A 72,089-nucleotide genomic window follows, 5' to 3' on the forward strand; every position below is an offset into this window, starting at 1 on the left:
TCTCAACCAATTCCAGATTATTATGAACCGCTCTAGCAGGCATCCGGTTTTGATTTAATTTGTTACAACAATAAGTACACACGTTGATCCGATCCCAAATCAAAACAATTTTCTACCATCAAGTATGTTGCAAAATCCTTCCATTCACTATTATTTTCACTTTCACTTTTCGCATATAAATCCACTAACTTAGTCTGATTCTTATAATAAGTGCGTCGACAACACACACAAGTAAAATTAGGCCTCTCACTTGATTTCACCTGAAACGTGGCAATTTCTTTCTGAAAATTATCTGTACTGGAAACCTGTACACTATCTTCCACATTACCTTCTTCTTCTGGGTCAATTTCAACATTCTCCTCTTTACTTGCAAAGTAACAAAACTCAATTTCTTCACAAATATTCTTCACATCTACTTCAGAACCATGCAAAAGAGCAGTGCATAATTGTTTAAGCATAATTGCTGGACTCTTAGCATAATACAACATTCTAACTAATTTCCTCACTTTATTATGATGCACTGCTAGCATCCTGAAATGATGAAAAACACTCTGGCATACTCTCCTGGAAAGACAAGCCAGTGAATGACCATGCAAACCTGTCACTTCTCTCACTCTGCAAGGATCTAATTCTTGCAACAACTTCATTTTCTGTTTAAAGTTTTCTTATTAAATGTCCGTACAAAATCACAAAGCAAATTGATGGAATCCTGTCGCACACTGCAAATACTACTACACTTCCAGGTATACACGGGTCCCTTAGGACGTCTTCCTAAAACCTCATTACCTAACACCTCTTCTGCCTCTGTTGTCACAAGTTTTTCTTTTTCAACTGGACAACCATCTTTCACCTCATAAGCTCGACCACTGGTGTCAACTGCATGCACCAAATCATTATCCTGGAAATAACTCTCCTCATTAAAAAATGCCTCACAACTTGAACTATGCATCCATTCTCCTGAAAAAACTTCACAAAAAATACTATGATTAACTGTTCTCTTCCATCTACTATTTCTTTTGAAATCATAAATTGCCTTGTGTAGCTTCCTAATTCTATTGATTATCAAAATAAATAACTTTCGCTTAATTTCAAATGCCTGATCAATTTTCTCAACTTTTTTTTTCTCCTATAAAAAAACACTTTCTGTTGACCTTTCTTAATATTTTTTAACAAATTGCCAATTATCCTGTTCCGGAACATTCGTCTACGAATGTCCCTAAACTGATTTTTCCTTCTACTACCATGCACAGAGTTATCTCCTGCTCTAGCAGTAACATTTTTGATTGGCCTTCCCTTTCCGTTTAAATTGGCTCTCTTTTTCTGGACTAAAACATGTTCTGTAGAACTACTTTTTTTTTTTTTTTTTTATTTTTTTTTTTTATTTTTTTTTTTTCAAAGTTTTTTATTTGCATCAAAGGAACACAGGCCATAATCATTTCATATTTACAAAAAAAGAACAAAAATATACCACTACTACGCGGCTGCATTAGATAATTATATAACATTACTTACACCATGCCACACATATAGATAAGAACAAATAGACATAAATTTGAAGAAAAGGTTACTAAGACATAAATAAACCCCATATTCTGTCAGCTTTTCGTCTGGCCTGCAAACCCCTTGAGTCTGCAATAGCGGTTTCCATACTATAAATCTCCTTAACTAAACTCCACCATTCTGAAACTGTTGGTGGATTCGTTTGAATCCATGCTCTAGCAATAATTAGCCTTGCGCAAGTAATTAGGATGTTCAAAAGATCTCCAAACCTTTCACCCCCAACGATGCCCACACAGACATCAATGTGTGAGAGTGAGAGGGGTTGCTCAAGCCTTTCGGAGATAACCTTAATTATTCCTTCCCAGTATTTAGTAAGGTGAGGGCAAGAAAAAAACATGTGGACAATATCCGCGCCGCTCATGTCACATTTAGGGCATTTCGTTCTAACAGAATAGTTATTATTCTTTGCCCATTTGAGTATCCTTTCAGGCGTGTAATATAATTGACAAACAGTTTTAAACATTTGCAGTTTTAAGCTGGAAGATTGAACTGAGGCATTAAGACTTTTGAGAGATGTGGTAATTAGATCTGGTGGGACACTCACTGCTAGTTTCCTATTCCATTTCTCTGTTAAAGTAGTAACATCGCTGGTTCTAAGATCAGAAAAGAGCTTATAACCCAAACTTATGATAGATTTATCTGTATCTCTATAAATACAGTCCCATATCTCATATTCTGATACTGCAGTGAGCTCTAATTTTTTCACCAAACAATCTCTAATCTGATAATATTTAAACCTTGCCGTTTCAGTTAGATTATAGCAGAGTTTCATTTTATCAAATGACATAAAGCCATGATGGTCATATAAGTCCCCCAGAAATCTAATACCAGAATTTAAAAGCATTTGACAAGCTGGGTCGTGAAAAATAGTAGGGAAACTGGGATTACCCCATAAGGGTGTTTTACTGTGAAAAAGAGAGGTATTGCATTTAACCATAATAGATCGCCAGACACTCACAGTGTCCCGTATGGTCTTAAATTTAACCCTTTTAAAATAGTTGGGGTCATTTATCCTGTACAAAAACATATTGACATCCGATCCTAGTAGGAACTTATGAAAGTATAAACATTTATCCATAACTGTCAAACTGCAGATCCGAGTCATAAAAGCTGACCAATAATAAAATTTAAAGTCTGGAAAAAGCAGTCCTCCTTGAGTAAAGGGAAGTTTGAGCAATGATACAGCACGCCGGGCTTTTTTATACCCCCATACAAAACTGCCAATAATACCTTCTAGTCTGGTGAAGAAGGAGTTATTGACCCGTAGGGGGATTGTTCGAAACAGGTATAAAAATTTAGGCAGAATTTTCATTTTTATTAAGTTTATTCGACCAATTATACTGATTGGGAGTTTATGCCATTTCTTAAGTTGGATAGCGATTTCTTTTAATAAAGGTTCATAATTTAATCCTATAATAGAATCAATATCCGAGCAGATTTTAACACCTAAATAGGTGGCTGCATTACTTATCCCAGAGACAGGAATGGCTGATTGGTAATTCATGATAACCTGAGTTTTAGTGGTATTGAGTCTATAACCAGAGACGGAGCCATATGTGCCTGCTTCTATTAAAATACCTTTCATAGTTTTAACAACATCTGGCGAGAAAACAGCAATATCGTCAGCATATACAGTTATATCTAATTTATCTGGGCCATTGAAAAAGGGGCAAATTAGCGTTTGGCGTTGTAGGGCAATTAAAAAAGGTTCAATTGCAAGAGCAAACAGCAATGGTGATAAAGGACACCCCTGTCTTGTCCCTCTTTTAATAGAAAACAGAGAAGAGCATTTCCCCATATATGAGATCTTACCCATAGGATTATCATATATTGATTGGATCCATCGTAAGTGTTGTCCTTTAATACCAAATGCCTGTAGAGCTGCCCAGAGAAAACCCCACCCCACCCGGTCAAATGCTTTTTCAGCGTCTAATAAAATCATACCGAGTGGGGTGTGTTTAGTCCGTGCTGCGTCAAAGGCTGATATAGCCATATTAATATGCGCCGTGGTATCGCGCTTAGGAATAAACCCATGCTGTTGGGGAGAGACAAGTTGGGACATATATGGAGCTAGTCTAGTAGCCAATATTTTGGCAAAAATTTTTGCATCACTATTAATAAGTGAAATAGGCCTATAGGATCCCCTCTCTTGTGGTGCTTTGCCTTTTTTAAAAAAAAAAATAATTTGGGTTAGATTCCAGGATCTGGGTGCTTGTTGCCCTTTACCAATAGCGCTAATCACATCAACAAGTAGTGATATTAATTCTTCTGTACAGCATTTATACATTTCCAAAGGAATAAGATCTTCCCCTACAGCTTTACCCGTTGCTAAAGATTTAATTGCGCCCCTAATTTCAGAAAGCGTGATATCGGCTTCTAGTTGAGCCGATTGTTCTGGCTCTAAATTATTGACTTTATTAACGTTAATATAGTTATTAATACAATCCTCTGATATAGCAGCCTCTGGTGTATAAAGAGTCTGATAAAAAGAAGCAAATTGTTGTAAGATTGACTTTGGATCACAAAATAATTGATTATTGTCCCCTTTAATTTCTTTAACCATATTAATAGAGCGATCTTCCGCAACTTTGTAAGCCAGAAGTTTCCCACTTCTATCTCCATTTTCGTACTGTTCTAAATGATATTTTTTACGTTTATTAATACTTTTATTCCTCAAGAGATTTTTTACTACGGCTTTAAGCTCAATTAGTTTAAAATTTAATTCTACCAAATTTGGAGCACCATTACAAATAGCATCAGCTATCTGGAGTTCAATATCTCTAATTTCATTTAGCCTTTGCTGATTTAAAGTTCGAAGTTCTTTATTTTGTCGCCATATGTATTGCTGAGTAAACCAACGTATGCTAGCCTTACAGGAATCCCAAACTACCCATGGTAAGCTGGACTGTCTGTTAATCTCAATGAATTCTTTTATATGCTCTTTAAGTTGATTTATGAACACCATATCAGAAAATAAGTAACGAGGAAAAGAAAAAGAGCGGATATTAGTTTCCTCAGTTGTTAGTGTAAATATTATAGAAATCGGGTTATGATCAGATGTCACCCTTGGGTGTATATCCATTGAGCATTTGCCAAGAATCAGGTCTGAGGCCCATATCATGTCTATGCGTGAGCATACCTGATGTGCAGCAGAGTAGAAAGTATAACCAGCTATACCAGGGTTTAAGATTCTCCATACATCCTTTAAAAGATGTATTGATGCCAAATCCAAGATCGCGGCTCTAGTTTTCCTCATTCTCTGAAAAGCGTTTTTTCTAGTAATATCCAATTTATAATTCATTATACAATTAAAATCTCCTAGCACAATATACTCTCCCCCCCATCCAAGTAATTCCATATTAATTTGATCAAAGATTATAGGCTCATCTTGATTTGAAGCATAAACTCCGCATATTGTAAGTTTAAAATTTCCTAGCTTTATCTGCGCTATCGCCCATCTGCCAGCTTTATCAGTTAGAGTCTTAACTATCTCACATTTCAGTTTTTTATGTTTGAGAATCGCTACTCCCCGAATTGAAGTATTAAATTCCGTGCAAACTAAGAGATCAAATCCTAGTTGTTTGATGAGTTGTTTATCTTTATAAGCAATATGAGTTTCAGTAAGAACGACTATTTGCGGGTTATACATCCTAAGTTCCTCATAGACAAGACGCCGTTTTATTTTATTGTTTAATCCTGAGACATTCCAGGTTAAACACTTTATTAAATGCATTTTAAATTATATTTTTCCTTATCCGTGCAGCCACTGTAAACAATCATCATTAATGCCATGTAAACCTTCTTAGTTATTTTTTTCCCGTCATTTTCGTGTCCCTTGATGCACTTTTTACCCCAAACCATTACTACTTCCCTTTGCCCACCCCACAATCTACTTCCACCTCCCCCCACCCCGTGTTTACCTATGGATCCCCCCTTCCTATTGACTGCCGATCCCCTGGCAGTATGTGAGCGGATAGACCGCTGACGGGTCCAGGTGTTTATAATTAATCAGTGCGACACATTGCTACACACTTTCTCCCTATTTCAATTATTTCAATTATTCAATTTACATCGAGTCATATAAGCAATCATCTGATAACAAGTGAGTGGCAAGAAGAAAATGTTAACATCAATATATCTAGTAAGACCCGTAAGACCAGAAGAATGAAGAGAAAAAAATATAAAAACCAAAGCATAGCACAAAAGCACCCCTATATACTTAACATTAGTCCATTAGTCCTTAGCTCAGTCATTTCCCAGCTTTCCAAGAGATAATCGCTTTTTCGACCTCATCTACATCCATAAAAAAATATGAGTGACCATTTTTTATCACTTTCAACTTTGCAGGTTCTTGCAAATAAGCTTGAAATCCAAGATCCTTGATCGGGTCTATAAATTGTTTTAGCTTCCATCTCCTTTCTAGCGACAGTTTGCTTAGATCTGATCTCACAAAAAAAGTGATAGACTCAATAGTAACTGGTGTATTTGGACGCGCTTTTAAAGAAATGGCTTGTCTAAGCAAATAGTTACCAATGTAAATCAGAATAGGCCTTGGAAACTTGCTGCTCTTATCTCTTTGGACTAGAGGTAGTCGATGTGCTCGCTGGATCTGGGAATCCCAGTCCCAGTCTGAAAGGTCAGGGAAAGCCTTTTGGAACAGATGAGTGATGTATGCCCTCGGATCTGCCCCCTCTTTTCCTTCAGCAATACCAAAGACACGGAGGTTCTGTCTTCTATTCCTATTCTCCAAATCTTCCAGTTTGGCTTGCATCTGGAGTATTTGTGAGGCGTGCCTATTTAATTCAACTTCAGAGCTTTGTGATCTCTCTTCAGTAACAACCACTCTCTGCTGCAGTTCTTCTATGTCCTGTGTCACTGCCCCCAATTTACATGCCATCTCTTGTAGGGAGGTTTGAGTTCTGTTATTGTCTTCTCTCATTTGTTGGTAATGAGTTTTGGCCTCTTGTTTCTGTTCATTTAGGAGGTGCAAGATTGTCTGAAAAGAAGCAGTCACCTCCCCTTGCGGTATCCACTCAGTTGGCCCACTAGAAGAGGGTGAGGCAGTGTCCCCCAGGTGCATTGCTTGAACGGGCTCACCAAGCGGAGTCCTTGATATCTCCGAAGTAGTTGCCATAGGAGTGCCAGACATACCCTCGTTTATACTATCATTGCCATTATTACCATCACTACTGCTGATATTGCTACAGTCAATTGGCGCAGAAGCAGAACTATCTCCAATAAGTATCAGGGTAGGTGCAGGAGTGTGTGGATGTAATATGTCCAGTGTACAATCCCCAGTAGCCAATGGTTTATCAGAAATGATGGGTTGAATAGAGCTGAGTGGGGTATCATCCTTTTTTTTGTGTGTGGATGCAATAGTTAAATCATTGGGGCTACTATTACCAGAAAGTCGCAGCGCCATAGTTTTTACACCTCCCTTGGCCTGTACCCATTGTCTGATAGGGCTGTTTTCGGCAATGGCCTTCAAGGCAGTTGTTTTAGTTTTGCCCGACATTTTTACCGTTTTATTCTTACTTTTGCCCTTCAATTTCTTGGAGAGTATTTTATTTTTATCTTTGATGGTACTTAAGGGTGTATTGCTCCCCCGCTCATTAACATCCACATATTCTTCATCCGTTTCAGCTATGTCTAGATTATCATCATTTTCGTCATTTTCACCTCCTTCAATTTCTCTCACTTCCACAGCACTTCCTTTGTCTAGGGGCAAACTAGTAGCGCTTGGCAATTCAACATAAGGGGTTTTAGCGTTAATAACCATGTTGAATGAGTTGTTGAATGAGTTCGGCATTGGAGAGTGAGGCTCTTGGGGATCAGTGTGATCGGCAACAGTGTTATTGGTGGTAGCAGCTAGGTCACTTGCTCCTTTTTCCAGTTGAGATGTCTCTAAGACTGACTCTAAAGCCGCTAAATTAGTTGAACGATAAGCTATGGTAGCGTCATTTAGGAGTTGCTTCTCTGCCATTTTTAGATTATTCTGTTCTCCTTCATATACAACAGTTACAATATTGCCACCAATTTGACCCCCATCAGCTGTATTACCTTTCATATGAGATGGGGCTTTACCTCCTTCAAGCACACCTTCAAGTACACCGTTTTGTAATTGCCTGTCTTTCAAAGCGGTTTCAACAATGTTTCCCGTTACCGCCGTGGCTGCTGCTCTTCCGCTTACTCCATGCTGTTCGGTGCTCAGGGCTGTTACCACAGCAGTGTTGGAAGGTTTCTTACTCGTTATTTCGATAGCGGTGCCAGACAGTGAGACTGCAGAGGCTGCAGAGGCTCCTGCTCTCCCGCTCGCTGCTGTGGTGCGCGTTGTCCGTACGGGAGGTTTCGGCGCCATCCTGCTGGCGCTCGCTCTCTCTGACTGAGCTGCAGCCGGTGTCGAGGGGGAACGCAGACCCAACCAGCGGATTGCTGTTGAGGCCGATCCCAGTTTGATCCACTCTGTCAAGCTCTCCCAGCTCAGCCGAATCCGTGAGGGCTCCCACGGTGTCTCAGCTCGTTCCACACCGGCGGAATAAAACAAGCTTTGGATGCGGCTCCTAATCAGCCGAAGTTTCCACATCAGCCTCCGTGTTCCTTCGAGTTACTGATGACAGCCAGATAAGATAGTAAGAATTCTGTTCTTTTGCGAGGTGAGCCCCCACAAGTTATTTTGCTCTGTAGTTTGAGTTATTCTGCAGTTCTAGGCTGAGTTAAGTGTAGTTCAGCGCTGAGTATTGTGTCGGTCATTGCCACAATAGCCTTTCAGACCCAGACCCGTCTCAGCGTCCTCTACTCCGGCGGTGTCAATCCGCCATCTTCAGTACTACTTTTTTTTTTTTTTTTTTTTTTCCAAATTTTTCTTAGGAATGATTTTGTTGTCTTACCCGGAGCTTTCTTGGTGACTTGACGAGTTTTTATTGTAGAGGACTGCTGCAAGCATTTAGTAATCTGCTGTCTTTGACGTTTTGTAGCCTTTCGGGTTCTTTCTTTAGATGGCATAATGTAGTTTTGAAATGATCTGCAGTTGAATCTGTGGTAAAATATAATAAAAAATGTTATTAACCACTATTACCAAACAGTAAATCAATAACAGTCGTCAAAAAATTAACACACTACTTGTCAATTTTACATACAATAATTTTTAGTGCATTGGCAAATTTAGTAGTCACAAATAGTAGCAAATAAATAGAATGCTTCTACATTTGACCTTTGCTCTTTTATATGTGAATCTGAACTAATTTTTATCAGCATATTTCCCTATTTTATTAAAGACACTTCACACAAGCTGTTTTTGAAGATGTGTTTAATTTTAAATGAAACGGTTAACATGTTTACTTTTCATTTCCAGTAACTTTTAAAATTAAATGTTTATAGTTCCATAGGCTCGAGCAGGTCAGCTTCCCACCCTATGTCATACAATTCTGACAAATCAGCATCCTCATCATGTTCTTCATCATCCTCAGGATTTAAATCATCCAAGGGATCTACTTCCACTGATGTTTCAATCACAATTTCAATGATAATATCGAGATCAACAGATTGCTCATTATCACTCATGCTTGATATTGTGATTATCTTTAAAGAAAGAGAACAACAATGAGATGTTGCAGAGTAAGAGACAAATCTCAGAGACTATAATTGTAAAATTGTTTAACAAGAGTAACATTTTGCATATATTATTTAACCATGTCCAGCGATGCTGAGGAGGTGAGGCCTATGTCCAATTTTTCAGTGAACAGGACTCATCTCTTCTTAACCTTGGATAAGCCTCACCAACACTGTGTCCCCTGCTAATACTTAAATTTAAAGGAGCAGATTTATGTTAACTGGCGCATCCCCAGGGATGCACCAGTTAACGTGCGCCACTGCTCTGCCACCCATGATGTGCCGCATTTACAATGCAGAGCACCATTGAGCAAAAACAGCACAGATGCGTCACGTATCTGTTCCACAAAAACGCATTGCACGAATCACGTCGTAAGCGCGACATGTCTACTGCAATGCACAGGGGCAAGCCACACATTGCATGGTGCATCACTCCTTATGCCTGTTTCAAACAGGCGTAAGGATTTGATTCAGCAATGCCATAAATGTGACTCAGTGAAATCTTCTTAATTTTACTGTGTTAGTTTTACAGGGCTTTCATGCAAATGACTGGCCACCCTACAACAAAATGCTCACATGAAATCTGACGCAGGTTTCATGTGGCACAGGACTTTACAGCATGACACATCTGCCTAGATGCATCAAGTTGTAAATATGTCGCAACATAGCAAATCTTTTGCACCGCCGCTGCGTCACAAAAGTGACGCACAGCGGCGCAAAAGAGACACACGGCTACCATAAATCTGTCCCTAACATTTTAAATGATTGATTCAGGATGACGATAAGGTGTGGCCTATCCAGAGGTTTGTTTGAGGTGAGGCCTACTCAGGGTTGCAGATGAAATTTAGGCTTGTTGAAGAGTACAGAGGAGATAATATATGTGCAGGCCTACCGATGAAGTGAGTCATGTCCACTTCACTCTTGAACAAAGGCCAGACCTCTTCTGTGTCCCTGGACAGATCTAAACCTCAACTGCACAATGTGATTCATAATGTTAGGAAACACAGGTGATGTAATTGAAAAATGTTGAATTTATTTTCCTCATTTCAGAATCGCATAACCTGTGTTTCCTTTGCTTAGGTATCTCATTGTGCAGATGGAAACTAACATATCAAAGACTACGCAGAAGTTGAGCACTGTATGCAACAATTTTTACATTTACAGAAGATTCAGCTTCTCCATGCCCCCTACACAGTCCTAAATGTTTACAGTTTAAACTGACGGTATCTTGTTGGAGATGAAGTGAGGCCTGTCTTGCAACATGGTGCATCTTTTGCATCACTGCTGCATCACAAAAGTGACGCAACAGCGGCACAAAAGAGGCGCACGGCCATCATAAATCTGCCCCTAACATTTTAAATGATTGATTCAGGATGACGATAAGGTGTGGCCTATCCAGAGGTTTGTTTGAGGTGAGGCCTACTCAGGGTTGCAGATGAAATTTAGGCTTGTTGAAGAGTACAGAGGAGATAATACATGTATGTGCAGGCCTACCAATGAAGTGAGTCATGTCCACTTCACTCTTGAACAAAGGCCAGACCTCTTCTGTGTCCCTGGACAGGCCTAAACCTCAACTGCACAATGTGATTCATAATGTTAGGAAACACAGGTGATGTAATTGAAAAATATGGAATTTATTTTCCTCATTTCAGAATCACATAACCTGTGTTTCCTCAGCTTAGTTCTCATTGAGCAGATTTAGTCTAGCATATCCAAGAGTACGCAGAGGATGAGGACTATCCAACAGAGCAATGTACATTACTCACCTCCTTTGACACTTACAGAAGCCTCTGTTTAATATTTCTCAGTTCAATATTTATTTAAAAAAGCAGACATCAATATGACCTTCTCATAAATGTGAAAAGCGTTTATTTTAAAAAAATGGATTTTCTGGTCATAATTTGAAAACACAACACAGGTCCTATGTAGAAGCACATCCTATCAGTACTTAAATTAGCCAAGCACACATGGGGTCGTATTTACAAGGACCTTACACCACGGGGAAATAACAAATTAAAATGGGGAAAATAACATCAAAGGGACTCAAAGGCCTTTTAAATATGCCCCAAGCAGCCTATGAAACTCTAGCAGTACATATCAAGAAACTTAAATGACTTCAATAAACATTTTTAAACACATCAAGTAAAGCAGTTATTCAACTACATTCAAGGGGAAGTGACTTAAAATGCCCTAACACACATGAAAGAGTATTTTGAAGGCCCTTGCACTACACTATTTTTCCATCACTTTTAACATGGCTATGTAACTCAAAGAAACAAAATCTAAATTTGTCAAGCACACATGGGGGCGTATTTACAAGGACCTTGCACCACGGGGAAATGACTTAAATTAAAATGGGGAAAATAACATCAAAGGGACTCAAAGGCCTTGTAAATATGCCCCAAGCAGCCTATGAAACTCTAGCAGTACATATCAAGAAACCTACTTGATTTCCAAAAACGTTTTTAAACACATCATGTAAAGCAATTATATACCTACATTCATGGGAAAGTGACTTAAAATGCCCTAAGACACATGAAAGCGTTTTTTTTAAAGCCCTTGCACCATTTTTGCGTCACTTTTAACATGGCTATGTAACTCAAAGAACCAAAATCTATTTGTAAAACACTTGACACAAAGCAACATTTTAAAAACACAACTTTCTTCTTAATTTTCTCCCTAAAGCATACTATTCTCTATCTAAATTAAATGAATCTTTTCTCACCTTAGCAAATACGTTATGAGTTTCAAAACAGTCCCAGACACACACCAATTTGTCTTTAGCAGAGCAAAAGGTATGCACTCCAGAGGCTGCAACCAAAAATGGCACAGAAATGCTGTAATTCATCACACATATCTCTCATGTCACCCAATCAAAACTCTTCCCTCACTTTTTTCAAATCAACACCCTTCCCCCCTCTGCCCTTTCTGCCTTTTTTTCATAGCAACCACCTCCTGAAAGACCTCTGATGTTTGCAAGTTCACACAACAATGTTTCAATTGAACTCTGAACTCTCAGTACACCTGCATATCCAGTGCAATCTTTCATAAAATGATTTTTTCTTGACCATTCAAATTACATCTTTCAAAGAACTCATACATGCATCCTAACTTTCTGTATTCAGCAATCAAAATCCACCAATCACAGCTACTGATTCATTAGCACAGAAACTCCAAAATTTTTTTTCATTACATACTCCTACTATTTCAACTGCCATTTCATTCCCACACTTCATCTGACTGCAGCAGAACCTTCTCTCACCATGTTTTCTGTCTGGATTGTTGGACATAGTTACATCTACTGGGCTCAAAGGTATGCTGATAACAGAAATTTACCTAACCTCAATTTACAAAATGTGGAAATCAAGTGGATTGGCCACAGAGGATTAAAATGTCACCAATTGATACCATTGGTGAAAACCTTTTTGCATTTGCCAAAACCTGACCTGTTAATTGTGCACTGTGGAGGAAATGACTTGGGCACTTTGACTGGGGTAGGTCTGGAAATGCTTTTAAAGGACACCTTTGACCAATTGATGGCACTTTTTCCTCAAACTGCCTTGGTATATTCAAATATATGCCAAAGACAGAAATGGAGGTGGTCAAACCAATTTTGTCCACAAATTGAGAAATCAAGGAAGCATGTAAATAAGTCTGTTTCAGCTTACATGAGAGACCATGGAATGGGCTCCATGTACAACAATAACTTGCGTTACTACATGCAAGATATCTACAGAGGAGATGGAGTTCACTTCTCAGATGAGGGGAACAGAGTTTTCATCCTGAATTTAAGACTATGTATTGGTACCTACTTATAAGTACCTAAATCTACCACAGACCCAAAAGCTCTTCTCAGAGCTACCCTAACTATGATCACCATAAACAAATTTTAAATGTAACTTTTTTTTTACTAATTTTCACAATTTACGCTTTCCGGAGCGCTACCCGGTACGCGCACCGGACGCTAACACGCGAAAATTTAAAAAAAAATGTTTTTTTTTCGCACATATGGACCTCCTCAGCCACCCTCAGAAAACCTAGGGGGTCAGGATACGTCTACCGTGCCCCCTTCTACCCATTCTGAACATTATTTGCCCTCCATCTTGTATCTCAATTCTACCGAAACACAAAATGGAGGACTCCCGTAACGCTACCGGTTCGCGTACCGGGGCGCTCACCGGGAAGCGCTCGCTCAAAAAAGGTGGGAAAGTAATTTACAGAAAAACGACTGGAGACACTTTCACCAAATATAGATTAGCTCATACTACATACCAATCCCTACCATTTTCACAAATTTGATTGGAATTCCATTTAGCCATTTAGCCTGTAGACCTCTCTAAATACCCTGAGGTAAATTACTTCACAAAACACATCTGAAGTGTTGGAATTGACAACCAATTAAAATGTTAATTTCATTTTCTACTTTTTTTACCTGACATTTGATTGGTTATGTACCTGAATATATATAAAAAAAGAGAGAGAAACACAGCCATTTTGACTACTACTTCCTGAAGTACATTGCAAGAGCATTTTCACTGTCAACTTAAACTTGTTTTTAAAAGGTAAGATGTTATTTTATAAATTTGACAGGAGAACTAGGTTATGCACTTTAAATTAATTTGGGAAAACATTCTCAGATAGTTATATACTATCCCTCTGTAAGAGTTAGACATTGAGAAAGGCTTGTTTATTATAATTATGGATTGATTTAGGTTTCTGTGGTATAATTATGAATTTACTTAGGCATTTTAACAGGCACTTTTTAATAGTACTACTTCACACCTGAAACCATACAGTGCCCATAGATAACTTCTCTGTTATAAACTCACAAGTACCTGTCTGAACTTAAACCCAACAGTGCCCTATCTCTACTGATATATTTATTTTTTATGCAAATTTCAGCACAAAAATGGAAGGAGAACAGAACGTTTCCTTTGAAATTGTCCTAGAGATGAACAATGAGGAAATCATTGAACCCATTGACTTGGAATTCATGGATGAATCACGGGACCATGAACTTCTACAATGTGTAGAATCTGTGGATTTGTTACTTCAATATGAGGACGGTCAAATGTTGGAACTTATGTTCAGTCAAAAAGAAGACATTTCGGACAGTCAAATGTTAGACGTTCTATTAAATTTTGAAAAAGAATCAGAAAAATAAATTTATATTTAATAATCAAAAATTGTTCGAGTCTTTAATCATTTTTATATGTAATTCATAAACTAGTACCAAATTGATTATAATGTAAAGTCAGACTTATAGTATACTGTGCACAATCACAAAAATACATTTATATTTAATAATCATAAATAGTGCTACTTAAATAAAAAAAAACAAAAAAAAACAACAAAAAGAACAATCAATAAACATACAATATTTCAAAAGTCTATCATAGTCTATCATTCTTTTTTCCTCATATTACGCTCCCCGGACCGCTTCCCGGTGCGCGTACCGGGCGCTCCCCACGCAAAAAAACCAAATTTTTTTTGCCCCGCGGGGCCCTTTTAAAGCCTCCACATCAAACCTAGGGGGTCAGGGAGGATCTACTAGGCCCCCTTATGGTCATTTCCCCCTTTGTTTTGGCCTCCTCTTGTCTCTCGATCCTACCGAGAGACAAGATGGCGGCCGCTCCGGACTGTTTAGAATGTTGACAGACACCGGAGACCCAATCAGCTTCGCTTCGCGAAGTTCCGTTACGCGTCAGGTACGCGAACCGGTGCGCTAACCGGAGCGCTGTTACAGATATATATATTTTTTTGAACGTTAATTTCTCAAAATCTACTGAAGCACATATATTGAGACATAGCAAAGGCACATCGGGCTACCAGTCCCTACAATTTTGCCAAGTTTTGTGCAAATCCATTCAGCCGTTCGGGCTAAAAGTGAGGCCAATCGCCCTATGGAAAATTGCATGGGAAAAATGTGTTTTGGGACCCCCCTTTTTTCTTGGCCCCCCCTTGACGAATCCCCCCAAATTTTCAGGGGCTGCTCAGAAACAAAATGTTCCATTGTCCTGAAAATTGCAGGCAATTCCGTCCACAAACGCCAAAGTTATTAGACATAGAATTTTCAAAAATCCCATAGAGAAAAAATCCTAACTATATATACCTACTGGCCAGTAGGTAATATATATATATATATATATATATATATATATATATATATTACCTACTGGCGGTCGCCAGTAGGTAGTTATAGTTAGGACCTAGCTACAATAGGAAATCTGCAACATTCTATTGGGAATAACTCTGGCGCCGGTTGAGGAATTTGCGTGTGATTTTCCTAAATTTTGGCCAGCTCCGCTCCTTCCCTGAAAGTTTCGGGGAGATTCGTGAAGTGGGGGCTGAAAAAAAAAGAAAAAAAAAAAAATGGAGGGTCCCAAAACTTGTTTTCCCCCATGTTAATTTCCATAGGACGTTCTAACACGGCTACAGCCTGAACCGCTGAACGGAATTACCCAAACTTTGCAAAATTGTAGGGACTGGTACGCAGATGTGCCTTTGCTATATTTGGTGAAAATTGCTCCAGTGTTTTTTTTGTAAATTAACTTCAAAAACACATATCTATAGGCGCGCTCACAGGTACGCGTAGAAGGACCCTGAAGGGCAAAAAAACTTTTTTTTTTTTGCAATTTTCGCGGGGTAAACGCTGTGTGCGTTCCCATGTACGCTCACCGATACGCGCACCCAGAGCGTACCACAGGGAAAAACATTGAAAGAAAATAGTGTCAAATAAGAATTTGGATTGCTTAGAGGTAGGGTAGCTCTAAAAAGAGCTGTTGTGTTATGTGGGTGATTTAAGTACCTACAAGTAGGTACCGATGCAGTCTAAAATTCACTTCAATACAATCACTTCACTACTACCTCAAATTAGAAATAAAAATGAATAATATGTCAACTAATTTTTAATTTGTAAATATTAATTTATTGTTCAGAATTTTCATAATTTAATAGAACTTGTAGCATGTCCTCATCTGGAATTTCCTCCTCAATCATATGATCAGGAATCTCCTCATTATAAGTGTGCCATGATGATTGTTGGAATTCTATTGTATCCAAACATTCGATAAATTCTTCGTCAAGAGATTCATCCAAAAAATTATTTATGTCATCTCCTCCTTGTGATAAAATGGTGTTGTCGATATCCGTGACATTTTGATTTTCAATAAATGTAGTTGAAATTTCAAAAGAAATTTCCTTGGTCTCCTCATTCTGATCCATTTTAATTTCAAATTTCTTGCTGTAAATTGCAGAAAAAAGTAATCACTTTCATTTATCGTTTTTAGTAATACATAATATAAAAGTAGCTTAATCAAGTATTTAGTTCTTTAAAATTAATTGGTAGTGTATAGTATCAGGCAGGAAATAGAAATAGAAATATAAAGCACTACATGTGATGAAGCCTATCTTAATCCATAATTATAACAGAATGACTGTAAATAGCTAACAGAAAACATTTTCCAAATTATCTTAAAGTGTACAACATAGTTCCCCTTACAAATTAACAACTCACCTTTTTGAAAGTAGGAGAAGTTAGTACTGTGTAATTCAAACTCCAGAAATTGAGCACCCAAAATTCCTCTCAAAAGTACCCCAGACAGGAGTATCACAAAATGGCCGTGTTTTCCTCTCATTTAAGATATATACATAACCAATCATACTTCATCACACACAAATTCAAAACGAAAGTAACATTTTGATTGGTTCTAAATTTCAATACTTTCAAATGTGTTTTCTCCATGCTATTTTCCATAGGACATTTAGACACAGCTACAGCCCGAACGGCTAAATGGAATTACACCAAACTTGGCAAAATGATAGGCACTGGTACGTAGTAGGGCCATTTTCCATATTAGTTTAAAATTGCTCCAGTGGTTTTTATGAATAGCAACTTCAAAAACACATATATCTATAGGCGCGCTCCGAGCGCTCACCGGTACGCGTACCGGGGAGCACACCCGGCACGCCACGGAATTGCGTGAGCGGAAAGCTGATTGGCTCTCGGGTGTCTGTCAACATTCCAAACAGTCCGGAGAGTCCGCCATCTTGTGTCTCGGTAGAATCGAGACACAAGAGGTGAAAATAAAAAGGGGGAAATGATTAAAAGGGGGCAGGGTAGACACCCCCTAGGTTTTCTGAGGGAGGCCTAGAAGGACCCTGAAGGGCAAAAAAACTATTTTTTTTTTTTATTTTCGCGGGGTAAGCGCTGGGTGCGTTCCCATGTACGCTTACCGGTACGCGCACCCTGAGCGCACCACGAGGAAAAACAGTGTAAAAAAATAGAGTAAAAAACATTTTTTAGAGTGCTTAGAGGTAAGGTAGCTCTGAAAAGAGCTGTTTTATGTGGGTGTTTTTTGTACCTACAAGTAGGTACCAATGCAGAGTCTCAAATTCAAGAGGAAGACTCTATTCCCCTCATCTGTAAAATGTACACCATCTCTCCTATAGATGCCTTGCATGTTGTAACGCAAGTTGTTGTGGTAAATGGAACCCATACCATAGTCTCTGAGGAAAGCAGAAACAGTTTTATTGACATGTTTCCTTGCTTTCTCAATCTGTGGACAAAATTGGTTGGACCAGTTCCATTTTTGCCTTTGGCATATATTAGAAAATACCAAGGCAGTTTTTGGAAAAAGTGACATCAATTGCCCAAAGATGTCCTTAAAAAGCATTTCTAGACCTACCCCAGTCAACGTGCCCAGGTCATTGCCACCACAGTGCACAATTATGAGGTCAGGGTGTGGTAGATGCATAAAGGATTTTATCAATGGTATCAATTGGTGACTTCTTAATCCTCTCTGTCCAATCCACACAATGTCCACATTTGGTAAATCAAGGTTGTAAATACCTCTGTTACTTGCAAATTTTTCACTCCAGAAGACAGCTATGACCCACAAACCAGACTTTTGGGATCTTGAAGGTAGATGTGCTTGTATTCAGATGAGTTGTGCAAATGAAATGGCAGTTTCAAAGTTGGAATTATGAAAAAAAGTGGTTGAGATTCAGTGCACTTGAAAAACAAGAAAAGATTGGTGCTTTCTTAAAATTCACCACTGAAAATTAGGGTGCATGTTTTTTTTTTAAAGGTCATTTTAATGGTTGATAAAAAGTCATTTAAAGAAACATTGCACAGGATTAGCTAGTACATTGAGAGGTCAACCACCCTTGCTGGATTCTTTTGCAACATAGTATGATGAACTTTTCAACTGTGTGCTGGGTTAGGAGGGAGTTACTACGGTAACAGGGTGAATGAGCACTGGGGGGATGGGTGAATATTATGTAGGTTTCAAAGTGTTGAAATGTACAACCAATTAAAATGTGCAGTTTGGTTTTGAATTTGTGTGGGAAGAATTTTGATTGGTTATGTACAAGAATATGGGTCTGAAATGAGAAAGAATCTGCCATTATTCTGAGGCTCCAGTGACAGAAGCATTATTCAGAGATTCTGCTAAAGAAAATCTGGTGTGTGTGACTGACACTGTTCTACATCTTTCAAAGCATTTTTAAAGGCGAGTAATGATTCTTTTAACAAAGATAGACTGCTGTATGCACTATGGGGATGATTAAGAAGCATATTGTGCTTCTTTATTCTTGCATTTTGTGTCATTTTTTTGTAATGCTGTTTAAAAATAGAATGGTGCATATTGGAAATGTATTTTGAAAATGAGTTAGGTTTCTGCTTTGTTTTTGTAGAGGTCATTTAAATGAGCTGTGCTTTGTGTCAAAAACGATTTACTATGGAAAACGTTTTCTGGTAAAAAGTATGGCTTTTAAATTTTGGTCAAGGATCACACTGAGTGTCTGTTTGAAATAGGAGATTACATTTTCACATTTTTCAATAATGTCACCTGTGCCTTCTAACAGTTTGCCTCAATTAGCTTAAAGGGAATTCTTTGCTTGTGTCTCACCTTACTCTGTGCCTGTGTGTTATCTGATATATGATTCATGTAATGTAGATACACTACTGTATGCAGTGTGGGGAAGATTAAGAAGCATATTGTGCTTCTTTATTCTTGCATTGTGTGTCATGTTTTTTTGTAACGATGTTTAAAAATTGTATGGTGCATATTGGTAATGTATTTTGGAAATGAGTTAGGTTTCTGCTTTGTTTTGTAGTGGTCATTGAAATGGGCTGTGCTTTGTGTGAAAAACAATTTACTATAGAAAATGTTTTCTGCTAAAAAGGCTGGCTTTTAAATTTTGGTCAAGGATCACATTGAGTGTCTGTGTGAAATAAGGAATTATATTTTCACATTTTTCAATAATGTCACCTGCGCCTTTTAACAGTTTGCCTCTCTTAGGTTAAAAGGTACTCTGTGCCTGTGTCTCATGTCACTTTGCACGTGCATAATCTCTTTTTCTGTCTGTCATTTCTCTCCTTGTGTGTGTGTCATGACATGTGTCTCATGTGCCTAAGATCACACTGAGTCAAGCTTGATTTTAAATGGATCTGGGTGAATAATTTGCTTAGTTGATGAGTTTATAAATATGGAAATACATGTATTCTTAAAGTCAGTTAGGCTTTAGACATAACATTCATTTTTCATTTCACCGGCACACCCTGGATCTTCATTGCACAGCTTAGAGACTACTTGTAAAGTAAGAGGCTTAACAGACATGCTGCCTAAGATTTCATAGTAGTACATATGCTAAAGTCTAACTGACTTTAAGAAAATATGTATTTCCATATTTTTAAACACATCAACTAAGGAAATTATTCAGCCAGATCCATTTAAAATCGAGCCTGACTCACAGTGTAATCTTAGGCACATGACCAAGATGTTACATGTAATGTGAAATGAATGTTATATCTTGCTTATAAATAGGTGGCCTGTTTTTTGCCAGTAGAGACAGTGAAATAATATGAGCAGAGACACACATACTGCTTGCAGAGACAGACATGGTAGATTACATGTAACATACTGGTCATGTGCCTAAGTTCACACTGTGAGTGAAGCTTGATTTTAAATGGATGTGGAAGAATAATTTGCTTAGTTAAAAAATATGGAAATACATGTTTTTTAAAGTCAGTTAGTCTTTAGACATAACATTCATTTCTCATTTCAACGGCACACCATGGATCTTCATTGCACAGCTTAGAGCCTACTTGTAAAGTAAGAGGCCTATCAGACATGCTGCCTAACATTTCTTACTAGTACATATGCAAAAGTCTAACTGACTTTAAAAATATGGAAATACATGTTTTCTTAAAGTCAGTTAGACTTTAGCACATGTACTAGTAGGAAATCTTAGGCAGCATGTCTGTTAGGCCTCTAACTTTACAAGTAGGCTCTAAGCTGTGCAATGAAGATCCAGGGTGTGCCGTTGAAATGAGAAATGAATGTTATGTCTAAAGCCTAACTGACTTTAAAAAACATGTATTTCCATATTTTTAAACACATCAACTAAGGAAATTATTCAGCCAGATCCATTTAAAATCGAGCCTGACTCACAGTGTAATCTTAGGCACATGACCAAGATGTTACATGTAATGTGAAATGAATGTTATATCTTGCTTATAAATAGGTGGCCTGTTTTTTGCCAGTAGAGACAGTGAAATAATATGAGCAGAGACACACATACTGCTTGCAGAGACAGACATGGTAGATTACATGTAACATACTGGTCATGTGCCTAAGTTCACACTGTGAGTGAAGCTTGATTTTAAATGGATGTGGGTGAATAATTTGCTTAGTTGATGAGTTAAAAAATATGGAAATACATGTTTTTTAAAGTCAGTTAGGCTTTAGACATAACATTCATTTCTCATTTCAACGGCACACCATGGATCTTCATTGCACAGCTTAGAGCCTACTTGTAAAGTAAGAGGCCTATCAGACATGCTGCCTAACATTTCTTACTAGTACATATGCAAAAGTCTAACTGACTTTAAAAATATGGAAATACATGTTTTCTTAAAGTCAGTTAGACTTTAGCACATGTACTAGTAGGAAATCTTAGGCAGCATGTCTGTTAGGCCTCTAACTTTACAAGTAGGCTCTAAGCTGTGCAATGAAGATCCAGGGTGTGCCGTTGAAATGAGAAATGAATGTTATGTCTAAAGCCTAACTCACTTTAAGGAAACATGTATTTTCATATTTTTAAACACATCAACTAAGCAAATTATTCACCCAGATCCATTTAAAATCATACATGACTCACAGTGTGATCTTAGGCACATGACCAGGATGTTACATGAAATCTACCATGTCTGTCTCTGCATGCAGTATGTGTGTCTCTGCTCATATTATTTCACTGTCTCTACTGGCAAAAAACAGCCCACCTATATATAAGCAAGACATAACATTCATTTCTCATTACATGTAACATATTGGTCATGTGCCTAAGATCACACTGTGAGTCAGGCTTGATTTTAAATGGATCTGGTTGAATAATTTGCTTAGTTGATGTGTTTAAAAATATGGAAATACATGTTTTCTTAAACACATCAACTAAGCAAATTATTCAACCAGATCCATTTAAAATCGAGCCCGACTCACAGTGTGATCTTAGGCACATGACCAGGATGTTACATGTAATGAGAAATGAATGTTATGTCTTGCTTATATATAGGTGGGCTGTTTTTTGCCAGTAGAGACAGTGAAATAATATGAGCAGACACAAATACTGCATGCAGAGACAGACATGGTAGATTTCATGTAACATCCTGGTCATGTGCCTAAGATCACACTGAGTCATGTATGATTTTAAATGGATCTGGGTGTATAATTTCCTTAGTTGATGTGTTTAAAAATATGGAAATACAGGTTTCCTTTAAAGTGAGTTAGGCTTTAGACATAAAATTCATTTCTCATTTCAACGGCACACCCTGGATCTTCATTGCACAGCGTAGAGCCTACTTGTAAAGTTAGAGACCTAACAGACATGCTGCCTAAGATTTCCTACCAGTACATGTGCTAAAGTCTAACTGACTTTAAGAAAATATGTATTTCCATATTTTTAAACACATCAACTAAGCAAATTATTCACCCAGATCCATTTAAAATCGAGCCTGACTCACAGTGTGATCTAAGGCATATGACCAGGATGTTACATGTAATCTACCATGTCTGTCTCTGCATGCAATATGTGTGTTTGTGCTAATACTATCTCACTGTCTCTACTGGCAAAAAACAGACCACACATATATATATATATATATATATATATATATATATATATAAGCAAGACATAACATTCCTTTTTCATTTCAAAGGCACACCCTGGATCTTGATTGCACAGCTTAGTACCTATTTCTGAAGTAAGAGGCCTAACACACATGCTGCCTAAGATTCCGTACTAGTACATATGCTAAAGCCTAACTGACATTTAAAAAAACATGTACTTCCATATTGTTAAACACATCAAGTAAGCAAATTATTCACCCAGATCCATTTAAAACCAAGCTTGACTCACAGTGTGATCTTAGGCACATGACCAGGATGTTACATGTAATCTACCATGTTTGTCTCTGCATGCAATATGTGTGTTTGTGCTAATACTATCTCACTGTCTTTACTGGCAAAAACAGACCATATATATATATATATATATATATATATAAGCAAGACATAACATTCCTTTTTCATTTCAAAGGCACACCTTGGATCTTGATTGCACAGCTTAGTACCTATTTCTGAAGTAAGAGGCCCAACACACATGCTGCCTAAGATCCCCTACTAGTACATATGCTAAAGCTTAAGTGACTTTAAAAAACATGTACATCCATATTTTTAAAAACATCAACTAAGCAAATTATTCACCCAGATCCATTTAAAATCAAGCTTGACTCAGTGTGATTTTATGCACATGACCAGGATGTTACATGCAATCTACCATGTCTGTCTCTGCATGCAATATGTGTGTCTCTGCTCATACTATTTCACTGTGTCTACTGACAAAAAATAGACCACATATATATAAGCAAGACATAACATTCCTTTTTCATTTCAAAGGCACACCATGGATCTTGATTGCACAGCTTTGAGCCTATTTCTGAAGTAAGAGGCCTAACAGACATGTTGCCTAAGATTCCCTATTAGTACATATGGTAAAGCCTAAATGACTTTCAAAATACATGTATTTCCATATTTTAAAACACATCAACTAACCAAATTATTCACCCAGATCCATTTAAAATCAAGCTTGACTCACAGTGTGATCTTAGGCACATGAGACATGTCATGACACACATACAAAGAGAGAAATGACATAAAAAGAGATTATGCACGTGCAAAGTGACATGAGACACAGACACAGAGTACCTTTTAAGCTAAGAGAGGCAAACTGTTTGAAGGCACAGGTGACATTATTGAAAAATGTGAAAATGTAATAATTTATTTCACACAGACACTCAGTGTGATCCTTGACAAAATTTTTAAATCCAGACATTTTACCAGAAAACATTTTACACAGTAAATAGTTTTTGACACAAAGCACAGCACATGTAATGTAAATCAGGCTATTGTTGTAAACTAGTGTTTATATCGTTTACTTATTGTAATTGCTATGTAATATGTTTGTAGTGGTCTATAATATGTTATTTTTTCTTTACCACAGATTATAATCATCTATAGAAAGATAAAAGAATATGTAATCAAAGGAAAGACGTCAAAAAAAAAAAGAAAAAAAGAAAAAAAAAAAAAAGGATTGAAGGTCCAAGAAAAGTGAAATACAAGACTCATCCAAAACAAAATCTTCAGTGAAAAAAAATAATGCTCCTGGTAAGCAAACTAAGAATTTTCTCAGGAAGTTATTCAAATGTCAAAAAATAAAAGGTGTTGTTTCAAAGAAGAATAAGACACCTGTAATTAGAAAGAAGAAATTGTGTCCCTCCAAAAATGTTAGACCTGTAGAAGGAGATGATATTGTCTATAGCAATAGAAGGAGAAATCAATGTATTGAAATTCGTAGACGAATGTTTTATAACAGAATAGTATTCAATTTATTAAAAAATGTAAAGAGGTATCAAAAAAAGACCGCTTTTTACAAGAAAAAGAAAAACAGTTAAGATTGTGGATGAAGTATTTAAAGTGAAAAATAAATTATACAGTTTAGTAATGAATAGAATTTGTACACTAGATAAGGAAATCAAAATGTAAGTGGAAAAGAGTAATTAATCGGACTAATTTTTGTGATGTTTTTTCTGGAGAATGGAAACATAATTCAAGTTCTGAGCCATTTTTTAACGAAGAAAGATACTTTCAGGATATTGATTTGGTGCATGCAGTTGACACCAGTGGTCGAGCATATGAGGTGAAGGACGGTTGTCCAGTTGAAAATGAAAAGATTGTGCCTAGAAATACAGAAGAGGTGTTAGCTGGTGAAGTTTTAGGGAGATGTCCTAAGGCTCCAGTGTATACTTGGAATTGTAGTAGTATTTGTAGTGTGCGACAGGATTCAATTGATTTGTTTCGCAGTTTCTTACGGACATATACTAAGAAAAGTCTAAAACAAAAAAATGAGAATTTTGCAAGAGTTAGATCCTTGTAGTGAGGAAAATTGAATTTTGCCCTGTTATGTGTCCCTACGTGTTCCCCAACATGTAATATATATGCATGATTTCTATGCATTTTTCCTTCCATGACCGAAAATAAAGACGCATTTACAGTTACGTCCAACGTTAGTATGTCAGTTATCCAGTCCTCCGTGAAAGCAACGTGAATTAGGCTTTCAGGCCTATGTTGCCAACGTCTTTACATGGTGCACGTTAAATCATCAAGATACACCCGTTTCTAAGGCCCCACAGGGCCTGGACACCAGATCCAGGCCTCAAGTCTCCTGAAACACTCCGAGAGATGCAGCCCCGCCCGCATCCCTGACCCTTCCCTTACTTCCTGCCAAGCAACGCGGTGCCCGGCTCGGCCTGGCCTGCCTGCCAAGAATATGTTATGCCTACAGTTATCTGTTCAGCTCCCCGGCTTCACATTCCTGGCTTACGAACAGCATAAACATATCCATCTACAGTCTAGTCTTTCTGTCTCCATGCAAGTGATCTACTGAACTAGTATCCATAGAAGATCCATAGTCCATGCAATACATGAAGAAATATATGCATACACTAGCCTTTAGTGACAAGTAGCCTTTGCCCTGATGACTTTTAGAATCAAGCAACATGTACTCCAAACACAAGATATCAGATACGCTATAGGTACAGGTCGTTCTGACATCCCAGACTTCAGTCTCCTCTACTAGTGCTAGAAGTCAGCGCCCCCCAGCCCTCCCCAGTTATACGTCATGACTCGTTTTGCGCGCACCAGTAGGTTAAAGGTTCCAGCTGCCCATGAAGCCCCCTCCATGTGTCCACCCACTTATGACACTTCTGTGACGTCTACATCACACACCTCCGTGCACGCCTTCTTTTACGCCCATATGTTCTTATCTTTCTTTCTTTTTCACTTGTTACGCCTACTGTATTCAATGCAACTGTACTGTTTTACTATATATACTGTATGATGTTAATGAAATGTTGAGATCGAGGTTGAGAATGTCCCTTCCTGAACCTTAGTAGGTGATGGAACCCGATATCCATTGGCTCGAGCCACTTAATTAAAGCCCGTATGACTCAGATACCACGGACTCTGCCTGTTATTTATTGAGCTATCCTTTTCATTTAATGCATAGAAAAATAGTACCGGTAATTTATTTATTTACCACATAATGGCGCCCGAACAGGATCCAGCCCCTTCCCCACGCGCCGGCGATGTAACGCAGGCCCCCTGACCCCTTCTACAGCCGTGACGGACCCCTACTGTGCACTCGCAGGTTTTCCTGCTTAATCTCCCTCAGGCCCACGGAGGAGACGGAGACTGCGGTCCGGCATCCAGACGAGGCGGTGAGGAACGCGGCGAGTCCCGACCAGAGCCCAAGCCGAGAGAGCAAGGTCCGAGGTATCCTGAGGCCCACCTGTTTCCGAAGCCCGAAGCGCATGCGTAGTGCGTAGCAGTCCAGTCCAGTCCAGTCTGAGGCCTTCAGTTTTGCTTCCCGGTGAGTACCGTTGCTGGGGACGCATCTAGACGGGTTCATTAACTTGTGCCCGGTCCAGACGGGTTTGGGTACACAGATCCGGTCCGACGTGTTCACATAGGTGGATACGGTATGACGTGTCTCTTTATGAGACCGGTATGTTCTGTACTGTTTTAGCAGGGCATCCAGTAATTCTGTTTTTCTAGTATAGTTCCTCGAGATTTCAAGTATTATGTTTTCGATGCATTATGGTTTCAATGTACTAGGTAGTACCTGTTTAATGTGTTTTGATGTCGTGGTATGAATGATTTGTTTGTTATTTTATTACTGTGTTTATTGTGTTCGAGTTCAAGTACGTTTAAATATGCCTCTGTTTTCAAAGTTACGTCAGATAAAAACCAGAAAAGGGATACTCGAAGAAGCAGTTCCTGTCCCACCTAGGGACAGTCCCGGACATTTCATGTATCATAAACATGGCTTAGATGCCATACTGTACTTAGATTTATGGGTAGATTATACCAAAAACCTGGAAGAGAAATATAGATGGCCTGTTTCAGGAACTTGGGATGCTGAGTGCATCATGAGAGTAGAGGAAGCATTATGGAAAAAGAAAGCCAGACAATCCCAGAAAGATGCCATAGAATTGTGGCGTAAAGAATCGCATAAAAGAACAGAAAAAGAATTCAGGAAAGCAGAACTAAGTAGGGAATCATCAGAAAAAGCCCAAGAACGGGAACTACTAGAAGAAGGTGAACGAGTTAGAGCAGAACAGTCAGACAGACAAAGAAATGCCCTTATTAAAGGCATGTATCCCCTTTTCGCCGAGGGCCTGCCTAAGGCGACCCCGGAAGCACCCTGTAATTTACCGCCACCATTGGTCCCGATTAAGTTACGTCATAAACCGACTGCAGCTGAAATTTTCCTTTCTTCCTATTTAGACGACACCGTCCCAGAATATACAAATCCGAATCCTCCTCCGCCTGCTCAACCTCACAACCCTGGTAATAACGCGATTACTGTTCCTCCAGCCACTGGTCCCGGGAATCCCTTTGATCCGCCAGTAACCCCGGACCAACCCACGTTACGTATGCCTACTTTACCAGTCACACTACCAGCAACGGCACATCCAGTATTAGTTGCCGATTCTAGTTCAGGAGAGGCAGGGGGAGGTATCCCTATCACCCCGCCTCAAGTAAAACGAATGACGCTGAGAGACGCAGCATTACAGCGCACGCCAAAAGTAGCTACATACGCAGCCCTCAAACAATACCTTACGGATTGTAGATATGACCCAGTGCCAGGCGAAGATCAGATGATATTATATTCCATACGACTACGACGAGTTGCAAGCTATTTGGCTATCATACCAGAGATGAGGGAACATTTAGACAGAATATATCATTTCATCAGGACAGGGGAAAGACCAGAAAGTATTCACGAGGCTATGGCCCACAGGAAAGTCGAGACTCAAAATATGATCTTGCAATTTTTGATAAATTGTTTAATAAGAGAACAAGACCAGCCTGGTAAAAATAAAGACGAGATGAAAGTCCTGACAAAATGGAGTGACAACATAGCAGACGGGAAACACAGTAAACAAGGTTGTATAGAATCCATGTATAGAAAGATTCGTAAGGAAATTCTAGGCATACACGAAAGGGAGAAAGCAACGAGAGAAACCGAGAAAGAGAATGATACTTTAGACGAAGATGTAGACATAGAGAACCCAGATAGAATAGCGTACGTAGGTAGGACGAGACCTTTTGACAGACACATACGCCTAGAATGTAAGAAAACTTTTCTTCCTCCCGTACCAGAACAGTGTTCTCTTGAGCATTTATTCCAAGCTACCGATAGAGTTCTGAAACTACGAATAGGTTACAGTGAGCTTAGTACCATGCATGAACAGGAACTAGCCCGATCAGCAGTTCAATGGACTAGTGATTCTAGCACATTTTCCGACGAAGTAGTGGCCCAAACATTTCTGAAACTATCCCCAGACGAACAGCGACTGGTGGGTATGTACATGATCCAGCACCTCATTATACTGTACGAAAGTCAGCATTCTGATCCAGGTCCCCTATATAATGTATTGGACGAATTACTCCTAAACAGATGGAAAGGCCTAGGTACCGATTTGATTAATGTCATTTTAGAACAACGCCATAAATACAGAACGTTCCTGACTCCACATTTCGTTCCTGTTCCACCCCCAGTAAGGAAGACATTTTACATAGACGGACAGAATCCCTTGCGAGAAGTCCATCCTGTTAAGGGAACGGGAGGTACGCTCGAACGAGTATTTGTTTACACTCCTTTAACGAAAATAGAACTACTGGAAATGAAAAAGTTAGTGCCCTGTCACGACAAAGATCCAGCAGGGTTCCATCGTGAATTAAAAGACATGCTCCGTATGGGAGAATACACGTATCCCGATATCATTAAAATGTTAAAAGTCCTGTTGCCTGCGGGCATATATGAAAAACTTAAAGAAAAAGTATGGGAGGTGGGAGAGAAAAAGATTGACTGGGCAGAATTAGAGAACGAAGATAATACACGAGTTCCTGGTACTGGTCTCGGGGAAAAAGCCAAAGCATTGCCCGAGTTGTTAATACAAGTCTTACCAAGACTACTAACCACGAAAAAGGAAGACTGGGATGCCATCTCAGCCTGTAAACAGAAACAAGACGAAGACACTAGTGATTTTTATTCCAGATTTGAGAAATGTTTCATTATTAATAGCGGCTTGAAAACAAGTAGTGAATCGTATCCACATCTTTTTGTTACCAAATTAGTAGAGAATTCTTTACCACAAGTTAAAAATCGAGTACTGAAAGTTGAGAGTACTTGGCAAGCTAATACCCCGTCCCAAATGTTACAAATGTTACAGTACCATCAGAACCGAATCAGAGAAGAGCAAGAACACGAAAAGAGACGTATGAAAGACACGAAAATGAAAGTACTAGTTGCACAGTCTGTTCCAGCAGATAGTCAGAAGAGGGGTACGACTCAGACTAGTCATTCTGCAGCTCCCGTTAAAGGGACATGCAATTACTGTAAACAGCCAGGTCACTATATAAACGAATGTGCCGTTCTGAAACACAACATAGCTACTGGTAAGACGAAAGAGAGACCGCGTCCTCCTAGACAGGAACATGTTCCGCAAAATATGCAACCGCCGCAGAACGCACAACAGACAGTAACAGTACCGCAGCCTATAGCTGCCATACAACACGTTACACAGCAGATGTACCAGTACGCACAGTCAGATTATCCAGAATATCAGCAGTATTCATGAAACAGCCTAGAGAGAGAGGTTGGCTTGCCTCTCATCGAGGTTCCTGTAGATCAAGAAGGTCCCTATGTACACAGCCAGGTATTAGGGAAAGACAGAAAATTCCTGATTGATACAGGGGCAAGTAGAACTACCATCAGTCATGACGAGGTTCCAGGGGCCCCTCTCTCAGGCTCAAGAAATGTTTCCCTGGGATTTTCAGGAAAGCCTATTGTTAATGAAATATCGAAACCAGTTTCCCTAGAAGTTGGTCCATTGTCCCGAACTACAGACTTGTTACTTACGAAATCATGTCCAGAAAACTTACTTGGTATTAAAACATTGAAAGAATTGGGTGCAGTGATTTGCTGTTCTCCAGAAGGAGTGAGATTGTTTTTACGTGATTTTAAAGGACATTATGTATTAAGAGATTTTGATCCAAGATTACTGAATGTACCACAGCATTTATGGGCGCAAGGTCCTACTGATGTGGGTTGTATGCACATTACACCATACCGTGTCACTCTGAAACAAGGAGTTGTACTACCACGAATCCGACAATACAAGCTGCCACCTGAGGCTGTAGCAGCCTTATCAAAAATCATTGACGAGCTCATTGCTCAAGGAGTGGTTGTAGAAACTGACTCCAATGTATGTAATTCTCCTATCATTCCGATTCTTAAACGTACTGACCCAAATGCACCTCCAGTCTATCGACTAGTGATTGACCTTCGAGAACTTAATAAATGTATCATACCCCAGTACCCAGTGGTTCCAGACATCTCTTCCCTATTGACTGCCATTGATTCCGAAGCAGCGTTCTTTACTGTTATTGATCTTAAGAACGCCTTCTTTAGTGTACCCATCCATCCAGACAGCCAGTTCCTTTTCGGGTTCTGTTTAAATGGAAGAAGCTATAAATTCACACGTGCACCACAAGGGTTCACAGAAAGTCCCAGTATTTACAGTCAAGCACTTAAACAACAACTAGATAGTATTCACATGCCAACTGACACTGCCCTGCTCCAGTACGTTGATGACCTATTAATTACAGCCCATACAGAACGTGACTGCGAACGTGCGTCACTGACAGTCTTGTATTTTCTGGCTGAAATGGGACACAAGGTGTCCCCTTCGAAACTGCAATTCTGTGTCCAGCAAGTGGTATACCTTGGACACTTACTGTCCAAGAGGGGTAGACAGCTGACACCTGACCGTATCCAGTTGATTGCACGTCTTCCACAGCCCAAGACACAGAAGGAGGTACGAGCTTTTATCGGCCTCACTTCTTACTGCAGACAATGGATCCCTCAGTACGCATATCTAGCCAAGCCACTGATACAGTTGACAACACAGGAGGCCTCGACATCGACTGTCCTCCCTTGGACTCAGGAACATACACTTGTTTTCGAAGAATTAAAGAAAGCTTTATGTCGAGCACCTGTTTTAGCAACACCAAACTATAGTAAACCTTTTACACTTTTTGTCACTGAACGCGATGGTACAGCATTATCTGTTCTCACACAAGATCAAGCAGGACAACACAAGCCTTGTGCTTATTTTTCTAGCACATTGGATCCAGTAGCCCAGGCTTTGCCTGCGTGCCTCAAATCAGTTGCCGCCACAGCTTTAGCTATCAGACAAAGTGATTCCATAGTGTTAGGACACTCCCTGACAGTACAGGTTCCATACTCTGTGGAAGTTCTTTTAAACCGAACACAGACTCAGCACTTGACAATTGAACGATTAACAGGATATGAATTGACACTGTTTCAGCCACACATAGAGATCAGACGCTGCAACATATTAAATCCTGCTACACTGTTACCTTCGATTACCTCAAACCCTGCGACACATGACTGTGTGGAAATTATTAACACCATGACGAAGCCAAGACAAGACTTGACGGACATTGCATTACCAGACCCAGACCTGACACTTTATGTGGATGGTTCATGTATGAGAACATGTACAGGAGAGTTAGTAGCCGCATATGCAGTAACTACTGAAACTGAAGTTATAGAAACACATCGTATTGACACCTTGTCTGCCCAAGCAGCAGAACTCATCGCTCTGACCCAAGCCTGCATACGAGCCAAGAACCTGAAAGTAAACATATATACAGATTCACGTTATGCATTCGGAGTCGTTCACGACTTTGGAGTCCTCTGGCAAGAAAGAGGTTTTATGACCTCTCATGGAGCCAAGATCCAGCATGGCCCCCTCATTCAAGCTCTGTTAGAAGCAATACATTTACCTACAGCTATAGCGATTATGAAGTGCAAGGCACATACAAGAGTCACTGACACCATTTCCCAGGGTAACGACCTGGCAGATCGAACAGCCAAGCTTACAGCTCAGACTCCAGACATTCCAGCCGACACGACAAAGACAGACATTTCAGTCCTGACGACTTGCATGACAGTCAAGGATCCCACACAAGATGTACTAGACATACAGACACATGCTACTCCAGACGAAATCAAGAAATGGACTGAACAAGGAGGGGTCCAAACAGATCAGGGATGGTTGACGAAGGGAAAAGCCACATGGTTTCTCCCCGACTCTATGGTTCAAGCCATCATTAATACAGCACATAGTCCAGCACACTTAGGAGAAAAAGCCATGTTAGACAGCATCCAGAACCTCTGGTTTAACAAGCATTTACGAGCAGCAGCGAAGCAGAAAGTGCGTACCTGCATGATCTGTTGTCAGTTCAATCCAGGTAAAGGTGTTCCCGTGGAACAAGGTGGATTTCATCCTCCTGACCATCCTTTTGAAGTCCTCCAGATGGATTATATCCAGATGGATTTATGTCGAGGATTCAAGTATGTCCTCGTAGTTGTATGCGCTCTGTCCAGATGGACAGAAGCATATCCAGTCTCAGATTATACTGCCGCGACCACTGCCAAGCAGCTGGTACGTGAGTTTTTCCCTCGATACGGTTTGCCCCGTGTCGTGTATTCAGATAATGGACAGCCATTCTCGTCCGAACTCATGAAACAGGTATCACTTCTGTTAGGGTACCAGTGGAAATTCCACTGCGTACGACACCCCGAGGCAGCTGGCCTCGTCGAGCGACACAATCAAACTCTGAAAATACGATTAGCGAAGGTCTGTGCAGAAAAAGGTGTAGATTGGATGGTAGCCCTGCCGGTTGCCCTCTTCTATATGAGAATGGTGGCTCACTCCAGATCTGGCTTGTCACCATATGAAGTAGTTTTTGGTCGTCCCCCGAACATGTGGGGTACACCTATGCCTCGTAAAATCACCGATGTTGACAGTAACATGCCGACAGATTACCTAGCTTCCTTGATGTCTGCACTACTCTCTTGTCGTTCACAGGTCGCGGCTGCCTTTCCAGACAACACCCAGGTGAAACCGCACGAGGTCGTTCCAGGTGATCTCGTTCTGGTCCGGAATTTTGATCGTTCAAGTCCTCTGGAGCCCCGCTGGAAGGAGCCAAAACTCGTTCTGATGACCACAAGGACCGCCGTAAAGCTAGAAGGAAGAAAAGGCTGGCTCCATTCCAGTCACATCAAGCGTTTCCATGGACTGCGTCCAAAGACTTTTTTCAAGGTCTGCCCCGATACTGACTCTAAACTTCCCCTGTTAGAGAAAACTCCGCAGCAGGAGTATAAAATGAAACTAAGGTCTAGTAAGTCAGACAGCGTTTAATTGTTTAAGTCCCCCTCGGGTGAAGCGGTTAGACAGGTTTCTGACATGTATGAGATAGACCCACATAGTGAGAGAGATAGACGAAACTTCAAGAAAATGAAATACTGTAAAAGTCTGCGAAGCAGATGCATTGTTACATTATTGTTTATGTTTATTCTGAGTCTTACGATCACAAGTATAAGTTATATGCTACATGTATTTTTTCCTCCTCTTGGTTCGCATTCACACTTTTCCTCTAATGATACTGTAGAGCACACATTTAGTGAACTACCCCCTCACGAGTTGTCCTATCGACTTGCAATGCGCAACAATACTTTTATTCGTATGTTACACTATTCGCATCAGACCAGCAATGCCACTGATTGCTGGGTATGTGGTCGACTCCCCCCTTTTCAGACAGTGAAGGGAGCTCTGCCACTCTTTCCCTATCCGTTTTCACACAATGGTTCGTGTGGGGCATGGTTTCAATTGGCGTCATCTTTAGACGACAAGTCCACAGCTTCCCTTCTGAATACAGTTATGAATGAAACCTGTTTCCCAGACAAGGAAGGTCTTTCCCATAGGACAGGGATAGATCTAGAAAATGAAGTATATGATCTAGGTAATTTTTCCTCCAACCTCATGGTTTTGAATGTCCAGTCCGAGACTAATTCAGACTTGCCTTCTATAACAGTTCTACCAGTGAAAGGCGAGTTATGTGTTAGAAAGAATGGTTCAGTACACCTAGGACACAGTGATTGTACTACTGTGGTCGAGTACAGTGACAAAGGGAAGTCTATTTTCAAAACTTCACGTCATTCTTATTTTATATGTGGTCAGACCGCTTATGTACGTTTTCCCCTAGATTGGGATGGAACATGTTACATTGCATTCCTACTGCCACCAGTTTTCCTAGCCCCATCCGATTATCACCGAAATACACATCTAGTACACGTCAGGCATAGAAGGGAGATCGAGTCCCCAATTGTCGATCAGACTGAAACTGCATTGGAACAGTATACGGATTTCAATAAAGGTTTCTTTTTCTTCATAGGTCCTGTCCAGAATAGTAAATTAATACGCAGGTTAACCAGAACCCTTGAAGCAGTAGTGAATGAGACTACTTCCGCCCTAGGTAACTTAACAGAAGAGCAGTCTGCTATGAGATTTGTTGTTCTTCAGAACCGCCTTGTCCTTGACGTCATCCTGGCCGATAGGGGCGGAGCTTGTAGAGTCATCGGATCTAGTTGTTGCGTTTTCATTCCTAATAACGCACCGTCTGTATATTCAGCTATAACTAGACTTCATAAAATAGCTCATCAGCTACACCAGAATCCAGGCACCTGGACTTGGTCCGGCTGACTCTGGAGTGTAATCTCTGCATGGGGATGGAAAGTACTGTCATCCCTGGGATTAATAGTAATGATCATATTCAGTTGTTGTCTCTGTTTACAATGTGGCCCAGCGATCTGCGGCTTGTGCGCTACATCTTGTATTCCACGTCCACGATCCCATACCCAAATGAAAAAAGACGAGCAAATGATGCTGTATGAACAGATAGATGGTCTCATGAATATTGATGTTTCCTGAAGGGAACGTAGGGAACAAGGAGGGAATGAGGAAAATTGAATTTTGCCCTGTTATGTGTCCCTACGTGTTCCCCAACATGTAATATATATGCATGATTTCTATGCATTTTTCCTTCCATGACCGAAAATAAAGACGCATTTACAGTTACGTCCAACGTTAGTATGTCAGTTATCCAGTCCTCCGTGAAAGCAACGTGAATTAGGCTTTCAGGCCTATGTTGCCAACGTCTTTACATGGTGCACGTTAAATCATCAAGATACACCCGTTTCTAAGGCCCCACAGGGCCTGGACACCAGATCCAGGCCTCAAGTCTCCTGAAACACTCCGAGAGATGCAGCCCCGCCCGCATCCCTGACCCTTCCCTTACTTCCTGCCAAGCAACGCGGTGCCCGGCTCGGCCTGGCCTGCCTGCCAAGAATATGTTATGCCTACAGTTATCTGTTCAGCTCCCCGGCTTCACATTCCTGGCTTACGAACAGCATAAACATATCCATCTACAGTCTAGTCTTTCTGTCTCCATGCAAGTGATCTACTGAACTAGTATCCATAGAAGATCCATAGTCCATGCAATACATGAAGAAATATATGCATACACTAGCCTTTAGTGACAAGTAGCCTTTGCCCTGATGACTTTTAGAATCAAGCAACATGTACTCCAAACACAAGATATCAGATACGCTATAGGTACAGGTCGTTCTGACATCCCAGACTTCAGTCTCCTCTACTAGTGCTAGAAGTCAGCGCCCCCCAGCCCTCCCCAGTTATACGTCATGACTCGTTTTGCGCGCACCAGTAGGTTAAAGGTTCCAGCTGCCCATGAAGCCCCCTCCATGTGTCCACCCACTTATGACACTTCTGTGACGTCTACATCACACACCTCCGTGCACGTCCTGTGCACGTCTTCTTTTACGCCCATATGTTCTTATCTTTCTTTCTTTTTCACTTGTTACGCCTACTGTATTCAATGCAACTGTACTGTTTTACTATATATACTGTATGATGTTAATGAAATGTTGAGATCGAGGTTGAGAATGTCCCTTCCTGAACCTTAGTAGGTGATGGAACCCGATATCCATTGGCTCGAGCCACTTAATTAAAGCCCGTATGACTCAGATACCACGGACTCTGCCTCTTATTTATTGAGCTATCCTTTTCATTTAATGCATAGAAAAATAGTACCGGTAATTTATTTATTTACCACAGTAGAGTGAGAGAAAAAACAGGTTTGCAAGGGCATTCACTGGCTTTTCATTCAAGAAAAGTATGTCAGAGTGTTTTTCACCATTTTAGGATGTTAGCAGTGCATCATAATAAAGTGAGGAAATTAGTGAGAAGGTTGTATTATGCAAAAAGTCCAGCACTTAAACTAAAACAGTTAAACAGTGCTCTTTTGCATGGAACTGAATTAGGTGTGAAAAACATTTGTGAAGAAATTGAGTTTTGTTACTTTGGTGAAAAAGAGGACAGTGCAGAAATTGATACAGTAATAGAAAGTAATGTAGAAGAGAATGTAGAGATTTCAAGTACAGAAAAATTTGAACATGAAATTACTAAGTTTAAGGTCAATTCAAGTGAAAGGCCTAATTTTACTTGTGTGTTGTCGACAAACTCATTATAAGCATCAGACTAGATTAGTTGATTTATATGTAAAAAGCGAAAAGGTAAATAATAAGTGGAAGGATTTTGCAACTTATTTGTTGGTAGAAAATTGTTTTGATTTGGGTTCTGATCAACGTATTTGTAAATATTGTTATAATAAATTAAATGAAAACAGAATGCCTGCTAGAGCTGTTCATAATAATTAGTAGACATTCCTTCTGAATTGATGTATTTAAATACCTATGAGTCTATTCTGATTCAATGTGTGCATCCTTTTCAGGCTATTGTTCGCATGGAACCTAAGACTGGGAAATTGCCTCCTTCAGATTTACTGAGAGGATTAAAGGGAAGAGTTGTTTATTTGCCTCTAGATTTTAAGAAAAATATTGATACAATTGGTGTACAAAAAGTAGAGGAGGAGCCTCTGGTTATTCTAGTTAATAGTGTTCCGACAAAGAGTAAGAAAATCTGGCAAGAATTAGTGGATGTTAGGAAAGTCAAAGAGGCAACGTATCCGGTAAAAAATAATCAGTACAATAAAATGTGTATGTGGGAGAAGAGGAAACAACTGTAGAAGACAACACTGATTTCTCAGCTGGGCAAATTGAAAAAGTTGATGTCTCTAGAAGTGAAGAAATTTATGAACATTATAGTGTTCATCCATTGCATTCCAAAGAAGTAATGGGGAATGCTATTGACTTGTTTCACATGAAAGAAGCAAAAGGAAGTCCCATTAGTGTATGGGAAGAAAGTTTGGAAGCTTGTTTTCCACAGTTATTTCCAACAGGTGAAGGTGGACGATATGACGACCGACCTGTTCAAATTCCTGCATCTGAATACCGGACTTCAAGATTATATGCAGAAGATCCAAAGTTTCGTAAATGCATTCCATATTTGTCCCATCTACTGTTTGAGAGTGACTTGTCTGGACTTTCTTATGCAGTGAACCATGTACTGAAAAGTGGAGCACATCTACAAAATGTTTCGGCAAGGGACTTTATGGATAAAGTGAAACTGCAAGACAGTGTTTTGGAATCTCTGCTAATTAATCTCATGGCATGTCAGCGTGGTACTAACGAGTATTGGTACCATTGTCATGGGGAATTGAAATGTATGCTAAGAAACTTAGGAACTCCTACATGGTTCCTCACTCTTAGCTGTGCTGAGTATGCTTGGGAAGACTTACTTGAATTTCTACGAGAGGCAAATAAAAACATTGAAAATATTGAATACAAGACATCTGGAGAACTGTGCTCATTGGATCCAGTTAATGTATGCAGGTATTTCAATCATAGGTTTGAAGCTATAATGTCTTTTATTTCAAACAAAAAAAATCCTCCACTTGGAGAGGTATTTGATTTCTTTTGGAGAAAGGAGTATCAAGCAAAAGGTGCTCCTAACATACATATGCTGCTATGGATTAAAGATGCACCAAAATTTGGAACAGATTCAGATGAGAAAGTCATGTGTTTCATTGAGCAGTATTCTACATGTGCTGTTCCGAAAAGTACAGAAGAAAACAATTTAAGACATCAAGTTTTACGCTTTCAAACCCATCGTTGTGGGAAATACTGTAGTCGGAAATACAAATCCAAGGACAAGTTCTACACGAAATGTCGTTTTGCATTTCCACGTCCAGTAACATCGAAAGGAAGAGTCAACAATTTTATGTCTTCTCTGCGACATACTGTGACAAGAAAATCACCCAAAAATACATACAACCTAAGAAGAAATGAGGAGTCCAAATACATAAATGACTACAACCCAGTCATTTTGTCCATTTGGAATGCTAACATAGATATTTAATATGTTGCTGACAACTCTATTGCTGTGGCTCGATATGACGTCTTACATCACAAAATCAGAAAAGACGGAACTGAAAGAAATTTCACATGAAAAGAGTCTAAGCAAGAAATTATAAAGTTACAGTCTGAAGATGTTGTCGAATCGAGAAATTGGAGCATATGAATGTTCTGATCGGTTATCATCAGCAAGTCTATATGCCAAATCTAGAACCATCATTTGGGTGAGTCTAGGTCTTGCTGCAACACGAAACAGAGTTTTGAAATCTGTACAAGAAATTGAGTATTTGGTGGAGAAAGAACCAGACAGTACAGATATTTTGAAGACAAACATGTTGGATACATACTATCCAAATAGAAGTAGTCATCTTGAGAACGTTTGTCTCTATGAAGTTCTGCAAACCTATACTTTTAAGAGGAACGTCACTGAAGACATCAATAAAGGTGTATATGCTGTAATTGGATGTGAAGGCTGTCTGGTGAAACAAAGAAAAGGCCATTTGATTAATCATCGGAAATTGAGTCGTGAATCTCCAGACAAAAGGGAATTTTATTACTTAGCTCTTTTGCAACTCGTTAAGCCTTGGCATACAAAAGAGGAACTACTTGGAGATTTTCTTACTTATGAAGATCGTTCAATGCAACCAAGGATACCATAGAATGTCCTGTTTTTTTACATTATCTGCAAATGTTGAACTAGGAAATACAGCAAGAAGCTACAATTGCAGCAGAGATTGCTAGAGACAGTTCTCAAGACAGTCAGAGTTCTGCTTCATTGAGTCAGGATCCACTAGGAGGACCAATTATCAAAAATATGAAGCTGCCACTGCCATGGATGAAGTTGAAAGAGCCATGGAACAAGCTCAGGAGGATGTAGTTAACTTAGAAGATTTAGAAAAAGAACTAAACGTTGAGTAGAGACAAATATATGACGAAGTCACAGAACACATTGAGCATGGTTTATCTCATGAGAAAAAAGAGTGCTCGTTTACATCATTTATACCTGTCCGACTGTACGTGAGTGGAGAAGCAGGAACTGGAAAAAGTTTTCTGATTAAAGCAATTGCAACGTATCTGCAGAAAAGAACGGAGTCATCGCTGTCTTGTGTTGTTACCGCTCCAACTTGGTTGGCAGCACACAACATTAAAGGGATTACTTTACATCGCTTATTGATGCTGCCAGTAGAGCATGATAATAAATTACAATACCACAAGCTATCTGGAGAAGCTTATTGTGAAGTTTCAAGAGTCCTAAAGAAAATGAAACTTCTTATCATTGATGAAGTGAGCATGGTATCAAATGTAATGCTTGCTTTTGTGCATTTAAGAATGCAAGAAATTCTTAAAACAGAGTATGATGTGTTATTTGGAAATTGCAAAAAACACAGTTGATGGACAGAATGTAGAACAATGTCATACATTCACCCCAGTGCAAGGATCTGGGCCTAAATCCATCGTTTTTTTGCACTCCATACCACCCTGGGTTAGACACTGGCTATATGCTAATCAGGTCTGACCCTGTGCCTCATGGGAACAGTCCAGTCCGAACTACCAAGCCATGTTTTTCCCAGACCGGAATCAAGCATCCAAGGACCGGTTTCTGGCTATCAGCCTTCATCAGCCTGGATAGCTTGACTCCAGTGGTGTGGAGAGCCTGGGACTCACGTCTGAGCATACCCAGCCCACTCGGGGTGAAAATTGCAAAAAACACAGTTGATGGACAGAATGTAGAACAATGTCATACATTCACCCCAGTACAAGGATCTGGGCCTAAATCCATCGTGTTATTTGGAGGCAAACACATCATTGTTTTTGGAGATCTACTGCAACAAACTCCAGTGAAAGGACAGCCAGTGTTTAAAATGCTTACACATGAAGATACCAGGAAGTGCCTAGGAAACATTGGAAATGTTAACATATGGTTTAATTTCAAATATGCAGAACTGCTTCAAAATATGCGACAGGCAAAGGATGAAGATTATAAAAATATTCTACAAGATGTAAGAATTGGAAAATGAACTGAGCATGGCAAAGAAGCTTTACATGGACGATTAATTTCAAATTTGTTTCCAAATGAAAATATTCTCCCAGAGAATATTTTTATGAAAATTCCTGAAAACAAATCGGTCATATGCTTGATGCCAACTCTGCAAGAATGTTCAATCTTCAACAACAAAATGTTAAAGTTGGAAAATGAAGAGATTGTGAAACTGGAAGCCATTGATAAAATAGAATATGAGAGAGCAACTATTATTTTGTCAGAAAAGTTGAAATCAAAATTGGATTCTTTAGAGAAGACAATATCTAAAACTACTGGTTTGGAAAAGACTCTGTATGCATCTTTAAATTGTCGTATCATTTTACGCCGTAATTTACATGTGGAAAGAGGTTTAGTAAATGGAGCAATGGGTCATGTTGTTGATTTTGTGAATTACCGAAATAGAGATGGAATTGAATTTATAAAAATTTAATTTGATGGTATTGAAGAAGTACAACAAATCAGCCGTTGTTCTACCCGATTTCTGCTTGTGAAAGATTTATATGTCCGTAGAAAACAGTTTCCTGTTTCTTTGGCATATGCAGTGACCATTCATAAATCTCAAGGTTTAAGTGTAGATAGTGCTTTGGTGAGTATTGGAAGTTCTGTGTTCAAGGAGGGTATGGCATATGTTGCTTTATCTCGAGTCAGAACTTTATCTGGATTGTACTTGATTGATTTTGATGAGACAAAGATTAATGCAGATCTAAATTGTGTAAAAGAATATAATAGGTTAAGAAGAGAGTATGCTCCAAATTTACCTCAATATCCTCTTTTTGAAAAGCGTGTGGTAGGCCGAAAAAGAAGAAATGTGAAAAATTGTAGTGAAGTTGTAGCAAAAAGAAAAAAAGTAGATGAACCAGTAATTGTAAGCAGAAAGGAAAAGGATTCAGTTAAAGATGTTGGATTTCAGTTTGAAAACAGTTCTGGTGTCAACTGCTATGCTAATGTAGTGGTTAATGTTTTTTTCTCAAAACTGTACAAGAACAGATTGCTGAAAATCGAGATCAAAGATTTTGTTGTTTGTTGAATTCTGTAGCAGTGATAGAACAAAAATACAAAGTGTTTCTGAAATTCGAAATGTTTTAGACATATGTTCTGGTGTAAATCGATTTTCACAGACTATTCAGCAAGATTGCCAGGAATTTCTAATGTATATGCTTGTTGCATTGCAAGATGAAAGTGTAGATGTAGAAAATCTTTTTGGCCTTTCATATAAATGGCAACATGACTGCAACAATTGCTCCTTTTCAAGTAGTACTACAATAGACACTGAAAGATTTATATATTTGACTTTACCAGACTGCAAATCAGTGTCCTTTAATAATCTAGTTAGAGAAGCAAATCAAAACATGGTCTGTGCTCAATGTAAATCTGCGATGCTATCAACATTATTTATACAAAGACATGGACAGTATGTAATTTTAATATTCCAACGATGTAGACCTGATGGAACTAAATTGACAACTTTAATAAAAAAAATTGTGGCTTCTCAATTATCAATTTCAGGAAGAACCTTTGCAACTGCAGCAATTTTTTACCATGATGGTCCTTCAACAACATCAGGACATTACACAGCTTATTTAAAATGTCAAAAAGGCTGGAGTAATTGTAATGATACTCAATTGACTTTCAAACAACATTTGCCTTCTGACTTACAAAATTCTTACCTAGTGTTCTTACAACCGAAATTTTAGGGAAGGTAATTGGCCTATGAAGATTGGAGCAGTTAATAAAATTTAGTTTGCTGTTCAAAATTACTTTCCGAGTGAGAGTGATGAAGATAATAAAAAACATGTAGTTGTCATAGAGGTAGTATAAGTGTATCATGTAGTGTTTGATGTGAGTATTGTAGGAAATATTAATGAAAAGTAAGCGAGGAGTTGGAAATAAAACTATTGTTTCATAATGTAAAAGATGTTGGAGCTTTTCTTTCAGAAACTCGGGTAAATAGTAGATTAAGAATACTCGTGAGTAATTTCCAAAGAAAAGGACTTTCCATATACTATTTGGCCTCGTGGAAAACTACGTGGATCAAAAGTGACTTAAGATAAGTTTTTTCCAAATTTTACATTATTTATTGAAACGTTGTATGGGTTTTTTAAACACAATCATTTTGATAGTGTTTTTTTTGCCCTCTGTCATATGAGGAGTAGTATTGAAGTCACTGTTTTAAGTGAAATTCAAACAGCAAAAATAAACCATATAACATGTTGTAAAAATTATTTTGTATTATCAAATATATATTATTATCCCCTTGTCTTATGCTCACTCACCTTTTCCCACCCTCTATCACTCCTCTTAACTCACCCTCACTGGCCTTCTCTCACTCTCCCTCTACTCCCTTTCCTTATTCCACTTCTCTCACTTATCCTCATTCCCCATTTCTTCACTGCCCTTTTCCTCTCTCCCATCCACCACTTTCCTGCTCCTCTCAGGCACTCTACTTCACTCACCCTCCCCTTCTTTCCTTTCTTTGCTCCCTCAATAATTCCACTTCTCTCACTCACCTTACTCCACTTCACTCACTCCTCCTCCTCTCACTCCCTCTGTCCTCTCACATCCTCACTCCCCTTCCCTCACTCCCTCTCTCTTAGCCTCACTCTCTCAGGCCCCTCACTCTCTCACTCCTCCTCCATCACGTTCACTCCCTATAACTCACCCACACTCCCTCACTTACCTTTCTTTGCTCCCTTACTCAGTCCTTTTCTCACTCTTTCCTTCACTACCTCTATGTCCTCACTCCCTCAGTCCCCTTGTCTTACAATCACTCGCCTTTATCCACCCTCTATCACTCCTCTTTCCTAAACCTCACTGCCCTTCTTTCAGTCTACTTCACCCCGTTCCCTTACTCCACTTTCTTCAGTTATTTTCATTACTCATGTTTACTGCCCTTTCCCTAACTCCCCTCCCACACTCAACTTCTTTCAGTCTCCCTTCTTCACTTCCCCTCTTTCTTTCCTTTGCTCCCTCGCTCATTCTTCTTCCTTTACTAATCTTACTCAAATTCTCACTCCTTAAGTCACTCCCTCTGTTCTCTCACTTCCTCAGTCCCCTTCCCTAAGTCCCTCTCTTTTAGCCTTACTTTCTCCGACCCTTCAGTCTCTCACTTCTCTTGTTTCGCTCACTCCCTATAACTCACCCACACTCTCTCACTTACCTTTCTTTGCTCTCTCACTCAGTCTCTTTCTGTCTCTCTTTCACTACCTCTATGTCCTCACTCCTTCACTCCCCTCACTCAGTCCTCTTCTCTCACTCTTTCCTTCACTTCCTGTCTCTTCACTCCCTCACTCCCCTTCTCACGCTCACTTGCCTTTATCCACTCTCTATCACCACTCTTTCCTCAACCTCACTGCTCTTCTGTTACCCTTCCTCACCCCCGTTCCCTTACTCCACTTTCCTCACTTATCCTCATTCCCCTTGTTCACTCCCCTTCCCCTCACTCACCTGCCACACTCACCTTCTTTCAATCCCCCTACTTCACTTCCCCTCTCATCCCTTTCTTTGCTCCCTCACTCATTTTCCTTTCCTCTCACTGCACTCCACTTCACTCACTCCTTTTGAATTTGTAAATAATACAGCTCTTTTTGGAGAATTGGAGGTAGTTCTAAAAAGAAGTTTTTTCTTTTTTAGGTTTTATTTATTTTTTACTTTTCCCAAAAGTTTTTACATTTTTGGGGTATTTTTTTCAGAACAAAAACAAAAATAGGGAATGCCAAACTGCTCAACATGAGCAAAAAAAAAAGGGGAAAAATTAGGGCTGAGGAGGGCAGCGATGATCTTCCCTTTTAAGTACAATTAGCATAAACTCTGCTCTCCGTAACAAAGCAGTTCGTCACACTGCTTACATTTAATGGTGATGTCAGTAAAAACAGGCTGAATGTTGGGTATCCACTCCACTGCTCTTCCTCTCCCCGATGATGTTGCTCCTCCGGTGGAAGTTGAGGCGCCATTTCTCGGGGGATTACGTGCCAGGTCCCTGACACTCTCCTGGGCATAGTTCTGGGGGTGCCTCCTTTGAACATGCCTGATCATTGTTGAGTTGCCAAAACTATATTTTTTGGTGCGGTTACCACGAGAAAGAACAGTGTGGCAAATCTTACACTCCACCTTAGGAGCATTTTCTTTCTTGTCCCCTGGTGGAATTGAACATTTTTTCCATATGAAGCGCTCCTTCACTTTTGGCCGAGGAGGGTCCTCCTGGAGAAACTCAGAGTCCTCACTGCTGCTTGGTGGTCTGGCAGCCATTCTTTCCAGTGATTTGAAGAGCAGAAGGGAATAGGTCTTGCTGTCTCCAAAGTGAAAGAGGTAGTGAAGGAAATGGGTAGGGTTTTCATTAGTTGTAAAAAAAAAAAAAAACTGTTAACAACCAATGAAAAGTGTTATTTTAAGGTCACATGACTTGACACGCTTACGCTGCGCGCACCGGAGCGCTTACGCGGCACGAACATAGGCGCTTACGCGGCGTACCTGAATGACGTTTTGCTGGCTATTCGGAAATGCGTTTAAAGTTAAAATACGGTTATTTAAAATCAAAAATACTACTTTTATAAGTATGCCACCAAATGTCTTGCATTATTATTTACTTTAAATACATACTTTTTTTCCCCGCACGCGGGAATAGCGCTCTCGGGTGCGCTTACCGGTGCGCGCACCCTGAGTGCTCCAAAACAAAATGATTAAAAAAAAAAATCACATGAAAAATACATGGAAAAATTATTTTTAGAAAGAAAAAATAATAATTAATAGTTCTAAAAAACTGCTTCTAAAAAAACTTAATTCACTTTAAAAATCGTAGATTACAAACTCCATATAGCAAGGAATTCGCTTTTAAAAAACCTTTGAAATTCACTGAAAAAACAATAGGTTTCAAAATCGTTATAGTTAGGAATTAGCATTTAAAAAACCTTTGAAATTCACTAAAAACACCATAGGTTTCACAATCGTTATAGTTAGGAATTAGCATTTAAAAAACCTTTGAAATTCACTGAAAAAACCATAGGTTTCAAAATCGTTATAGTTAGGAATTAGCATTTAAAAAACCTTTGAAATTCACTAAAAACACCATAGGTTTCACAATCGTTATAGTTCGGAATTAGCATTTAAAAAACCTTTGAAATTCACTGAAAAAAACATAGGTTTCACACCAGTTCTAGTTAGCTGAACATTTTACTCATACAAAACCATTGAAATTCCCACGTTCTAGTTAGTTGGACTCACTATAACTCGCGCCCGCAATCCACTGCTGATGATGTCACATATTACATCATTCATGACATGGTCAGTGACATCACTGATCACATCTCAAATGACATCACTGATGACATCATCCAGTGTCTGTGTGTTTCTGTAAAGTTTAAATATGTTTTACATATTGAAGAATGAGTGGATGTATAAGTGTCTGGTTGAAGGATTTAGTTGGTGCGTGTGACTGTATGAGTGAGTGATTAAATGTGTCTTACTGAATGCATGGGTTAGTGACTAAACTGTCTGAATGTGTGCATCATTATGTCTGTTGTGTAAGCTGCTGCATGTGTTGATCAGTAGCTATATGAGTGGCTATATGAGTTATTGATTGGTTGCCCAAGTATTTGTATGTGAGGCTGTGTGTGTGGGTGGGTGGCTAGGCGGTGTGTGACTGTGCCTACATGTGTGAGCAATTGATTCACTTGGTGTATGGGTTCAAGAGTGCATGTGAAAAGAACTGTATGCGCGGTTGACTGTGTGCATGGATGTGTGGGTGAGTGAATGGATATCACAGTGCTACATGTCCAAGTAAGTACATACGTAAAATACAGTGCATGTGTGAGTTGGCATATATAAATGACTATAAATGAGAGCCTGTGATTGCATAAGTGACTATCTATCAATGTGTACTTGTATCAGTGATTGTAAAAGAGAGTATGTGTTAGACTATTTTTGAATAAGTAAGGTTTTGTGTGTATAACTGTATAGATGAGCAAATGGGAGTGCGATTGATTCTTTGCATGACTGACTAGGTGTGTGAGTATCTCCATGGATGAGTGCCAGTGTGTGAGTGTCTGTATAGGTGTATGAGTGCATATGATAGTGTTGTATTGATGAGTGTTTGTATGTATGAGGGATTGTGTGTGTGTGAATGAGTGAATGTGTGTGTAGACCTAGGAATCAGTGAGTGCGTATGTAGTTACTGGTATTGGTGTGTCAATGGTTTCAGCAATGGTAGTTTGTATTTAAAACTGGGTGTATCAAAGGTTAGATTAGAGTGTGAGGAGGTGCATCGTATTATCACATGGATGATGTGATCAGTGATGTCATTTGAGATGTCATCGGTGATGTCACTGACCATGTCAAGAATGATGTAATGTGACATCATCAGCAGTGGATTGCGGGCGCGTGAGTTATAGTGAGTCCAACTAACTAACGTGGGAATTTCAATGGTTTTGTATGAGTAAAATGTTCAGCTAACTATAACTGGTGTGAAACCTATGGTTTTTTCAGTGAATATATATATATATATACACACACATATATATATATATATATATATATACACACACACACACACACACACACACACACACACACACACACACACACATATACATATATATAAATTCACAAGTCCTGTCCCACCTTCTGCACTGAGGGGGGATTCTAAGCAGGTACGGACAACAAAGAAATCTCCACAGAATCCCAAAGAGGTTTGGCAGTTCTTTTATTGCACAAGTTACTACTTGTGTAACGATATATCTGTAAGAGACATTAGTTAGTGATAGATTCCTTACCATAGAATATCCCCAGGTGTCAGACTGGATCCGGAAAGTTTTTTTTATCAGCAGTACCCCTGCGCGTCGGTAGGTGGTGTCGTGCGGCTCCGCGTCTGTTGTTGGCGTCGTAAGCGTCAAGGTGATGTCACAGAGACTACTTAGGCACCACCCATGAGCGCGGATGTCCGTTCTGTACATAACTTTTCGCGCCAGGAACGCAGAGCCATGCAAGAAACTGACCGCTGGTGCCATGAAATTAGGGCTCTGAAAGGGATGACCTTAACCTTAGAAATCAGTTCACAGAACTGGGAGGATGGGTGGGGCGGTAAGGAATCTATCCCTAACAAATGTCTCTTACAGATATATCATTACACAAGTAGTAAGTTGTGCATCTGAAAGAGACCCATTAGTGATAGATTCCTTACCTTAGAATAGATACCCCAGCAATACCAACCCTGGTGGTGGGTCTGCGAACAAGATTACACCAGAAAGTCACAGAGAACAGAACGGCCAAAGCAGCAGTCTCAAGGTAGTAATGCTTAGTAAACGTGTAAAACGAGGCCCACGTAGCTGCCTGCCAAATGTCCTGGAACGCCACGTCCCAAGGCAGTAGTGGCTGCTGTTGCCCTGGTAGAATGGGCATGCAACTCCACAGTAGGCTCCTTCTTAGCCAACGAGTAACAGGCTTTGATGCAGACGACCCACAGAGAGATGGTCCGTTTGTGCACGGCCTGATGTTTTTTGGCGCCCACGTAGCCAACAAAGAGCTGGTCATCCATCCGGAACTGTGTGTGCTTCAGATCGAACGAGAGCACACGTTTTGGGTCCAAACAGTGGAGCCTCTCTTCCTCTTTCGAAGGATCCAGAGGCAGAAAGAAGGTGGGCGAGGTGATGGTCTGCCCGATGTGGAAGGGCGTGACAACCTTCAGCAAGAAAGAAGGACGGGTCCTGAGGGCGGAGCTAGCCGGCGTCCATGTAAGACGCGCGAGTGCGGAGCTCCTCACCGGCAACCCGCCAAAATCCTGAAAAACCATCCTGATACTGCCGACATTTACAACAGAGGCAGATCTTTGGACGGGGCTCCGGTCAGTCGGCGGCCCCTTTGCCGGACGGAGATCCGACGCGGCAAACCTTGACGCCGAGGCGGACGGAGCGGAAACACCCAGGCCGCGATCCCCGACCTGTCCTGGACGGCAGCCCGGGTTGCGTCGCAGTGCGTGCGGCGTGGGAGACCGAGGGGGTCCCGATCATCTGCAAGGGCGCCCGGTCGGACGACTCACTTGCGGCCAGCACTGTGGGACAGTGGAGCGGGTCGGCTCCTGTCCGGTGACGATAATTTCCAGAGGCAGCGGGTGACGGCACGGAGTGCACACGGACTAGAGGGGGCTCTGTGGACATTTGCTTCCCCAATGGCGAGACGCACCATCCGCCGAATCCCGGCGCCATGCACCGCATAGAGAAGGGACATCGGAGGAGCGGTGAGTGACCTACTCCCCAACACTGCGGCAAACTAGCTGACCACCAAACGCGGAGACTACTGGGGGCACTGTTAGAGGTGGTTTCCTGCGGCGGGCCATATCTGCATCCCGGAGCGAGCTGCCGCCATCTTGGGCAACAGTCCTGCTGCATGCCCCACTGGACAGGGGGATCCCGCGCTGCTGTGCTCCCTACTGAACCTGACCACACACCACGAGTAGTGGACTGCGCATCTCAGGGCCTGACAGCCGTGTGTCCACTAGAACCACCATGGGGAAAGGTGACAGAACACAGCCCAAGCTGTCGTTCGACCAGAGGAAGGCGAAGGGGGCCGAGGGGGCGACTCCAGCCACCTCTCCACGCCCTACAACATCTGAGAACTCTCTATGTTCGGAGATACGTGTCATGCTAGGGAACATGGAGAAAGGCCTGCAAGGCAGCATGTCAGAGATCAGTACTAAAATCGATGCACTGACGTATCGGATGGACCGCATGTCCGAGAGAGTGGACAAGCACGCGGAGAGGCTGGACATGGCGGAACGACGGCTTACGGAGGCGGAAGAGGCGCAAACGGAGTGGGATAAGGACCGCAGGCAGTTTGGGCGACTGCTCCAAGTCATACAGGATAAGACAGAAGATTTGGAGGCGCGCTCGCGGCGATCTAACCTACGCATCACGGGAGTGGCGGAATCCACTAGCACCGGTAAAATGGAGCTGTTTGTGGAGAAACTCCTTCAGACCCTTTTAGGGGAAGATGTCTTCTCCCCTATGTTCATTATAGAAAGGGCCCATCGCACTCTGGGGCCGAAACCACAACCAGGTCTCCCGCCACGACCAATCATAGCGAAGCTATTAAATTATCGTGATAGAGACTTGGCACTGCGACTAGCCAGAGAGAAGGGACAGCTACAGTTCGAGGGCATGAACATCTCCCTCTTCCCGGACTTCACGGCGAGGGTGCAAGAGGAAAGGAAGCGTTTTGCCCCCTACAAGAAGCAGCTGAAAGACCTGGGGCTCGACTACGCCATGCTGTATCCTGCGAGGCTTCGCATCAACAGGCAAGGCCACTCTCACTTTTTCACCGATCCCGCGGAACTCAAGAAATCCTTAAAGGAATGGGAGAAGGACAACCGCAATAGTCAGAGGAGTCAGCGGGATGACGTGGATGCCTCGTCCTCCTTGGAGGCACAGGAGTAGCCGGACATGTGGGATATGTTGCGGAACTGATGGAGCTGAGCTGCTCGAGAGCTGGGACACAGACGGAGTGGGCCCATTGTGGCAGGTGTCTGGGGTGAGATCTATCTGGTTACCACCGGGGTAGTTTGTATGTGCTGTGGTATGGCGGAGGGATACTCAACCGGCTGGGGGCAGACCCGGGGTAGGCCTCTCCACATGGGGATCTGTCATTATCTGACTGAAAAGACTAGAGGTGGCAGGGTTATTTGCCATTGGGCGGGGGGCGGGGTGGGAGCACGCAAGGGGTCAAAAGCCTTGGTATTCCTGCTGCGCCGTTGGCCGGCTAGGTTCCTCTGCCCTTACGCTTTTGGCTTTTGGCCCCCTTGGGGGCTCTTTGGGGTGTTGTAGAATTCATTGTTGAGCAAGGGGGGGAGGTTGGGTGGTGAAGGGACCTGTCTGACCTGGTTGGCGATGGTCGGCTGTGGGTGGGTGGGAGGCAGTTTACTGGTTCGCCTGTTGGGACTGTTGTGTGTGTTGAGTAAGGGTGGTGCACGGGGAGGGTACTTGTGTGTTCAAAGTTGTGGGGTTGCTCATGGGTGGTGGTGTCTGAGCTCCAGGGAGGGGCAATGTGTGATGCTGTGTTTTGCTGCCTCTCCGGTGCTCCCGGTGGGTGCCCCTGCTCAGGGGAACACTACTCAAGCTATCTTTAGACTACCGATGGATCAGTCACAATTGCAATGTCGAATGCCGCCTTGACTGATCCCACCCGCGCCCCACACAATCTCAAAATGTTGACATGGAATGTACGGGGCCTAAATGATCACCGCAAGTTGAGGAAAGTCCTTAGTTACCTGCACCGCCATAGGGTTGACCTAGCCCTTCTACAGGAAACCCACTTGCCTATTCACAGTAGGATGTTACAGACGCGGGGACTGGCGGGACACATAGTGGCGTCTGGCTTCACAACACACTCCCGGGGGGTGCTGACCTGGGTTAGCCCGTCCTCGCAACTGAAATTGATTCCGGTGGCGGTGGACACTGAGGGGCGGTATGCCTTAGCCAGATGTGTGGGTAAGGGACTGGACCTTTTAGTTGTTAATGTTTACGGTCCTAATTATGACAATCCTGACTTCTATGTTGCCCTGTCCGCACTCTGTAGGAAGCACACACAACCTGGGATGTTATGGGGGGGTGATTTCAACTTTGTTTTTGACCCTGAGAAAGACCGCTCCACAGGCCCTGCCCGGAGGCCGGTCGCTTCTGCTGCCTATATGAGAGCCGAATTAATCAAACTTGACTTGGTTGACGTTTGGAGGGAGAAGCACCCCACAGTCGGAGGCTTCACACACTACTCGGCCTTCCATAATGTCCACACTCGTATAGACTACTGTTTGGCGACGTCTTCGGTTCAGCGTAGTATTGGCAGATGCGAGGTGCTACCACGCACCCTCTCTGACCCCTCTCCAGTACTAATTCATATCACCACAGCCCGGAGGGGTATCCCAGCATTTACTTGGAGGTTTCCCCCCTTCGCCCTGTTGGATGAGGTGTTTAGGGGCGGACTGGCGGAGGATATTGAGGGATTCTTTGCTACGAATCTGGGTTCAGTAGACCACTTTTCCACGGTGTGGGAGTCGTTTAAAGTCTTCATTAGAGGCATGGCCATGTCCAAACACTCCAGTACACTACGCACTATTAGGCGAGAGTTAACCTCGATGGAAGCCAACTTGGCAGACTTAGAGGCTAAACAGCTCAGAGACCCTGGTTCCGACATTGGTTCGGAGCTCGCCCCTGTGTTAGCAGAGTACCAGGAGCTGGCGGGTAGGGAGGTCCTATACATGGGGAAATATGCCACGGCCCGTGTCTATGGAGAAGGGGACAGGCCGGGCGCCCTTCTGGCCCGTATGGTTCGGGGTTCACGCAAACCTCTAATCGTGGACGAACTGTCCACCCCGGAGGGGGACGTGGTCACAGATGAGGAGCAAATTCTAACGACCTTTCGTCAATATTATGCGGACCTCTATCGATCCAAATCCCAAGGGGCGGAGGACGCCATTGACGATTATCTAGGACATATAGCAATGCCCTTCTTGCGAGATTCCGATAGGGAGTTCCTTATGGCCCCCTTTCACGAGGACGAAATTCTGGATGCCTTGGCAGGCATGAGAGCGGGTAGTGCACCGGGCTCTGACGGGCTCACGGTAGGCTTCTACAAAGCCTTCTCAGGAATTCTACTCCCCCACTTGGTCACCCTCTTCGACGAGATCTGCGAGGATGGGGAAATGCCCCACACTATGCGGGAGGCGTTGCTAGTCACCATTCCGAAACCGGGGAAGCCACTGAATATGTGCAGTTCGTATAGACCCCTTAGTCTGCTAAATGTAGATGCCAAAATATACGCGAAGGTACTGGCCAATCGGCTGGCCCTCCTAGTCCCGGACCTGGTGGCCCCTGAACAGTCTGGGTTTGTCCCATGTAGAAATCTGACGTACAATATTCGTACGGTCCTGGGCACCATGCAGCATGTGCGGCAGGAGAATAGCGCGTTGGCGATTTTCCTGGATATGGAAAAAGCGTTCGACTCTGTCGAATGGCCGTTTATGATCCGGGTACTTCGGAAATTGGGCCTGGGCGAACCATTTTTGCAGAGGATTGGAGCGCTGTATCACCGACCGGCGGCCAGACTCAGACTGGGGGATAGAGTGACGGCACCGATACATATCGGTAGAGGGACGCGGCAAGGCTGCCCCCTGTCGCCGCTTCTTTATGCGCTGGTCGCGGAGCCATTGGCTTGCGCCATCCGGGAGTACCACAGTCTGGAGGGGATCAGCTTCCCCACCTATAAGATAGGGATATCCACGTACGCTGATGACACCTTACTGTACGTACGAGACCCAGAGTCTAACCTGACATCAGTCCTCCGGGAGGTGGTCCGCTTTGGCTCACTCTCAGGGCTGCGAGTGAACTGGGACAAGTCTATCGCATTCCCCCTCACTCCTGTGACACAACCCTTCACCATGGAGTACCCACTGCGGTGGACTACGGACTCGGTACGATACCTGGGCATACAACTGCACACTGACCCGGAAATCCTTGTCCGTGATAACTACGGCGTGGCCTTTGCCAAGCTAGTTGAGGACGTGGATACTTGGTGCAGGCTCCCGCTGTCCCTACTGGGCAGAATTGCCATTATGAAGATTATTCTACCCCGGTTTCTGTTTCTGTTCACGAATCTACCAGTGGTGCTCTCGAGAGCTTTCTTTAACCAGCTCACGCAGGTCCTCATTCGGCTGGCCTGGGCCGGCAAACAGCCCAGAATACGGTGGGCGACATTGATTCTCCCCTGCGACATGGGGGGCCTGGGGGCCCCAGACATGGAACGTTACTACAGTGTCACGCAGGCAGCCCACTTGAACTCTTGGGTTCACGGGGACGCGCGTACGCCGCACTTACTCCTGGAGCGACTCTTTGCAGACCCGCTCCCGGCAACGATCGGCCTCCCATTGAATCGATCGGTCGGGCGTCATGACTCCCTTAGGGCGACTAACCACGCATGGCATGCACTGGTGCGTGCCCGTAACTGTGATAGGTTATATTCACCCCTGATGCCGATCGGATGGGCGTTGTGGTTGAGACCCCTGAGGGAGAAGGGAGTGGTAGAATCCCTTCGCTCTTTGGGCCTGGAGAAGATGGAGGACCTATTTGCGGAGGGCACACTTAAATCCTGGGGTCAGCTAGATCAGCAGACTGGGAGCCCCACACTGCTTCAGCAATTCCAGTTCCACAGACTGCGCTCGGCTTATCGGGAAGAATTTGGCCTGGCTATGCAGGAACCTGAGGAGATCCCAGAACTGTCCTATATTATTAAAACTAAATCTCCGGCTAAACTACTCTCGTCTGTCAACAAGTTAGGTGTGTCACACCAGAGACTAATGCCGTCTAAAGCCAGAGAGGCATGGCAGGAGGATCTACAATCGCCCATAGATGATGGCATGTGGCGATACTGCTGCTCCAGCACCCGTAAGATCTCGCTTAATGGCAGGCACAGGCTGGTGCATTTTAAGTATCTCCACAGGGTGTACTATACTCCCGAGCGACTGCACCGCTATGGCCTACGGCCCTCGGCGGAATGTGAACGCTGTCGCACTCAGGTTGCCGACTTTTTACACATGGCGTGGCTCTGCCCCGGCGTGCTAGCATTCTGGAATGAGGTGTTTGCGGAGCTTGATCAGATACTAGGCGTAACGCTCCCCAGGACACCGGCACTGGCGCTACTAGGCTTTTCTAAGCCACTCCCGCCTTCCCTTCGCCGACTGGCCGATCTGGCGTTATTGATTGCCAGGAGAGTAGTGGCATCCTGCTGGATGCGCGGACCGCTGCCCACCGTAGCCAGATGGAAGAGGGATCTGCGGTTTTGCTGTACCCAAACTGAGCTGTATAGTGAGTTGTTGCCACCTAGAAGTAGACCGAAAAACTTCTGGGACCTCTATAAGGAATATTTGCGGGAGGGGGAGGAAGGTAGTTCTGACACGTCTGAGGTGGTGGATCTCCAGGACCAAGTTTCAGAGTAGGGGGGTATGGGATAAGGGGTGGTACGGGACATGGTTTTCACACACCACGTTTATCCTAGTGTGGACAGACTTGACACTCCACGGAACACACAAGGGTGGGTGGGTAGAGTTTAGGATTGGGGTTAGGGGGGGTTTCTGGACGTTCTTGTTCCACTGTTGACCTAACACAGCAAGAGACCTTTCCTTTGAGTTGTTACCAATGTGTAATCAGTTGTCGTGCTGCGTAGAGTGTTGCCTTCGTGGGGGAGCTCATATCAATTATGCTGAGTCGTGACCTTTGCATAATGCCACCGGGCCCCCGGGATGCCGGTTAACATGGCTGTGTAACATCTTTTGCTGGAGGACTTGTTGAGCTCCAGGTAGCCACGTAATTTATGCTTGCCAATGCATTTGTAACGACACTGAATTTGATGCTAATAAAGGTTTCTTGGAAGAAAAAAAAAAAAGAAGGACGGGTCCTTAAAACCACCTTGTCCGTATGAACAGAAAGGAAAAGAGGTTTGGAAGAAAGAGCCTGGAGCTCCCTCACTCTTCTGGCAGAGGTGATAGCTACCAGGAAAGCCGTCTTGAGAGTAAGAAGATGAAAAGGAAAGGTATGAAGGGGCCCCTAGGGAGCGCACATCAGATATGTCAAGGCAAGGTTTAAGTCCCATTGAGGCATGATGAACGGCACAGGAGGAAATGTGTGGTAATACCTTTCAGAAAACGGTTAACAACCAGGGACTTAAAGAGAGAAGGCTAATCTGGAAGCCGTATAAAGACGGAGATGGCGACAGATAACCTTTGATAGTGCCCAGAGCAGAGCCCTGCAGGCTTATACGGCTTTAGTTGCGGGCCGCCTGGCTGTCAGAATGACATCACAGACTTCAGGAGGAAGATCGAAAGCTGTCAACTGTCGCCACTCAATCTCCACGCATGGAGGTGGAGGCTTGAGAGGTTCGGGTGGAGGACCGTCCCCAGCTTCTGAAGAGGCAGTCGGATCGGGGGGAAATCGATCGCCATACTGAGTAGCTTGGGATACCATTATCTTCGTGCCCAATCCGTAGCCACAAGAATGACTTGGGCCCGGTTGCGCAGAATCTTCTTCAGCACTTGAGCAGAAGTGGTATAGGCGGAAAGGCGCACAATAGACCTCAGCTCCACTCGTGACGAAAAGCGTTGCCGAGAGAGTGCCGCCTTGGAAGTTCCAACGCGCAGAACTGACGACATTGCGTGTTCTCTTAGGTGGCGAATAGATCTAACCAAGGCTCTCCCCACTGCTGAAAGAGACCTTGTGCCACGTCCGAATTCAGACGCCCCTCGTGATCCATCATGCACCAGCAGCTGAGTTCTTCTGCCCTGGCGTTGAGAACCTGCCAGGTGTTCAACCACCAAGATAATGCCTTGATGTTCCAGCCATGTCCAGAGGCGCAGAACCTCCTGACAAAGGGTCCAAGACCCCACCCCGCGCTGTTTGTTGCAATACCACATGGCGGTGGTGTTTTCCGCGAACACCTGCACCACACTTCCCCAGACAGCGAGAAGGAATGCCTTCAGAGCAAGTCGGATCACCTGAAGCTCCAAAAGGCTGATATGGAGCTGGGACTCCACCGGGGATCAGAGACCTCGGATCTCCGCCTCTCCCAAGTGGCATCCCCATCCCAGGAGGGACGCATCCGTCACCACTGTGTGCTCCGATTGTGGAAGGGAGAGGGATCTGGCAGTGCCCAATCGCGATTCGTTAGCCACCACTGCAATTGTCGCCCTGATGCTGTGCCCACTGGAACTTTAGGTTCCACTGCAGAGCCCACAAATGCCATTTGGCATGTTGCACTAGCAGGATGCAGGAGGCCATCAGGCCCAGGAGCCGGAGGGTCATCCTGATTGAAACCCGGGACAGAGGCCGAAATATCGGCATCATAGCCTAAATATCCAGGACCCGCTGCTCGGGAGGATAAACCCGAAACCACGTCGAATCCAGAACCGCTCCAATGAAGGGGAGCTTCTGAGGGGGACTCAGGTGCGACTTTGGCACGTTGATTAAGAACCTCAGAAAATACAGGAGGTCGGCCATAGTCTGAAGGTGGGTGACAATTGCTTGGGGCGAGCCCGCCTTCAACAACCAGTCGTCGAGGTATAGGAAGACTGACAACCCTGACCTGCGCAGGTGAGCTGCACCCACCGCCATCACTTTCGTAAACACCTGAGGGGCGTTGGTAAGGCCAAAGGGGAGCACAGCAAACTGAAAATGCTCCTGGCCTACCGTGAACCGCAGGTAACGCTGGTGGGCCGGCAGGACGGGGATGTGAAAATATACGTCCTGCAAGTCCAACGCTACCAACCAGTCTCCATGGTCGAGTGCAGCCAAGACCTGAGCCAGAGTCAACATCTTGAACTTCTCCTTCCGGCTCCGACGAAGTGGACGCCGACTGGAGCACCTCAGTGAGGAGATTAGTTTCTAGGACCACCGCAGGGAGATCAAGGTAGAGGACCTCGGCTGCCCGACGGAGCTCCACCGAGTAAGAAGTGCCCTCCTCCATGGTAGGCGGAGGAGGGGCAAACCACGGGTCAGAAGAGACATCAAGGCCGCCGGCCTCCTCTAAGTCGTCTGCCCAATCCTGCTCAGAGTCACACTGATAAGCAAGAGGGTACTCAGACCCCTCCCAGTCATCCTCTACCTCCGCCGCATGAGGTGCAGACTGCGGGGGCAGGGGCTGGGGAAGGAACAAACGGCATTGGGAACAGCCCCGAACCGGCGCTGGATCCCAATTCGGATCCCAGGTAGGGACAAAACTGTCCTGGAACCGGGGCAGGGGTGGAATCAACGGTATCCACTGCGGAGCCGAGGGTGGTGCCGTGGCCGGAGCCGGCAGCACGGGACCTTGTGGCGCCGTGGCCGGAGCCAGCGGCGCAGGATCCTGTGGCACGGACGGCCCAACAGGATCCTGACATGGGAACACGGGGCCCAGAGGCGCACCGGCGGGAGCCCGAGGCCTAAACAGGCGGTCCATGGCAGCAAGAAATTCTTGCACCTGTGCGGGTGTCGCCGACGGACCCGGGTAAGGTGGGTAGGCCGCAGGACTTCCAGGCTCCGAAGGAGCCGCATTGGCAGAACCTCTGTCACCCTCGTCCATCTTACCCGAATCCAAGGGTGAAGACTTGGAGTCCAAGGAGCGATGATGGTGGCCCTGCAAGCGTTCCCTAGAACGGTGCCTGGACCGTGAACGGTGCTGGGACGAGTGTCGAACCTCAAGCAACTTCCGGCGCCGCTCCCTCAAGGCCTTCGGGCCATTGCCCGACAGTCTAAACAGGACCGGGAGTCGTGGTCGCGCTCCAGGCAGTAGAGACGGACGTGGTGGGGATCCGCCACCGACATATTGCGACGGCAGGCCCCGCAAGAGTTAAAACCAGGCATCCCTACGTGCACCAGAATAGACCTACAGGAGACAAAAGTCTCAAAAAAAAGTCTAAAAATGACTAGGGTACGTGCTCTAACCGGATCTGCGCTTACTGGCGCGGAAAAAGAAACGGACGTCAGCGTGCATGGATGGCGCCTAAGTAGTATCTCGGTGCTTACACCAGCAACGGATGCGGAGCAGCACGATGCTACCTACCGATGCGCAAGGTTACTGCTCACGGAAAAACTTTCCAGATCCAGTTTGACGCCTGGGGATATTCTAAGGTAAGGAATCTATCACTAATGTGTCTCTTTCAGATATATATATATAGATCACCACAAAGTGAAACAGACGTGTGTCCGCCCCATACACGTTTCAATCGCACACGGCGATCTTGATCACATGGTGCGCCAGTGATGACTAACTACTAAAATACTCAGTGTGACCAATCAAAACAAAGGACTGGTCAGAAGTCAATGCATGAATAAAGATAACAGACTTAACTGTGACTGTTGATTTGAAAACAGACTAAAATGCATAAAACACTCACAAGGTACGCACATAAATACATAAATAGTATTGATGCAAAATATAAATAAGTTTGCCCATGGTAAAAATAGGTGAATGTTAAAAAGGAGATTTTAAAATAATTTTAAGTACAATGTATTATCCTAGATAAAAACATGTATATGCACACACAGAGTAAAAACTATGTCAGAGCACAATTTTTAGGCAAATTCATGATCAATGCCAGTAATTAATAAAGTGCGATTTACAAAACAATTTTCTATCCCTATAATCCATTTAAAGAAAATGTATTGAACAAACCAAATGGGCATAGTAAACAGAATTGAATAGCATCAAAATGCAATAAGTATAATTAGGGCGAACAAAGAGTAAAAACATTGCATTAATTCATCCAAAACAACTGTGCACTAGCATATTAAAAAAAGTGCAGTAGGGCTGTGCAAAAGGCACAAAAATACTAATGAAAAACAACCAATAGGTTGTAATCAAAGTGCCAGTGCGGGAGGAGCCTAGCTCGAGGACGTAATGGCAGCCTTTTAGCTCGGCTCCGTCGGCCCTCCGGCTAACCTCGACTATCCTGCATTATATCCTGCACTGCAATGCTCCTTCAATACAGAATTTGAAATTTAAAGACCCACTCTTACTCACCGTCTGGTCCGGAGGTTCCGGTGTGCTGTGGATCCGCAGCTGTGCCCTCTGTGAGATTGGGCCTCCGGGCACTCGAGACCGGGACCTCGCCTGCGGGACCCAACCGGCGGAGAAGAGATTGCCGGCCCCGGCCGCGAGAGTGAACCACTGGTGGGAACCGTTGTGCGTGTGCCCCGGAGATCCTGAACCGGCCCCGATGACTGGGTCGTGCGGCTGGAGGGGGACGAGATGTGTTGGGGGCTGACCGTGTGAAGGGGTCCCTTCGCCTTTGTCCTGTCCGGCGGCCTTGAACCCCGCGCCTGGCTTCCGCCTGTGGGGCCTGCCACTGTTTGGAGGGGACCCCCCCCCCGCCCCCGTCGGGCACTCGCCCATCCTGTGCCGGTGAGGCCGTTGTTGGGAGCCTCCGGAGATCTGTAAAGTACTACACTTGGGAACTGTTTGGAGGCCCACGGTGGAGTGTGGGGCGGCGAAACTCACAAGATGGCTACCGATAACGCGGGGGGTGCTCCGCTCTGCATTGATGCTCCTTGCCGGCTGGATTGTGCGGAGGCCTGGGTGTGTGCTCGAGCGCCCACGCCCGGAGATATCCTGGACGCCTTGATGTCATTGTACGCTGTCTTGGCCCCCGGTGCCTCTACCGACCCCATGCGGCTCGACGCCATTTTGGGCCGCCGCTCTTCCATGCACCCCTGTCGTCCTGATGCCGCCATTGCTTCGCCCCCTTCGGCTGCGCCAGGAGTTGCTGTTGTTGTTCTTCGGCCGCTTGCTGGGCCGGTGACTTTTGACCCTCTGCTTACTCGCCGCCTGGATTTCGGGGACTTCCACACGACGCGGAGATCTGCTCCTTCCCGAGTACCTGGGACTTGTGGTGAGCCGTTGTTTGCTCCCGCCTCGTTGGATTCGAACTTTTGTTCTGGAGGGGAACCTTTGTATTGTCAAATTGCGCACCTGGACTCCGGCTCGCCTTTGCTTGCCCTGTCGTTACTGCTACAATTGACTTGCTTTATTGATTTTTTGTATTCCCTCCGTATGAAGGCTCTCCCTGATTTATATCACTGCTGTGACACTGGACAACATTACGATTATTTTGTGCTGGGTGGTCCGCTCCACATTATCCTTTATTGGGTTGGTTTCGTGGTTAGGAAGGGCTGGGGGTGAGTTGTACGACATGAGTTTGCTGGTCTACCTGCCCGTTGTACTGATGTTTGTAATCCCGACACGGTGAAATGTTACAATCCCTTCCTCCTCCCCCTCCCTGTGGTTTTTGCTGTATGTGAAGGTGTAGTATTGATTTGATACTTATTCATTCGTTGGTCGAGAGGGTCGTAGCCGAATGTGTTTGCACATATCCTCTTGCTCCTCCCTCACATTTTATTTTTTTGTTTCGTATTTCCTTTCTTCCTCTTTTTGTCTTCTTCCTCTACTTTCTTATTTCACTATATTTCGGGTTTCGGATTAGGGCGACAGGCACGCTGTTTGGAGGGTAGGCCGTAGCCTTCTGCAGGGGTGCGAGGTGGGAGGGGTCTTTTAGATGTTTTCTTTTGGTGCTATGGCCCTTTTCTATCCCTTTATAGCGGGGCCGCTTATGTCCTCGCTTCTCAAGCGTGAGTGGGTTGGGGTCTGTTACTGTGCCACTTTTATCGATTTCAATGCTTCGTTGCGACTGCCATACCCTTCTCTTCGCCAGTTTCCACTCGCTTCTGTACTATTAGCCGCGGGTTGCCTGGCCCGGGGTGGCGCCCATCCTGCACGATTGTGCTTCTCCTTTTATATTTCTTTTATTTTGTTCGTCTCCTCTCCTTTCTTCCCTTTTCTGTCCCTTTTTGGTTTCCTCCCCTTTGTCTCCCCCCTATTTTTCCCCCCCTTCCCTTCCCCTTTCCCCCCTCCCCCCTTTCCCCTCCCCTCCCCTCCCCCTTTTCCCAGGCTCGTATTGAGAGAACTGGGTTCGGTTCGTACAGTTTCTCCGCTCCCCTTGCCTCTGTTGGCATGTTATTGGGTGGGGACATGAGATCTTGGTAGCACTTGTATGCTTCTCCACTATATTTTGCGTTTGTTTTGTGCTACGATCGACTCGTGCCCTTATATCCTCCTCCTCTCCCCCCCCTCCTCTCGTTTTGGCATGGGTGTATCCTGTTTCTGTATTTTCCCGTCTTTGTGAGTCAGCCATGAGCCTTGTCCCCTTATCATAAAATAGACCTCATTGATCCTGATATTGGGCCGTTATTGCCGCTTATCCCATTTTTAGTATTGTTCAACTATGTCTGCTTGCCTGCCAACTGGCTTGGTGTCGCTTATTTTGATTCTTGATCGTCTTTGACTTGTGGCCGGCCGGACTGGTTGTAGGCCCATACATGTTTATCCTGATGATGCAAATAAAGGTCTTCAAAAAAATAAATAAAAAAAAAGTGCCAGTGCGGAATGAAATTAAGTAACAGTGCCAGAGTATATAGTACAAATAAATTCTGTCATAAAAGTAAACACATGATGCAATAACTTGATATATTTGCAAAAACCAGTAAAACCTGAAGATGTAAACATTGTATAGATGAAAGGAAGAGACAATAAGTCAAGGACATATAGCACCAGAGACAAAATAAGGCAATATATCTGACAGTGCTGTAACAAGTTATGTAATTCCTCGTTTGTGCTAAGCCCATTGGGCATCTTTGTATCGAGTCATGATGAAACAAGACTGTCACAACTTCCTTTCTCTATTGCCCCCTCGAATGGAAGTAGGGACTGCCCCAATCACAAAATATTGCAAATCACTGACTTTATTCTGGTAAATAGCTTTAAAATGCCGGGCAACTGGGTAGTTGGGGTCAGAATTAATTATAGCTCTCAGGTGCTGTAAAATCCTATTGAACACTGGTAGTTTGGTGCTGCCTATGTACTTGAGGTGACATGCATTCCAGCAAATATACTGCGTACTCTGTACGGCATGTATAATGTTCTGTTATCGGCACTGGAATAACACTAAAAGCTGTCAAGTATTCATACATGTTGACCCCAAATTTACAGGCCTGGCAGATGAACATTTAAAAAAATAACCAGATTTTGAAAGCCAGGTGGATTTCGGTATCAATTCAGGGCTGGATTTAACCAGAACATCCCTCATAGAGGGTGCTCTACTGAACGTAATGGCAGGAAGTGACGACAAGAGTGCTTTTAATGATAAATCTGTGACCACAATGGGCCAATGTGAGTATATTACCTTACGGATTTGCTTTTCCTGCTTGCTAAATGTAGTTATTAATCTGATTGGTTGTGTCTCAGTATTCTCATCATAAGATAAAGGCTGTACTGCCATATCAAGATTGCGTTCACTTTTGGTTTTTAGGTGGAACTCACATGGTTGGGAATTAGCCTTGTCCAAGGCGATTTGTAAATCATTTTGCTTGTACCCACATGCCAGGAAGCGATCAAGGGCCACTGATTGGCACAGTTTCAAATCAGACTCAAGATATGATGTAGGCGAAGAAACTCGCCATACGGTATACTGCGTATTAAGTGCGTGGGGTGAGAGCTGGTGGAGTGTAATTTAGAGTTTCCGGCGGTCCTCTTCCTGTGTAATTTGGTTTGAATTCTATTCTCACAAACACACTTCCAGGTCAAGAAATTCTACCCTCTGTTCACTCTCGGTAGCGGTAAAGTGCAGATTGAGTTGATGGTCATTAATAGATGTTATAAATTGCAAAGCTGACTGCTTAGTGCCATCCCATACAATAAATACATCAATGTATCTACAGTAATATTTGATATGGGTGTCCCAGATATCTTTATGGAGTGTCCTGGAGGCGTGCTCCTCCCACCATCCCACCAGTAAACAGGCGTAGCTGGGAGAGAAGCACGCCCCCATTGCCACCCATCTCAATAGTTGGTACAAGATTTTGTTGAACAGGAACAAATTGTTGAGGCACAAATCAATCGTAGTAAGCAGCATACAATTATGATCATGCAAACAAATAGCTTGGTTGCTAAGAGTGTTTAACCGCCTCAAGTCCATCATTCTGATGGATACTAGTGTAACGAGAAGCTATGTCCATAGCAATTAACAAATAATCAGGATGCCACTCAACTTCAGTAAGTTTTCGCAAGAAGTCTCCTGTGTCCTTGAAGGAGGGAAGACTGGACAAGTGCGCCTGAAGAAGAAAATCTACGTATTTGGACACTGCTTCTAGAACACTGTTCCTGGACGAGATGATATATATATATATATATATCTAATGCCTAATAAAGGGCTTGAAGCTCCGTGTTGGCCTTGGGATGCTTCTTGCCGAATGTGCACATCTTGGAGTGTGGATATATATATATATATCCACACTCCAAGATGTGCACATTCGGCAAGAAGCATCCCAAGGCCAACACGGAGCTTCAAGCCCTTTATTAGGTATAGATGTCATCAGCCTGCTGATCCCCTTCACAGCCGTCACACCACTACTGGCAGACTCGTTTCGAAGTTAAAGTCTTCTTTCTCAAAGGCTGTTGGTGGTAAAGAAACGAGCACAGTCCGGTCACAACCACTCTTAAAGACACGTAAATTGCGTGCCCCCTGATGGGCTGCCCTGCATGAGAATGCGCAGGGTGTTATAGGAGTTGAAGTGCCGGCAGGAATTACGTTCCATGTTTAAGTGCATACAATGTCCTGCTGGTATAATTGAAAGCCCGGAGATGAGCTTCATATATATCCAGCACATATATCTTGTTTAGGAGCCACAGTCTCCGGCAGGGCGGCATAGGTGTGATGGTCACAAAGATACCATCTAAACACAAAACAAACCTCCTTTAACACAAGAAGATACAGATTACTCATTTGAATTATTGCAAGTGCTTTTATTTTTCTTCGGAGTATGCAGCAGTTCAATTCAAAATACTACCACGTTTCAACTCTCTTGGGAGCCTTGATCACAGGTGAGCTTTCTCCTTCTCTGAAGTGACCTGCTGCATGCTGAAAATGGATATAATTGGTGTGACACTCATCTGCAGCACTGATAGTTTCCTGGAAACCACATGAAAAATTAGTATGAAGGACATCTAAGGGAACTAGTGACAAAAGCCTCCTGCGCAGGAAAGCATACCATAGCCATAAATAATTAGGATCAGGGAGACACATTTTTAAGGCTGATGGGACCCTGAACAACACAAATTAACCATAGCCAGATGCAGAATGTGGTGCAAAGCCTGCTGACGAGGCAGTATGGCCTGTTTGGAGGTACAGTAGATGCATATTTTGGAGATTGAGAACAAGTCGGTGGAGGATATTAAGGAGAACTATAACAGTGCAGAAAAACAAAAAGCCCTGTAGAAAACTCCCACAAGGAGTGAAAACCTATGCGGCAAGTATATATTACATTTGCATTTGTAGGACAACTCTGAAGCAGTATCACCCAATAGGACAGCGAGACGGAGTAGGAAGCTATGCAGAAGACAACACAAGTATTCTCGTACACCAGAATCATTGTGAGCACCAGATTCATGGCAGCAACCTATTTTAGAGATGAATAAATGATTGTACAAGTGTAAAAACTCTTGAGTTAGTCTATAGTTTGGAAGGTAAGAAGTCCAGTACATAAAAAGCAGAAAATGCCCATCAATGATGTGTAGGAGAGAGTCTAAAAGGGATCCAGATACATCTGATGCAACATAGGCAATGCCAAACTCTCATGAAAAAAGGAGACCACATGGTCAAACTGTGGTCATTGAATCTTAAGAGGACACGAACGGGTTGATCCAAGGAGATTGGTACCCCATATCCTCTCAAGAGGAACCTACCAGTATCAATATGATGGAGCACAAATAGCTATATATTTTTTTCACAGCCCTTCTCAGAACTCCAAGACTCTTGGCAAGTTACAGTCAACACTGCAGTGTCGACGACGCCAATCCAGTGCATCCGCTCAATGCTACAGCCTGAGCACAGTTTAATAACTGAGAGCAATGTAGAGCAGATTGCATTTGTCTCACCTGAACAGAAAAACAGTGATGGGGAGATTAGGATACAGTGAGAAACTCAGGGGAACCTCCATTATTTTGCCATGCCGGTATCTTGAAATATTGAGCGAAGGCACACCTTAGAGGATCTAGTGTTAAGGTGTGCCCTTGTGCTAGATCTCGTTTGAGTATTAGAACCACCTCCATTGGAATGTTCTCAAAATTAATCACAAAACTAAAATGGGGTGGTGAGGCTGCATATAAGACCAGTCCCACATTTCTTAAATCCAGCTGCAACATAAGTAAAGGTTGTACAGGAAATAAATATTTAACCAAGGGCAATTAGTCAAGGATTATCCATTCTTTAGGGATATGTTGGACCTCAAAGATCTAAACGAGGAGTTCTTAACCTTTTGATTTCTGTGAAGCCCCAAGTGAATCATTTCTGCAATCCAGGGATCCCCAATGATCCATACTGTAAGCCAGGGACTCCCGGCCTAGAGCAATTTTGACGATTAGAACCTTATAACAATACACCATAATACAAAAGAACATAACATGCTCAAGTATTGAAAGGTTTTCTTTAAATCAAATATAGACAGTTTTTAATTTTGCTTCCTTATTTGTAAATACTTTACTTTAATATTTAATGTTGTAAAATGAGTGAACTCCCTGAGTAGGTTTCATAGACTCCCAAGGGTCTTCGGACCACATGCTAAAAACCACTAATCTAAATAAAACAAGTCCTCAAAAATGCCAGGACTGTATCTACAGCAAATGAGACTGGGAAAAAAATACACCACAAATCAGATTTTTTTTTAAGTTAAGAAAATAGGTAGAAAGAAACGAAAGGGAACAGACGTCAGTGTGCATGGTTGGCACTTATATATGGCAGTCCACGCTGTCATTTTGGGGGCAGTATAGAGTCACTGTCCACCCCAAATAATAATCCACTTTCCTACAGCTGTCACTTTAGACTAACGTTCTTGAAACATTTTAAAATGTGGGATGGGAGAAATGTTAAAGCTGTATATTAATATAAGTTTAATGGAAATGCAATAATATTTAATATAAACATTTATTGGTAATTACATCTGCCAAAGTACAACAAATGAGCTAGGCAAAGCTAGTAGGTCTCACATTTTGGCTTTGCAAATGTGTTTACTTAATTGTTCAGCAGCAGCAAAAAGGGGAAAAACAGCCCAAAGTTGCGTATGTGTGCATGGACACATACAAGTCATGACACGATCATGTCACTTGTATTGAATAAGAGTTCAGTAAAATTTTCACAAATAAATGGTCATCATACACAATGCATATTATTTACAATACACAATAGCCAGTGCTATTTTGTTGACAATTCTTTATTAATTTTCTTTTTCTACAATCAACTTAAAACTGTAGGCTTGATTTGTAAGAATGTTGCTGAACTTATTCAATACAATTGACATGATTTGGTTAATTTACCACCGGGCCTCCAGAGCGCATCCTTGGAATCCAGCTTCAGAAAACAGCTGAAGTCTTGGCTCTTCACACAGGGAAGCTAAATATCTTCTTCTCTGTGTTTCTGGCTTTGCTTTGCTCTCACAGCGCCGGGACACCTCCTAGTTGAGGTAGCTGTTCGCGCTATACAATAGTCTGTATTATTATTATTATTAAGGGGGCTGAACCGTTAAAGATTGATTCAAATTTGGGAGTTTACTCCTCTAGAAGTTGAAAGGGGTTAAACTTCTGGTTCTGTGCACCATACTTAGTATTTTAACAAATTGCCCCCACAGTGATGGCCGATGTAGTTTAATGCCTCAACCCCTTTTAAACGTGACGTTTCCAGTCATGACACTATGGCGACTTCAACGTGCTAACATATTCTTAAAGTCATCATGATACATTTGTACGTCACGATGTGGTGGGTATTTTGTTTTTTTAATTTGCAGTTGCCAGAAGACTAACACCCATCTTGGAGTGGTAAATTAAAAAAGGTGTACAAAAGCACGTTTAGGAAAGGAGCAACCCAACAGCAAATTGCAGGTACCAGGCCTCCTAAAATGTAAAAATAATATATATATAAATGAAAAAAGTTTCTCAGAGTGGTGGGGAAGCAATGGAGGAGCAGTCCATTAAGTGGTGGTGAGCAGGAATGGGCAAGGGAAGCAACATTCGAGGATTGTGGGTGGGTGAGCAGCATGCACAACACAGTTGCAAGTTTGTGAGAGGATGAAGCGACACAGGTGTGAGGCCATGAAAAACCCCCATGGAGTGTTGAAAGCAAATGAAAAAAAGTAGTAATCTTATTGTAAGCAGTGGAAGAATACAAGTTACCCAATCAAAAGCATAGTAAAAAAGCTGTGCTCAAGGGGAGGGATAAAGGAAGGGCAGTCATAAGAAATAAGCAAATTAAATTGATAAGAAAGCCAATAAATTGATTCCCAAATGGCGGATACCAAATCTGCTGTATTTATTGGTATTTTACACAATTCATCTTTGAGCACACCATAGTTATTGCAATCTCTATATAAGACCTAAAAAATGGGGGAAAACTGGTGAAAATGTGTTTTCATTAGGTCTTTGTAACCACATACATGTAGTGCATCTAATCCACAGAGGTGTGAAAAACAACCTGAGTGACCAAATATCTGTCCAACTTCAATAGGTTCGCTCCCTAGTTACAGCACATGCAGCAGAGCTAAGTAGACTGATTATAAATATCTTCCATGAGAGAGGAGATAAGGAAAATGCTACTTACCCAGTATGCATCTGTTCTTGGCATGCAGAGCTGTAGAGTCCTATGCTTTAGCATAGATCGCCATCTGGTGTTGGGGCCAGATGTTTGCATTTTTGTTCGAAGAAGTCTGCAGTCATGAGGTAGACGACTCCTCCTTTTGGTGATAGTGCGCATGGGCATTGACTTCATCCCCAGATTGTTTTGTCATAAGGGGAATGATGGAGTTAGTAAGAGTAGAAAGAGATGTCCATGTATATTGTATTGAAGTAAGATAATACTGCACAGATAAAGGTACCCGGGGAGGTGGGTGGGCGCATATATGCCAAGAACAGGTGCATACTGGTTAAGCAGCATTTTCCGTTTGAGGCATATGAGCTGTAGATCATATGCTTTAGCATAGACTATACAGCAGTTACTCCCAAGCGGTGGTTAACCCGTTTCTCTGGCAGTGGTCTTAAGAAAAAGTTACTTACCTTCGGTAACGCTTTTTCTGGTGGATACTGTATCTGCCTGTGGATTCCTTACCTTAGGAAATCCCCTGCGCCAGCATTTCGCAGAATTATTTCCTAGCTCTCCATGCCGACGAGGACGTCGGATCAACTCGCGACTCCGCATGATGTCACAGGAACCATAAGAGAGCCTAGTCGGCGTGATGTCAGTTCCACCCATTTTTTCCGTGCTTCCGAGGCATAACAGGTGGACCGAAAACAAACCATAGTATACACAGTACACAACATTTGAATCAATATACACAGTATAACATCAAAAAGGTAAGCTAAAGAAAATCAGAATTACCTATACATGTACCAGATTGAAAGAAGATAAAATATAAAACAATCCAAACAAGGCATCCTTTAAGGTATATAAAGGCGGACAACAGGGAGGATGGTGGGTCAGTGAGGAATCCACAGGCAGATGCTATATCCACCAGAAAAAGCGTTACCAAAGGTAAGTAACTTGTTCTTCTGATGGATACATCTGCCTGTGGATTCCTCACCTTATGAATAGATTCCCACAGCAGTCCCACTCCCGGAGGAGTGTGTACACCTTTCATATACCAAAAAGTCCTGCAAGACAGAAAGCGCGAAATGGCCCTCCGTCCTCACCTCGGAATCTAAGCAGCACTGCTTTGCGAAAGTGTGGAGGAGGCCTAAGTCGTTGCCTTACAAATATCCAACACAGGAACACCTCTGGTTAAAGCAGAGGTAGAAGACTTAGCCCAAGTAGAATCAGCTCTTATACACTCAGGTGGTTCCTTACCAGCAAGGGCATAGCAGATCTTGATGCACAAGATGATCCACCTGGACAGAGTAGGCTTGTGCACAGCTTTGCCCTTCGAGTGTCCAACGTAGCCCACAAAGAGCTGATCGTACAAACGTAAATCCTTTGTTCTGTCCAAATAAAAGCTCACCACTCTTTTAGGGTCCAGGCGGTGAAGTCTCTCCTCCTCCTTGGAAGGGTGAGGGAGGAGGATAAAAAACAGGGAGGGTTATGGACTGCCCCAGATGGAAGGGAGTAACTACTTAAGGCAGAAAAGCAGCCCTGGTCCTGAGGACCATCCTTTCAGCATGTATGGTCAAAAATGGAGATTTAGAACGAAGAGCTTGAAGCTTACTCACCCTCCTTGCTGAGGTCATTGCTACCAGAAAAACTGTTTTAAAAGACATACGTTTTAAAGGGCAGCTATGAAGGGGTTCAAAGGGGGAACCCATTAAAAAAGTCAAAACAAGATTAAGATCCCATTGGGGCATAACAAAAGGAGTAGGTGGAAACCTATTGGTGAGTCCTTTGATAAATCTCAAAACAATAGGAGACTTAAATAAAGACGGCTGATCAGGTAGACACAGAAAAGCCGATAAGTCTGACAAGTAGCCCTTAACCATGGCCACAGCACCACCCTGCTGAGCTAATGAAAGAGCAAACTGAAGAATATTCGATAAGTGGACCTTTAAAGGGTCAATGGATCTCTCTCCACACCATTTAACAAATCTTGATAATCTGTAGGAGTAAATGGACTTGATGTAGTGTCACCTGGCCGATATAATAACATCCACTATGTCAGGTGGGAGAGAGAAGGAACCCAGGTTGCCCCGTTCAATCTCCAGGCATGAAGGCGCAAGCTCTGGAGGTGTAGAACCTGCCCTTGCGACTGTGAGAGGAGGTCTGTCCTGAGAGGGAGACGAAGTGGAGGGTGCGATGAGAGGTGAAGTAGACCTGTGTACCACACCCTTCTTGGCCAATCCGGGGCGATCAATATAACTTGGGCCCGGTCTTGGCGAATCTTCCTCAGAACCCAAGGAATCAAGGGTATGGGAGGAAACGCGTAAAGGAGATGTGAACTCCAACTCAACTGAAACGAGTCCCCCAATACTCCCTGCCTCGGAAACTGGAGACTGCAGAATGACAGGCAGTGTGCGTTCCCGAGAGTGGCAAACAGGTTCACTCGAGGAGTCCCCCACGTCCGGAAGATATGACGAACTAACTCTGGAAGAAGCCTCCACTCGTGGTCGGCAGAGAACTGCCGACAGACTGTCCGCACGCACGTTCGGCACCCCGGCCAGATGATTTGCAATCAAGCAAATCCGCTGGTCCTGAGCCCAGGACCAGAGCCGCAATGCCTCTCTGCAGAGATGGTACAACCCTACTCCTCCCGGTTTGTTGACATACCACATCGCAGTAGTGTTGTCCTTAGGACCTGAACCGACTGACCAGGAAGTGAAGGGAGAAAGGCCTTGAGCACCAAACGTATCGCCCGCTATTCTAGTAGGTTGATGTGAAGCAACCATTCGTCCGGAGACCAAAGACCCTTGAACTCCAGAACGCCCAGATGAGCGCCGCACCCTAGGGTAGAGGCATCCATTATCACTGTAGCCACCGATAGAGGAAGATGAAAGGGCTTTCCTTAAGACAGATTGCCCTCCACGCTCCACCAAGACAGATCCGCTGCAGCTTCCCTGGAGATCCTGACTGACTCCCTGAGATCTGCGTTGTGCTGATACCACTGCTTGCGGAGACACCACTGGAGCGCCCTCATGTGCCAGCGTGCATGGTTGACCAACAGAATGCAGGAAGCGAACAGACTGAGCAGGCGAAGGACCTTCAGAACTGGAACAACCGCTCCATTGTGGAATAAAGGGATAATTTCCTGAATGTCGAGAATCCTTTGTGGAGGTGGAAAAGCTCAACACCCAGAAGTGTCCAGTACCGCCCCTATAAACAGGTTGTGCTGAGAGGGCACCAGGTGAGATTTGGGCCCGTTGATTGAAAAACCCAAGTCGAACAGTTGAGATGCTACCCGCAGATGATGAAGCACCATCTCTGGCGACTCAGCTTTGAGCAGCCAGTCGTCCAGATAGGGGAAAACAGGAATCCTCGACCTGAGATGAGCTGCCACCACTGCCATCACCTTTGTGAAGGTCCGAGGTGCAGTAGTAAGACCCAACGGGAGGACCGCAAACTGCTAGTGTTGCTACCCCACCGTAAAACAGATACTTCCTGTGCGACTTCAGAATGGGAATGGGAAAATACGCATCCTGTAAGTCGATCGACACCATCCAGTCCTCTTCCTGCAGCGCTAAAAGAACCTACGGCAGGGTCAGCATCTTGAATTTCTCCTGTTTCAGGTAAAAATTCAAGATCCTGAGGTCCAGGATCGGAAGTACCCTGCCGTCCTTTTTGGGGATCAGGAAATACCGGGAGTAGCCTCCCTGACCCCTATCCTGCTCTGGAACCACCTCTATCGCACCTTTTTGAAGTAATGCAAGAACCTCCTTCTGTAGACAAAACAATAACCTTGGCAAGGAGGGTAGGGAGGAGGAAATTCCCAAAAGAGAAGGGCATACCCATTCTCCACAAGGTTTAAAACCCAAAGGTCTGTCATGACTGATTTCCAACCTTGCAGAAAGTGAGACAGCCGACCCCCTACAGGACCCACATGTTCCAGGATAGCGGATCTAGGGCTCCTTTCCTGTGGTACCAGAGGGAGAGGCAGAAGAGGAGGAGGAGGAGATTGCGGGCAGAACCACCTTGGCAACCTCCAGCTCTTCCTCTATAAGATTTATAGAGTTGATTTTGCTGCTGTTGAGGGAAGTTGCGAAAGGAGGACCTTTCAAAGCCTCAATATCCCTTGAAGACAAACCCTCTCGACTGGGTCTGCAATCCTAAGCATTTAGCAGTGACTCTGCGATCCTTAAACCTTTGCAAGGCCGAATCTGCTTTTCCCTAAAGAGCTTCGACCTGTCAAAGGGTAAATCAACAAGGGTAGCCCAGACATCAGGGGAAAATCCAGAAGAACGAAGCCAAGCTTGCCTTTTTGTAGCAATGGAGGAGCCCATAATTCTAGCTACTGAGCCAGTCGTATCTAGACCAGAGTGAATAACTGGTCTACACCCAGCCCGCACGTGTAACAGAACCTCCATAAAGCTTCCCCTTTCCTCTTCAGGCAACTTGGGGGCCAATTGTTTTGCTGAGTCCATCAAAGCATGTAAGTAACATCCTAGAAACAAGTGGCATTGGTCGATTTCAGAGCCATGCTAGAAGAGGAGAAAACCTTTTTAGCAGACTGATCCATTTTCTTTGAGTCTGTCACCTGGGGCCTGTGGAAAAGCACCTGAAGATTGCTTGACGCAAGATGCCTGCACCACCAAACTCTCTGGAGATTGATGTGAAGAGAGAAAACCTGGATCCCCTGGCGCAGTCCTATACCTTCTAGCCACAGCCTTAGAAACAGCAGGCGAAGAGAGTGGTTTATGCCAAACTTTGAGGATAGGATCCAACAAAGCCTCATTAAATGGTAATTGAGGTTCAACTATGGAG

This window comes from Lissotriton helveticus, chromosome 3_1, assembly GCF_964261635.1.
Source record: "Lissotriton helveticus chromosome 3_1, aLisHel1.1, whole genome shotgun sequence".
Classification (NCBI taxonomy): Eukaryota; Metazoa; Chordata; class Amphibia; order Caudata; family Salamandridae; genus Lissotriton; species Lissotriton helveticus.